General features: G+C 33.8%; 5 protein-coding genes and 4 long non-coding RNA genes across 10 annotated transcripts in view; 7 read left to right on the forward strand and 2 right to left on the reverse strand.

Annotated features, from left to right (window-relative positions):
* The first annotated feature begins 1,555 nt into the window (after positions 1 to 1,555).
* Positions 1,556 to 2,683, forward strand: LOC136274382 (uncharacterized). The gene is made up of 3 exons (XR_010712692.1): positions 1,556 to 1,804; positions 2,042 to 2,096; positions 2,231 to 2,683. It is a non-coding gene; the product is annotated as an uncharacterized lncRNA (long non-coding RNA).
* A 1,695-nt stretch (positions 2,684 to 4,378) lies between these two features.
* Positions 4,379 to 5,165, forward strand: LOC105335853 (uncharacterized). The gene is made up of 2 exons (XR_010712693.1): positions 4,379 to 4,542; positions 4,668 to 5,165. It is a non-coding gene; the product is annotated as an uncharacterized lncRNA (long non-coding RNA).
* An 833-nt stretch (positions 5,166 to 5,998) lies between these two features.
* Positions 5,999 to 8,533, forward strand: LOC105346481 (TM2 domain-containing protein DDB_G0277895). Its single transcript, XM_066081010.1, has 2 exons — positions 5,999 to 6,137; positions 7,836 to 8,533. The coding sequence occupies exon 2, from the start codon at positions 7,845 to 7,847 to the stop codon at positions 8,304 to 8,306; it is 462 nt and encodes a 153-aa protein (XP_065937082.1). The 5' UTR covers positions 5,999 to 6,137; positions 7,836 to 7,844; the 3' UTR covers positions 8,307 to 8,533.
* A 9,103-nt stretch (positions 8,534 to 17,636) lies between these two features.
* On the reverse strand, positions 17,637 to 19,109 carry LOC105346482 (GTPase IMAP family member 7). Its single transcript, XM_011455053.4, has 2 exons — positions 18,953 to 19,109; positions 17,637 to 18,869 (listed from the first exon to the last, which is right to left on the reverse strand). Exons 1-2 carry the CDS (start codon positions 18,993 to 18,995, stop codon positions 17,740 to 17,742), a joined length of 1,173 nt encoding a protein of 390 aa, XP_011453355.3. The 5' UTR covers positions 18,996 to 19,109; the 3' UTR covers positions 17,637 to 17,739.
* A 1,069-nt stretch (positions 19,110 to 20,178) lies between these two features.
* On the reverse strand, positions 20,179 to 28,373 carry LOC105346483 (D-amino-acid oxidase). The gene is made up of 11 exons (XM_011455054.4): positions 27,998 to 28,373; positions 26,955 to 27,155; positions 26,493 to 26,607; positions 25,945 to 26,021; positions 24,941 to 25,006; positions 24,790 to 24,844; positions 24,549 to 24,650; positions 23,103 to 23,176; positions 22,691 to 22,808; positions 22,005 to 22,100; positions 20,179 to 21,826 (listed from the first exon to the last, which is right to left on the reverse strand). The coding sequence occupies exons 2-11, from the start codon at positions 27,149 to 27,151 to the stop codon at positions 21,713 to 21,715; spliced, it is 1,014 nt and encodes a 337-aa protein (XP_011453356.3). The 5' UTR covers positions 27,152 to 27,155; positions 27,998 to 28,373; the 3' UTR covers positions 20,179 to 21,712.
* A 2,996-nt stretch (positions 28,374 to 31,369) lies between these two features.
* Positions 31,370 to 37,444, forward strand: LOC105346484 (uncharacterized). Its single transcript, XM_020074657.3, has 10 exons — positions 31,370 to 31,520; positions 32,129 to 32,281; positions 32,504 to 32,609; positions 32,915 to 33,144; positions 33,372 to 33,446; positions 33,631 to 33,768; positions 34,822 to 34,930; positions 35,835 to 35,920; positions 36,118 to 37,210; positions 37,310 to 37,444. The coding sequence occupies exons 1-10, from the start codon at positions 31,482 to 31,484 to the stop codon at positions 37,351 to 37,353; spliced, it is 2,073 nt and encodes a 690-aa protein (XP_019930216.3). The 5' UTR covers positions 31,370 to 31,481; the 3' UTR covers positions 37,354 to 37,444.
* Positions 37,445 to 39,540: 2,096 nt separating this feature from the next.
* Positions 39,541 to 40,503, forward strand: LOC105336701 (uncharacterized). Its single transcript, XR_010712694.1, has 3 exons — positions 39,541 to 39,786; positions 40,110 to 40,170; positions 40,407 to 40,503. It is a non-coding gene; the product is annotated as an uncharacterized lncRNA (long non-coding RNA).
* Positions 40,504 to 56,057: 15,554 nt separating this feature from the next.
* LOC105346486 (uncharacterized) lies at positions 56,058 to 62,592 on the forward strand. Its single transcript, XR_010712695.1, has 5 exons — positions 56,058 to 56,278; positions 56,397 to 56,567; positions 61,278 to 61,428; positions 61,510 to 61,573; positions 61,661 to 62,592. It is a non-coding gene; the product is annotated as an uncharacterized lncRNA (long non-coding RNA).
* Positions 62,593 to 67,406: 4,814 nt separating this feature from the next.
* Positions 67,407 to 72,089, forward strand: part of LOC105346488 (uncharacterized) — a 5,869-nt gene continuing 1,186 nt past the window's right edge. Inside the window, exons 1-3 of one of the 2 annotated variants that reach the window (XM_034449471.2) lie at positions 67,407 to 67,728; positions 68,659 to 68,778; positions 68,981 to 69,226. In XM_034449471.2, the coding sequence (XP_034305362.2) occupies positions 67,482 to 67,728; positions 68,659 to 68,778; positions 68,981 to 69,226 (613 nt within the window). In that variant the 5' untranslated portion in view covers positions 67,407 to 67,481. The remainder of the gene's footprint in view (positions 67,729 to 68,658; positions 68,779 to 68,980; positions 69,227 to 72,089) is intronic. The other variant, XM_011455058.4, reaches the window with a different exon arrangement.

A 72,089-nucleotide genomic window follows, 5' to 3' on the forward strand; every position in this document is an offset into this window, starting at 1 on the left:
CTTTCTCTACCATCTACAATATTTTGGATGTGATATCGTCGATAGTCCATAAATCATACCATGTCCTAAAACTAGCACTATACATAATGCACTATGCACAAATGCTATATGTACCCTCTTCCTATGTTTGATCAATACTATCCCCGAATGTTTCCTGTGTTTAATCAATATTATTCCCGAATGTTTCCTGTGTTTTATCAATACTATCCCCGAATGTTATATGTATCCTCTTCCTACTTGTATGTTTGATCAATACTATCCCAAAATGTTTCCTGTGTTTTATCAACACTATCCCCGAATGTTATATGAATCCTCTTACTATGTTTTATCAATACTAGCCACGAATGTTATAATATGTATCCCCTTCCTACTTGTATGTTTGATCAATACTATCCCCGAATGTTTCCTATGTTTGGTCAATACTATCCCCGAATGTTTCATATGTTTGATTAATACTATCCCCGAATGTTTCCTATGTTTGATCAATAATATCCCCGAATGTTTCCTATGTTTGTTCAACACTGGCCACGAATGTTTCCTATGTTTGATCAATACTCTTCCCGAATGTTTCCTGTGTTTTATCAATACTTTATTACAGGTATTTGAATAAGCTTGTCACTACATAGTTGAAAACATAATATATGTATATGAATCATTCATGAATAAAAGATTTAACCAATCGTGGCTAGTATTGATCAAACACAGGAAGAGGATACATAACATTCGGGATAGTATTGATAAAACACAGGAAACATCCGGGGATAATACGGTTACATTGTTAAGTGGTCATTGATGTCTTTTAATTTTGATGTTGACTATGATTACTTCGTTACCAACCGAAGCCTTAGTTACATTGACTGTACGGATCGACCGATGACAGTGTTCCAAATAGTCGTAGTATCTTTGCATATATAGAAGAATTGGCTGTTCCTTCTATGCAATTTACTAATCAGATTAACACTACCAACAATTTACCTACGTTAATTAACTCTTACGCTAACGAGGGTTATGTATTTTTTTTTTTTTTCTGAAATGCTCCCTACCTTCATACGCACATGAACCACAACAGAAAACGTACTATATTTTAAAAAAAATTGTCAAATGCATGTATTTCTATAATATCCAAGAAGAATTATCATAACGATTCTTTCACTTTTTGCAAATATATCAGAATATTTCGCTTAAATTATGAATTGCTTTTAACATTACCACAATTATTAGGTTTATTTTATGCCCACATAAAGGAACTCAACTTTGGTCATGGACCTCTACATGCACGTGTAGCTATAACGAACGCAATAATTATTGTTTTTTCCATGCTACGGATTTCAAATTCAATTTCTAGTATACATTTACTAGTATGAACAAAAGCGTTAACGTTCCATATAAAGTCAGAGCAGATAAATATATACCGATCGAGAAATATTAGGTGAAATTATCGAAATTAAAGGCGAATTACTGACCGTAAATTTCTTTCTAATGATGGACAATCGAGGCATTATTTACTTGTAGCCTGCCATTTAGTTATTGTACAGAGACCAACCGGGCGGATTTTCTGCGCACGTCCATGCAGCAGATGCACGTGCTGACATCTACTGGTGTGCCCCGTGATCTACACGTGTTACAGAGGCTTCTGTGACCACCGTTTATGTGTGTATTTATGTGATGACTGATGAATTGAAAAATTTCACTGAAGAAGTTTAAGAAGATCGAGAAAATTATTACTTCCGGTTTGTCATTTCACTTGGGTTTTCAAAAAGAAAGGTTGTAATATGGAGCAATTTGCTTAAAGTGAATTTTGCCTGTGAGTATATTTTTTAACCTAAGCATACGAGTTTTTTCTTACTTCTTGTAAATGCAGCTTTATTCATTGAGACAGTTATTCTAAAACTAACTGTACATAGTACAGATTGATAGAAAACCGGTTCTAAATAAAGATATATCAATAAGTCAAATAATATAAATATTCACCGAAAAGCATTTAGCTAAGTACACACAAACGCAACTTCTCAGAAAAATTAACTTCCCCTCTCTGTTTCAGACCGCATTCATTTTGAAGTGGTTTCCAGCTAACTGGTTTGTTTTAATATGTCAATGTAAGTGTTTATAATCTTTTGTTTTTATCAAGTAGCTTTTGTGAGTCTACATAAAAATGAAGCACAATCATTATGACATTATATTTAGTAAGACACAAGTACGGTATATACATTTTTACTTTTTTACGAATCAGGTCCGCAGGAATAATCGCAGGAATTGTGATTGGCTCGGTCCTCGGAGTGCTTCTGATTGGCTGCTGTTTCGCCGCGATGTGCCGACATTTGTTCCCGAGGCATCACATGAGTTATCCACCGATCATCGGAGAACATCACGGAGGGCACCATGGAGGACATTATGGGGGTCACCACGGGAGACACCATTAATTTACGTCATCAACACGTGGTGCACAATGTCCGGCAGATGCCTGTGGCAGCTGAAATTACCGCCCGAATATATCATTAATAATTTTGGCAATTTTGAAGTTGTTGATGGGACTTTTTATCTTTCATCGGGATGCAATTTCAGTACACTAAAACTAAAACAGAATGTTTTATAACCGATGCACATATCCTTTCTTCGCAATATTCAAAAGTCAAGAATAGATTGACCTTACACTCTATGAATTGCAAAACAATTTTTCAGAAATTCTGATTATTTGTTTTTTATTCGAGGTTTTGGAGTGTGTTTGTTTGAAACCCCACTGTATTCCAACCACACACGTCTTCTAGAAATTCTTCAGTTTTGGCAAAACAATAGTCACTCCTGCAAACCTTTGACTTTCGTAACCTGGTCTGGTACCATTTGCCAGGGTTTTAACTACCGGAGTGCTTATGAGTTAATTACTTGAGTCAAAATAAATGAATGATTTCAATGGTTTAACTGTCATTGACGTTTTGTTCGACTCCCTTAAAGTTGTGCTAGTTTAATAAATTTCAAAGCGTTTCATGTACATGTATATAGTTCAAAATAATAAATAAATAAATGCTTAAGAATATGTTTCATTCTTCATAGTAGATCTAGATAATCAAAATAATCAAAAGAAAATTGCTTTATTCGTGATATATGGGCCGGTCACAGGTCAGGGTGCACGGGGCGGCATGGTTTCTTCTTTGAAAGTTGTCGCATTAGGAAATCAAAAATGTTCGAAAAGATTATATTTGAGTTACAAACGACGGATTGTATAAAATGTGATCTAGACCAATATAGTCAATGACAGTTTATAGAATTATAAAACATGAAAACACTTGTTAGAAGCTTAATATTCTGAGGAATAAATTGTTCCCGGATGTACGGGTTATCGGACCTTGCTAAGGGTTAAGTGCATATGTCCTTTATCTTTATATACTATGGAGCAATTGTCGAATACCTACTCTAACAGATATTTAAAAAAACCAAACTTTGTATTTTCATAACTATTTTCTGTTTTCCACAAGCATAGTGATCCAGCTTTGCTCATCAAGACTGCTTATATCTGTGTAGATATGTTTATATCATTATGTCTTGGACTTCTTGTACTGTGAAAATAATTGAATTATGTTTCCAACAACGTATAAATTTGATTGATTTCATGCAGTTTATCCTGTATAACTGTGTGTGTACTAAATACAATGGACCAAGACCACAGAGACGCATTGTTCTTGATTGTCAACACTCTGGTAAGGAGGAAGTGATTCTGTGTTTGTTTAGAGTTGAGTCCTATCCTCATATATGTATTACATGTACTAGTATGATAGTAAAGTATTGTATGTTGTGACCAATCGTATATAATCATTAAAAACAAACTTTCCCACTGAATAACACAACAGATCTGGCAGATACAACATGATTAACAGCAAAAACAAAATGTGTAAACAATATGGACTGTGTAATTCTGCCTCAAACTAGGTCTCTCAATATCTTTTCCCGCATACTTATTTTTTAAACGATACAGAGGTCACTATCATAAATGAATGAATTGCCATTAATCATTATCTTTTAAGTAATTTCAGTAGTCAGTTACAATTTCACAATAAAAATTCCCGCGACATGAAAATTTTAGATCACAATTATTGTTCTAATAAGCGTTTAAAAATCTACATAATCTTTTTTTGTTCGTTTTCTTGGCCAAAGTATATAATGCTCAGTGTTACTCTGTTTGCGTTGTACGATTTATAGTGAAAGAAATATAGGTAAAACATATGCAGCCGTGCTGTTTTTTCCAGACCTATAAGTGTATGATTCCGTTTACACACGACTCTTGAGTTTGTTCTAGATGTACAGGCGTGTGCAAAGGTAAAACTCGGGACTAAGCGTCATGGGAAGTACGCAATTAATTTCTCCCTATACATAATGCGAAATCTGTACTAAATATTTACTAAATTGTGACATTTGAAGGATTGCAATAGATGATATTGTTTGATTGTCTCTATTTGGATTATAAAAAAAACCCGTTTGCCTAACAGATAAGAGATATATGCACATACGTGGAGGAACTTTAGAATAGTGTCTTGATAACCATCAGTAGATGTAAGTAGTATATATATCAAAGTTATCTATAACGTGATTCTACAATTTTAAAAGTTTTTTGAAAATGTTTTCTAGAATGCAGTATAATTACATTGGTTTTTAATAAAATATTATATCTGTTTCAGAGACGGAATAAAAAATCAAATAACCTATTCTCCACCTCAACCCTCAAAACCAAGATGCAGAAAAACCCATCGGGTTCCAGTACCTACCCATCCCCATCGGCCCCACCCCCCAGCCAGATGGCGCCCAACCAAACACCACAGATGGTACCCCCACCAGCGCCTCAGCCCGGCTATGGACCCCCACCTTACTATGCAGCGCCGTATGGGTACGGACCACCACCACCACCGCAGACTGTAGTGGTGCCTCCTACAACCGTGTATGTGGATGGTCACCATGGATACCGTCACCATGGCATCGGCCATATTGACCTCGGTCACCATGGTTTCGGGTTCGGACACCATGGATTCGGTGGTCACCACGGGTTTGGTGGTCACCATGGTGGACACCACTAATAGTGTCTTTTCGGTTTTGTACTAAAGATTTGTATGTTTTTACTTCTTTTATACATATGTTGTTCGTTATTCTACATTTTTTAAATAAAACGATTGTAATATAAATGCTTTTGAATCTTTCTTATTTTGGGTTTCATCTAAGAAATTATTAATAACATAATACATGTATATCTAATCAGAACGATTAATTTTAAGATAAGTAAAAACCCCCAGATAGATACAGCTAAATATTATATACATTCAGATTAGAAATGCGATTCTCTGTACTATATATAGCTACTATATGCAACTTTTAAATATTTTGATCTAGAGCAAGTGCATACATGCATATTGAAACTAAAATTTTATGCAAGTTCACATGACATTGCGAGATGTTGAGTTCATTTCAGACAGAGTTTTTACAATGAAAAACGGCGTATTAATCATAATAAGCCACAATTTCATTTTGAGTAATGCACTTTAAAAGCAGGCACGTAGCATCGATTTTGAAAGTGGGGGGCCAGACTCATCCAAAAAATCTTGACAAGCAAAAAAAAAAGAAGGGAAAAGACTGTTTCCATAAATCTTCAAAATCCTAATCCGTGGGTGGGGGTGGGGGGGGGGGCGTAGATCTATAACTTATAACTTCGATTTCTCTTTATTACAATTTTTTTTACATACCCCAAAAAAAGTGGCGGGACCAACTCCATGATAATTCAATTTTTACTATGTAAATTTTTTACGAAATTTATTTTGTGCGAGAAAAATTGGGGGCATGCCCCCCCCCCCCCTCCCCGATACTACGTGCCTGAAAAGATCAAAATGATGGCTTACTTTGAGTAATTTGGAGTTCTAAATAATAATACACCCATCACTAGCACTACACCATGCCCCATTTTCGCAAGTAAGCTAAGAGAAGTGCAGCATCATCAATTCATCGAATATCCGCACCCTTGTGTACGCAATTTCTGATGACGATCAACTCATCTACACACTTTTATCCCACCTGATCAATGTTTTGTATACGAGGGTCTCACTGCATGCGTTGAATAGATCAGATCGCTCTCACTGAACCAGTAAATAATACACTTACAAGAGGTAAGTACAATAGGTGAATAGTTGTCAAGCTAAAAAGTACTGACTCTAGAAAGTATACCAGTTATCACAAATATCGGTCAAAGCAGTTAGGGCAGAAAGGTTCATCATCTTTATTTTTTCTAACTGTGTGTATGTGTACTGAAAGTAAACAAACATGGAGATAGGATTTGTGTTATTCAGTAGACTAAACTTGCGCTGCAGACGACAGAGAGGTAAAACCCCGGGGATCAGTGGCCAGGTCCGCATGTATGTCGGGGTCACTGGCGGGTGACTGACCAAGCAGGACGGGAATCACCACGCTTATCCAACACACACACACACATACACATAAATGGCACATGTTGCACGTGTGTAGTATATTTTTATTTTGTTGAGTAATACCGACCGTGCCTGTGCTCTTGGTATTGTAAATTGAACAACAGAGAAATGAATAGTTAAGGTTGAGAAATAGAATCATAGCGCTCCCTATATTTCCCGGAATTCCTGCCTTATTTTGTAAACAAAAGTCAACACTTCCTTAATAGATTATTAATCTGCAACATGTGTGTATATCCTTCACTATGGGCAGATATATGTCAATTTGAGAGTTATTGCAATGTTTTGTTGATTATAGAATGATTATAGAATTATAGATCTATACAAGTCTCTAGATCTCTATCTAAACAAGTACATGAACAACGTAAATGTACAATGTGATTGCCTACATGTACAAAGTTACTACTACTTTAAATTGTTATTATTTTGAGAACGGATCAAACATTTTGAGCTATCGATATTACATTTAACTCGTATCTGCAAGATTCGCCAGTGCCAGAAATATGAAACTATTGGGATAAAGAAATAATTGCCGGATATGTAATGTTGATGATCTGATAAAAAATTATAGGCCCTAGTACTTCTCATGCACAATATGAAGAAGAGATAGAGAGACAACCATTTTTTTTTGGGGGGGGGGGGGGGGCGGTTACAAAACTTTATCGTTGAAAACGGAAGCGTGGGTTTCTGAGGATGCGAAAACTTCAATTTGCATCTTCTTTTTATAGAATCATGCGTCAATTACTATGCTAGTAGTAGTTTTCAGATACAGATTAATAAGAATAGACAATACAATGCAATGCAGTTCATTATTAGCTCACCTGTGTTTAACTAAAGTAATTTCTGATACTCTTTGACGTCGTCCGTCCGTCTGTAAAAGATTTAGATTTGCGACTCTATCAATTTTTATCAATAATGGTAACGAGCATGCATACAAATGGACATCGAAGCCAATCACTGCCAATATGTACAATCCTCTACCACCTGGAGAGAGCTCTGCGGACTCCGGACCGTGGCTTGAGACGATGATAAAAGGAGATTAAAAGAACCCAAAAAACAAATTTAAAACAAAAGCAAAAAAAAAAAAATAACCAAACAAACAAAACAAAACAAAAAAACGGAGAACTAAAGAGCCAGAAAAAATTTAAATATTTTTGTTTAAAATACAACTTTTTTATTTTACCTCCCTAGATCCCTGAGGTCAGAAATAAAGTCGGTCAGAGTTAACTCTATCTCAGGTGCATTAACATGAAATGATTAGTACTGCTCAGGGTGTGTGTAAATCACTTGAAATACCTTCCCTCATTCGTTATATGAATAACGTCTTACACAATTTAAGGCAAAACAATTAATATTTCATTGACATCATCTTTTCTGATTCAGATTAAGCCAATGGGTATGGACAACTCTAGACCAATGCAGACCCCCCAGACCGTTCACCCGCCTCCACCCAACCAGCCGTACCCCCAGGCAGCGGGTCCTCCACCGAATGCCCCGCCCCCATACGGCATGCAGCCACAGCCATACAGCTCCAATCCCTACGGACCCCCTCCTCCTCCAGCGTACGGAACCAATCCTTACCCTCAGGCACCACCTGTCCAGCCGTACGGTCCATACGGACCGCCACCGCCCGCACCCTCACAGCCGGTGGCACCCCTACCCCCAACAGTCGTTCTAGTAGATGGACACCACGGTCACCACGGGTTTGGGCATCATAGCGGACATTTGTTTGGCGGCCATCATGGATTCGGTCACCACGATTTTGGTCACCATGGTTTCGGAGGTCACCATGGTTTCGGTGGTCACCATGGATTTGGTGGCCACCATGGGGGTCATCATGGCGGACACCACTAAAGTGCGCATTTGTGCTGGTGAAAATACTGATTTTTGTACAGTGCAATGCCAGCGAAATATATGTACCGATTTTAAGGTTTTAGTGCAACTATAAGTTATTGTTTTTTGTTCTGATCATTGTAAAGAGATTCTTGATTTTTATTATTTGTTAAACATAATTCGTTGTATTGTTGCATGTTATTATATATTTGGAAGCTTAACAATAAAGTCAAAACGCCCAAACACAATCTGCCATCACTTAAAGCTCACCTGAGATAAAGGGAAAGGTTTCAGTTTTGTTATATTACTAATTACTTTTAAGCGTCGCTGATGTGTATAAGATTTTATCATATGAAAAAATGTATCGTTTATTGTACCGCTCACCTGACGGCAGTTATTGACCCGACGACGTCAAAAAATAAATCATTCAATGCTTACATTTACATTCACATACTGATGAAATAGTTTTTTTTACCCTAAATAAATCGTTGCAAATTGCAGATCACGGCGGGAGTAAATTATTAACAGGAAGAACAGCTGTATTATAAAGCCGGTTTCAACTGGTTAACACATCGACTGTTGAATTGAGATGATGGGCATGAAAATAGAATCCATGAAAAATAACTCTTAAAATTTTGATTTTTTAACAATTAAGTCAACTTTATGTTAAATATTTGTAAAACATGGTGTTTTGACAGCATGTGTGAACTATATCTTTAACCGACAATAGAAATCACTGTTTTTGGAATTACTAATGTAAATAACATGTAAATTCATACGCAGTGATTAGGTTGTTGCATTTAGAGGCATTTAAAGATTACAGATTTTAATGGAAAAACACAATAGAATGTAAATATGAATAACTATACTTTAGTTACTTAAACAATAAAATGCTTTCTTTGTTGATTCATGCGGGATATAGATGTGGCTACATTGCAGAAAAAGGTACATATCCCGCTAACTCGGGTTATATAAATGTTTTTCTGAAATAATCGCTACCTTCAAAACCCACATGAATCATCAAAGAAAGCATTTTATTGTTTATATCTTATCAATTGTAAAAAATAAGTTGAATTAACTAAATCATTGTTATTGTATATCAGTACGGTAGATAAAAGAAACCTCTAAATCGTCTCCTTTAGGAATTTGAATCTGACATCATCATGATTATTTCGTGCAGCCCGTGATGATTCTGAGGTCTATAAAGGTTTCAACCAATCAATTAAAGTGGCGTGTAGATTTGAGTCCTGTCATTTAATGAATTACAATTAATTTCCGTAAGAAATAGAGAATGATACTTGGTGTAGTAAATACATGGTAATGAACGTGTCTGTCAAAAATGAACGCACACTTTAAAATGGAATGTTTTGAGACCCCATGTGGATGAGCTGTTCAACGAGTAAGTACGGCTGGCGACTGAGGCATGTGCTGAAGCCAAAAGGACAAACAGGTGGCTGTAAATGTTAACTTAGCAAGCTTTGTTTGTCGGTATTCCGGAATCTATAGGTTATGGTACCTGGATCCTAATATTTATAAGAACCGGGTAACATGACGTTCGCGGTGACTCCATACCTATTTAGAATACTTGTATACCCGATGTAACCGCTATAATGTTATAACAGAAAAGTAAATATATGCGTACACTGTCGGCATACCCAATCCAACACACTTCCGGTTGTCATGAAATTTTTTCATAAAACATTTAGATAAAGTAATGCGGTTTCTTTTAACGGAATCGCCACAGAAACTAAATTATTTACGTTGATATATAATCAACATAGAAGCAGAATCTATATTTACTAATTACCCTTTTTATGCCAAAATACTAAATTAGAAATGTTACAAGTACAAGTTATCTCTCTTTGTATAATTATGTAAATGAAAAATGGTTTTGGGTGTTATATTCACTAGAAATATGAATGATATTTTAATAAACTGCAACTACAACTAAATGTTACAATGTACATACTATTTAGTACCTTGACCTAGTTAATAATAGTTACATTGTGAATATACCAGCATTACATGTAACAACTAGAGAGGTTCAAGTGGAGAACATATGGTCAAATATATGACCATATAACAGATGGGAATATATACAATTATATGACCATATAACAGATGGAAATATATACAGTTATATAATCCATTTTGACCTTGCAGATTACATGTGCATATATTGTGCTGGTCTGAATTTTTGTTTTCGTCAAGATCATTCGCGGAATTAGATTAATTCCTTTCCGTATGCTGTCATTATGCCGTCTAAAAATTCAATGTTTATGATAAATGCAATGTATTTAAATGTGGATTTCTGAGCTTAAATGTTCAAATTCACTTTTTTGGTCTGTTTTAATAGATGATTACCTATGGTATTTTAAACGTTTAATTGAACTTTGTTATACTAAAGCATGTATACGTAAGCAAGATGCTGCAATACATAGATTGCTTTATACAAATACAATGTTTAAAAAATGAGATTTGACATTTACTAGAATATTAATAAATATGGTTATCTTTAACTTGGTAGTAGAACATCTTTGAAATAGCTTTTTAAAGATTTTAAAAGCAATATAAATGATAAAATAAAATCTAAAATTGTTCTGCTTAAATCGTGATCATATTCGTTTGTAATGATGTAATATCTGCTTTTTGTTTCAACGATGAATGATATTGTCTTTGCTTTAAAAATCGTATATACAATATAACGTATGAACTCATTAAATAGATTTAAACAACTGTCACTTCTATATGTACATATACATATACAAATACAAAAATAACATCAACAATATTTTTCAGGGTTCAAAATCACACGTTAAACAGATGAATATTGTAAAAAGCAAAATTAATTTCAGAAAGACACCATTGACCGTTAAACGGTTTTCCAGGATGGTACCGAATATTCAAGATGGTCTTGGAAGTTTTCAACAGAGCATGGAAAGAAACTTGCCGATATGTACAGACAATGGGAGAAAAGACTTTCAAGGGAATCGCACTCCAGTATAGATATTTAAAAGACAGATTAGTTCTTCTCCGAGTTAAAGTACTTTAGTGTGGGTTTTCCGTATAATCTTAGAGTTATTTCCTGTGAAGTAGATACGTATTTAGAATCTAGAGAACATTCTATTCTCGAACTGCTTTTGATGCCTACAGCCAAGAAAAGCATCCGCTCAATTGTGCACCATATTTAGCAACACTGACCTTGTGTGCAGAGATCTTTGTTTAAGGTTTGTGAGTCATCTTGTGTGGTAATGGGAAAAGGCAAAAATAATGGTAAAACCAGAAATGAATCCACGTATTGTACAGTTGTCCACATTTATGCTTTTATTAATCACTTTAAAACTAGTGTAGATTTTATGCAAGATACAAATTACTTTTCTCATTTTAGTTGCTTTTCAAAGATTGTCTGTTAATCTGTTAAGCAGCCATCATAATCTCAAAATTGTACTTCGAATGTCATGATTGTTTAACATTCAAATTTATTGTTAAAAACAATATATATTGTGATATCAATGTAACTAAATTATTATTTTTGTTCAATTAAATTAAGCCTAAATAATTATAGATTCTTTAATTCCAATAAATTGTATTTACATTTAGTTATAGAATACTAGTAGACTTACTAGTGCAGTAATCTAAGCACTGTATGTAAATAAACAAAGCCCACATATAGCTTTATGAATTCCAACAAATTGTATTTACATGTACTTTTAGAATAGACTGTACCGATCAATGTGTGTATAAATACTGCTCATTAAAAAGGGCCAAATTGTGTGTACATGTTCAACAGATGACTCTATGCATATATGCATGTAATGTAAATCTACAATATGTCAGATCTTGATTTTATGCCAACATATGTAAAAAAATATTACTTAATTGTACAAATGTTTTGGCTCGAATGAATGTTTGAAAGTCTAGTTAATGTGTTTAACTTAAACATTTTAATGATGGCAGCCAATTATATGTATAAACTGTATTTTAGAGTATTTCATTTCCGTATTCATTTCCGTATTCTGTCATTATGCCGTCTGAAAATACAATGTTCATAATAATTGAAATTGTGGTTATATCGGAGCAAAACATTTTGAATTCTCTTTTTCTATTTTATGGTTTAACGATTACCTTGGGTATTTTCAATGGCCAACCAAATTTCAAATTGAACTTTTTAACTAGCATATGTAAGCAAGACTTATAGCATATTTTATAAAAAAAGGAGCGTATGCACTCTATCATTAATCATATTTGAAAATTGTCACTTCTATATTTTCATACATTAAAAAATACAAAAGTAACAACAACAGTCTTCTTCAAGGGTTCGAAATTACATGTATATGTTAAAGAGATGAATGGTGTAAAAAACAAACATGTCTTTTAAAATGACACCATTACCAATTAAGCAGATTTCCAGGATTATTAAGATTTGTTTATATTCAAGATGTAGTTTTCAAGAAGTTTTTTGACAGAGCAAAGAAAAACTTGCAGATGGGTACAAGCGATTGGAGAATTGACTTTCGAGTGAATCACACTATAGATAATTAAAAGACAGATTTGGTCTTTCTCCAAGTTATGGATACTGTAGTCACTGTGGTGATTTTCCGTATAATCTTAGAGTTATTTCCTTTGAGGAAGATACGTATTTAGAATCTGGAGAACATTCTACTTTAAAGCAGTCAATGATGTTGGAAATCTAGTCAATGTGTTTTACTCTGTGTCTATTTATCTTTATTTTATGCCAAAATACTTAAGGTGGCATTGGACTTTTCCACGTTGTGTTGTATTTTTATTATTATTCTAAAAAAAAACTGCAATTACATGTTACATAATATCATATAATAATAAGAATTAATGTTAATAATATTTACATTGTAAATCTATCATCGGCTATGTATTCGGTAATTTTATTTATCTAGTTTAATTAAATGAATATATGTTTTGATATTGATATAACGTCATTTGTTTATATGATAATACATGTACGTGACATATTAACATATTTTGGTTGTCTTACTATTACAGGCAAAAACGAGCTGCAAAATACCAATATTTCATATTTTGATGTGTATAATTTCTTCATATAAATAGAAAGATTGTAACTCTGTATATATATATATATATATATATATATATATATATATATATATATATATATATATATATATATATATATATATATATACATATAATATATATTTAATTATATATTTTTCAATTCCTGTGCCTGGTTTGTTTTTGATAGCACATCAGTTATATCCCTGAAAAATATATGCAATTTACAAAAATACTATTATTATTTTGATATGTAACTACATACATTGAAATGTTTTTATGTGCATATTATTTGTTACATAACCTAATTATACAACTAGAGAGTATATATATATATATATATATATATATATATATATATATATATATATATATATATATATATATATATATATATATATATATGGGCTTTGTCTGTTTCCTAATCTTTATTAAATTTATTCGATAAAATATTTTAAACTAATAAAGAATATAACAATGAAGTTGTGTTTTTCTCTACACTATCTATATTTTGTTATGTTGTTATCAGAGGGATGAATACTCGTACTTACAATATAAACAAAAATATTAGACAGTACCATTTGCGCGAACCCCAACAGGATGGTTGTTAATAAGAATCTAAAACAGTATAAACTATAATCTAAGGTAAATGACATCATTTGTTAATCTAAATATATCACATACTTATAAAATATACAGAAAACAGGATACAAGTCAAGTTAAGTTTATTCCCTCAAATCAAATATTTTGGTACAAGAGGAACATATACATGATTACAGATTAAACATCATTACAAATCGTCTATATATACATATTCAAACAGGAAAAGAATAGAAAAGAATACAAAAATACACCAGGGAGATTTTTTATGTGCATATATTTTGTGTTAGCGTTATTTATTGCAGTGGGTAAGCTATTTTACAACATCTCTGCCTAGTTGATAAAACCTGTGTAAAGTTTACATATGACCATGCTAATAACAAATTAATAATATTTACATTGTAAATCTAATTGCTTTAAAGTTTCAAATGGAGCGCATATGCTAAAATATATAGCCATATAACAGATAGGTACAATAGTATATATATTTATATGAACCAATTGACCTTACAGATTGTGTTGCGCTGGTCTATATTCTAGTATTCGTCGAGAGCAGTCGCGGATTTAAAGTTATTTATTTCCGTATGTTTCATTATGCCGTCTAAAACTTCAATGTTCATATTAATTGCAATTTTATAAATTCTAGATATCTGAGCTAAAATGTTCAAATTCTCTCTTTTCTGTTTCAATGGATAAATAGCCTTTTAAACCTTGAATTGAACTTTGTTTTTCTAGTATATGTAAGAAAGACTCTTGATGCAATATAAAGATGGTGTTAAAAATGTTTCGAAAAAAGAAACAAATTGAGATGTTACTTTTTCTAGAAACTGAATAAATATGTTCATCTTGGTAGAAAAACCTTAAAATAGCTTTGTTATTTTAAAAATTATTTTAAAAAGCAATCAAAATGAAAAAAAAAGAATTTGACAGTTTTCAGCTTAAATCGTTGCCATGCTCGTTTAAAATGTCTGTTTTTGGCAAATATTCAACAAGGAATAATATAATGATTAATATATAGCTCTCATACATAATAAAAATGTTTTGTATGCACTCTGTTTAAGAAGATTTAAAATTGTCCCCTATTTATACATACAAGAAAGAATACAATATTAACGTCAAAAGTATTTGTCAAGGGTTTGCATTTATACGTTAAAGAGTTGAATATTGTAGAAAGCAAACTAATCTATCAAAAGGACAACATTGACAGTTGGACAGTTTTTCAGAAGTGTTAAGATTTATTTTATATTCAAGACGGTCCTGGAAGTTTTCGGCAGAACACGGATAAAAACTCGCCGATAAGTACTTAGCGATTGATGAATCGATTCTCCAGGGAATAGTACACTATAGATATATAAAGGCGCATAGTCACGATCTTGGTCAAATTTTAATTTTCTGTTTTTATATTAATTACAATGCTTTATGGATGCACTTCTAATGATCAAATGAAATTTGAGAGTAACTCGTGGAGTTATAAGAAAATACAGATCCCACAATTTTTGTCATGAAGACAAAGTGCCCTGGTTTTTTTTTTAACATAAGCTCAATATACCAGTAAAAATCTTTGTCGGGCCGATTTGTCTATTTTTTTTTTATCTTAAGCATATATAAAACAGTTCCTAATGTTAAACACATTCATTTAGGTCTTGAACTGGAATTTTCACCTCATGAAAAATTCAAAATGTAAACAAACGCTTTGTTTAGATACCAAAGTATTGTAAGCTCTGTAACTCGCTTATAACTCAACGAAAAACAATAAAAAATTTGTTGCCTATTATTAAATTCTTAAAAATAATTTTAACCAAAATCGTGACCATGCCCCTTTGAAAGACGGATAAGGTCTTCCTCCAAGTTATAATTATGTAGTGTAGATTTTCCTTATATAGTTGGACTTGTTTCCTGTGAAGTAGATACATATTAATTTGAAGAACATTCTACTCTAAAGCTACAGCTAAGAACAGCATCCACTCAATATGTACCATATTCACAGCAAAATGTGCCACATATGCTTCACATATGTTGAGATCAAACATATGTATCAACATGTGCATCAAATGTGAATTATTCGTGATTTCTCAACACATGTTAACACACACAAACATTTCGGAAGCGATTTCTTCTTTATTTGAGTGATTCATCATGCGAGGTAAACGAATATAGGCTAAAATAAAAGAAAAACCTGCTTTTAATTCACGTATTGTACATAGTTTTCCATGCGTGACGATAGTACTCTAACGATTAGTTGCATTTCAGAGATTGCCTGTAAGTGGAGGTAGTAGGTCATAGGTCAAAATTGTACTGAGAATGTCAATTGTTTACGTTCAAATTAATTGTTATGGACATTTTATTTCTTGTTATTTGTGTAAGTATCTTTCAAACATGCAACAATATTGGAGAATAACTGCTATTACAAGTGCTAATGGGCAACCAGTTTTCTTAACTTTTAAGTTCCAAACAGTTTTGTTCTGATTTTCGAAGAACGTGCATTGCGATTAACCCCCCATGCCTCTTGAATGAAAACAATAACCACAAGAAGCTTGATTATGAGATAATTAGTTACTTATCTCGCAGTTATGAAACCTATACATGTAATAAGATTGCCAAGAAACTGGTCGAAAAATTTAAATTTAATTTCTTCGTTCCAAATATTTTTCGAAATTGCAGCCTGCCATTTAAAAAAAAAATAAACCCAATATACACAAACGCGATATAATTCTTTCAAATCTAATAAGTTAAAATGATATATATTATAATTTACATCTTTATTAACTTATCTTGCTACGGTCTCACCATCGATAGCCAAGGTTTTTGAGGTGGCATAGTTTCGCATGAATTTGGGAGAATCTGGGGTTTGAATGATTATTTGATGGGTATATATTGCTGGAATATTTACTGCATTCAGTTTGTGGAGAAAGGAGGTCATGTCCATTTCATTAATATAAGACACTTAAGTATTGGTAGCAATTTTCAAAAGCTATGGAATGAAAATGCAATACTGTGGCCAACGACATGTGGTTGACTAATCAAAAGTTGGGAATTTTTTCCTGGATTGTGATTGTGGTTTACTTAAACTATCCGACCAATCCAATAAATGCAAAACATATTTGATTTAATCGACTGTTAATTCGTACTGTTTAAATACGAGTGTCTCTAACACGCATAGCTCAAAACCCTAATTTTTCTAGTCTTTCTGTTTGAGCCTTCATGATACATGTAGCATGCAATGGTTCAGTTAGCAAGACTTAGTACACCTGATTGAGTATATATCAACAGAGGCATGCACTCATATATTAGAAATTTACCGGTCTTACATCCTTCGAATGATTTCGATGTACACCATTAAAATGTTTTGAATTGCCACCTGGAGGTTTCTAGACCCAGGAAAGGAAGGGAGTTTCTTTTTTCAACTTGTTGATATCAATGGCTATAGAGATTACCATTTTGCACCAGTGGTTAAAAAACGCCATCTTTCATCATTTGGCTGATTTATAAATGCTGGGAGATCACGTGAAGAAAAAATAATACCAACTTTTTATGGCGCGATATGTCAAGGGTTCGTGAGGAGCACCCGTGCCTAGCAAAGATAGGAGAGTCTTGAAATGTGTAATATCTATATAAGTGCTGATCGAATTACTCTTTGATCATGGATCGTGTTCGACTGATTCAGTAAGTCCGAAAAGCAAATGAAAAAATTTATACAATTAATGAAGATTTGCAAATCTTTAATTAAAAACAAAAGTTATAAACAATATCAAATGTCAAGGCATTTCGTACATTCTAACACCCAAGGCTGGAGATGCTACGGAAATTACAGCAACAGCAACCCAATAATTCCTGTTAGCAAATGTTTACCTAGAGCAAGAATTCCCCGAGAAACCTTGGAACTCAGACAGCTGTTCCTCCTTGAAACCTCTTTTCGCGCCATTGATCTTGGATTTCCTTTAACATGTCTTCTTGTCAATCGCTCTTTCAGTTTAGCTATTTCCTCTCGCTGTTTTTCAATCAAACGTAGGTCGGATGATTTTATTTTTTCAACCTCTTTGTTAAGATAGCTTATTTCCTGCTCTTTTTGTAAGGCAGCTGTAGAAAAATTAGATTTGGATGAACGCGTAGATGTGCGTTGAACCTCTACGCTTTTCCTTGACGTTGTTTCGAGTTCCCGAAGACGTCTTTCAATATCCTTCAATCGCCAAGTTTTAGATTTAAGTTCTTTTTCCAGATGTTCCTCTCGGATTCTTAAAACGCTTAGTTCATTCTCATTCTTTCTTTGATCATTTTTTATTTCTTCTTCTCTCGTCTTCATTATTTTTTCAGCCTCTGTGTATAAGGTGTTCGAATAGAAACTAATGTTTCCGTTTTGCTCAATAATCTTTCCCACTTCAAAAAGCAAAGTTTCGACTTGTTTTGACGAGTTCAAGCCATCTGCAGTGTTATCAATCCAACACACTCTCCATCGGCACTTGTTTAAAAACGTTCGAAAATTTGGCGACACGTTCGAGAGGTACTTCGATGGCGTGGTGTGGCGTTTCAGATCATCGTATCGTGTGAACACCACTATCATGTAATCAAATACCCGCTCCCCGAAATGCTCGACAAACTGCTTGATCGAATCTTCTTCCTCGGCAGTGAATCTCGAGAGTGCGTTAAAGACATAGATAAATACGTGAGGACCCGGAGCAGAGAGGGCCAAACAACGCGTCACTTCTGTCATGATGACGTCATTGGATGTCGACGTATCAAAGGAGCCAGGGGTGTCCACAATACTCAAGTGACGGCCAAACTGACACGTTTCGACGAACTGACAGGTTTTGGTAACAGAAGACTCCGAAACATGAGAACCAAACACCTCTCTTCCACAAAGAGTGTTTCCCGTAGAACTTTTCCCAGATCCCGTTTTCCCCAAAAGAACGATCCGATATTCTTCTGTATGTTCGTCATCTGAAAACAACTTTCAGTTCTGAATAAAATGATACGCTAAATCTATATGGGAAAGCAACAACGAATACAGACTTAAATATTACCCCTTTTTGCGCCAGACGTTTCATCATGCGGTTCAAAATCCATTTCTAGCTATATTTTCCTTGTTTATCCCTCTTATAAGGAATCTTCACTAGAGGATACTTCATTGTCAGTCATTAATATTATGTCTTTTAATTTCCTTGTTTGAATGGAAACGCATGCTCTATTAGTTATTTTTAGAAAAGGATGTTTTTGTAAAAACCAGCAATCGATCACGTGGAAGCTGTTCTTCCGAGTTATAACATTGATTTAACAAAAATAGTAACACGTTTATAAAATTAAATTAATAAGTTCGATTAAACCAAAAATGTAGATGTTGTGTAAAATTAAAAAAACAAATAATCACAAAATATAAATGTGACGTTTACTATTTGCTAAAAAACGTCACAATTGCCTCATTGAGTTTGTTACATGAAATGACGGTGGTTTTCATATTATGACGTGTTCATTCCATTTGAAGAAGCATTTCTTGGTATAATTTGGTTATTTTTTTAAAATAGTATAACACTTTTTGGCATTATGGTTTGGTTATTCGTGTGTTGATACTCTCTATCTTTATAATCATAACTAATTTAAAGGGGCGTGGTCACTTTTTCGGTCAAATTTCATTCATTTTTATATTTTTTTTGTTTACAATGCTTTAGGAATGTATTTCTAGTAATCAACTAAAATTCAGTGTCAGACGTAGAGTAATAAGCAAGATACAGAGCTCACAATTCTTCGTCATGTAAACAAGGCTCGTACCCTGTTAATGTTTGAATTGGTTCAATATGACAATTAATTTAAATGTACTTTTTCCAGCTGATTTTTCTATCTATTTAACGTATTTTAGCATTCATAAACAGTAACTGTTCCCTAGCGTCTGTTACATTCATTTTAGGCCAGTATCTTGCTTAAAACACAACAAATGACACTCGATCTGTGGCTGCATATTAGAAAGGCTTCCTGAAGAACTGTAAACATTATAACAAGAAAAATAATTTTCGACCAAAATCGTGACTATGTCCCTATAAGAGGATTAAAGAAAATAACACGAGTTGTGTTAAAATAGTTTTCAAGTTTAATTTAACAACCAATAATATATAATTGGGATTATTTCTGAACTTGATTTGCCATCAACGTCAAGACCTCCAAACAAATTTGATCCACATTTAATATTCTCACGAAAGGGCACAGGGCAAGTTTTTTGGCCTTCTTATGAATAATCAATAAATTGACTTCAATATAAATATCTTTATTTATCATATAAATATAACTAGTAAATACAACTTAACAAATTGCATGATGACATGATGTATAACAATCAGTAATAATGCATAAACAAGTAAAAATCTGACTTATATCAAACATAACATTCTGTGTCGATCTTTCAAAATAATACTAACACACACATTTGTATTTACCAAATATGCAGCAGTTATTCTATCTCCCATAATAATTGTAAATTAGTGCACTAACATTGCTACTAATGAAATGTAAATCAGTACACTAAAATTGGTACTAATGAAATGTAAATCAGTACACTAAAAGTGATAATAATGAACTGTAAATCAGTACACTAAAATTGGTACTATAAATGAACTGTAAATCAGTACACTAACATTAGTACTAATGAACTGTAAATCAGTACACTAACATTAATGATAGTGAACTGTAAATCAGACAATCAGTACACTAAAATTGGTACTACATGTAATAAAATGTAAATCAGTACACTAACATTGGAACTAATGAACTGTAAATCAGTACACTAACATTGAACATAATGAACTGTAAATCAGTACACTAATATTGGTACTAATGAACTATAAATAAGTACACTAACATAAGTACTCATGAACTGTAAATCAGTACTCTAACATTGTTAGTAATGAACTGTAAATTAGTACTGATAATAAAATGTAAATCAGTACACCAACATTAATAATAACGAACTGTAAATCAGTACACTAACATTGATAATGATAAACTGTAAATCAGTACACTAATATTAATGATAATGAATTATAAATCAGTACACTAATATTAATGATAATGAATTATAAATCAGTACACTTACATTGTTAGTAATGAACTGTAAATCAGTACACTAACATTGATGATTTAAATCAGTACACTAATATTAATGATAATGAATTATAAATCAGTACACTAATATTAATGATAATGAATATAAATCAGTACACTAATATTGTTAGTAATGAACTGTAAATAAGTACACTAACATTGATGATAATGAAATGTAAATCAGTATATTAACAATAATAATAATGAACTGTAAATCAGTACACTAACATCAATAATAATAAACTGTAAATCATCACACTAACATTAGTATGAATGAACTGTAAAACAGTACACTAACATTGGTACTAATGAACAGTAAATCAGTACCTTAACATTAATATTAATGAAGTGTAAATGAGTACACTAACATTGGTACTCATGAACTGTAAATCAGTACACAAACCTTAGTACTAATGAAATGTAAATCAGTACACTAACATTGTTAGTAATGAACTGTAAATCAGTACACTAACATTAAAAATAATGAACTGTAAATCAGTACACTAACATTGGTACTCATGAACTGTAAATCGGTACACAAACATTAGTACTCATGAACTATAAATCAGTACACTAACATTTATAATAATGAACTGTAAATCAGTACACTAACATTAGTTATGAACTGTAAATCAGTACACTACCATTAATCATAATTAACTGTAAATCAGTACACTAAAATTGGTACTGGTAAACTACAACCTTGCTTTGCGTGACTTGAGAAGATCCAGTACTAGATTTGTGGCGTCTTCGGCACATCCCCAGAAAAGAGTCAGACCAGACCCACCATGTCCGTAGTTATGGACAATCTGAGTGTAGAATATTATTTCATGGAATAAAGGAACCAAGCACACAGAAACTGACGGAACGACTCCACAAACACACAATAAATCGTACAAAGAACGGGTTGAAAGACAAAACGGACAGCTGGATCCATTTAACAGAAACGCAGAAAGACAGACAGATAGTTCTCTTTAAACCTCATACCTTTGCTTTTAACCCCGCCGTGACCTTGTCAATCTCTAACCGTAACGTCTCCCTATAGGGGCGGAGTCCTGCCCAAGTACCCTGTACTTTACTGTCCTGATCAAATAGACATAAAGATAAGTAATCGGCATGATAGAAGTGATCGCTTTTCTTGTTGTTTTACATCCTATTTAGAAATTTTCATTATATGGACTCAAAGAGTAAACACGTATGCAACTGTCATATCGTAAATGTTGAATTAATTTACTAGTTGTGAGCTAAAACAAAGACAATAGCATACAAGTATTGTAAATTTGTATTAACGTCCACTCATTTGAAGCTGTCATTTAATAGTGGTGACGGATCAGTACGAACAACATACTGTATGCAAGGAAATATTAACCCCTGTTTTATTTTAGCCCCTTTTCGCCATCGTTGTCAGCGGGCGAATGCAAGGCTAGGAAAATTCTAATTTCTCAAATTATCTCTCTTTAACTGTGTCTGGGCGAATTCAAAACGGGTCGAAACTTTTTACAAGTGCAGAAGGGCGAAATTACATGGGGCGAAAATAAAGCTATACATACATTAGTTTCCATTTGGATTTAAATACGAACTACACTTGTTTTAATTTACACATATTAAACTACCGTTAAACTCGAACAATTGTTATAAAGACAGTGTAATACAGCAGTTATGCTGATTTATACCCTTAAACTCGGCATTAACTTCAGACATCTTTCCCTAATTCCGTCAATGTCCGCTTGGTTATCCTCGGTGCTGTTGTTTCCGTCCTGAGAGGTTCCGCCCAACACGACACTATTTACCCTAAAAGTCGAAATTTATCAGACACTACAACTATGAATCATTGTATAACAAATCATTGTTGATATCAAATTAATGAGTGAAAAAAAAAGAAAATTCCAGAAATATTCAGTTACTATCATAGTAATGTCAGAAAAGTTTACACATAATATTTTTGTACATTTGCGTTTGGAGTGAAATATATTTATGTACGACGGATGTTTTACGTTCCCTAAAAAGTGGGTTAAATTGGAATTTGCTATTATTCTATTTTTCTTGGTATTTTTTTTTAGCCTTGTTACTTTATTTTAAGCATACCCTGGTAAAATGTACGTGACGTCATCGCTTTTATCTATGTCTATGTAGAAATGCTTAATCCACGGTGCCTTAACCTGAAATGGTAAATGGTGACAGAAAGTCATGTATACTAAACTGAGTGTTGGATATAAATATCATAATCAACTGATTCTGACTTACAGCCAGGAAGCTGTACGAGTATGGTAATGTTTTAAAAAGTCAGAGCCTGTTCCCGCCCTTTTCCTTTTTATCATTACCATGGGAAGTGTCATAGGTCTTTGTCTTTCCCATTAAAGATCAACTTCCCTTTTCCGATCTATCTTATTTGGGTCTCGTATATGGTTATATTTATGCCATGTTTTTATTTCTGTCAAGATTCTCCGTATTCGCTACTTTCCTGTGTACTAATCCGTCATGAAATGGAATGCGCTGTCCTATAATTCCAACCCATGCATTTAACGGGTTTTGGTATATAATCAATTAATTAAACCTGACGTTGGTTTCTTACTTTGGTAACCTTTGTCGCATTGCTCATTGCTAAATCTGTACAATCATACTCGGCATTTTAAACAGTAAATAAAACAAATGGGTACTCTGATTTGATACAGATTTTTGTATAATCAAATCTGATTTGGATGGCGAGCGCCTCTATATCCGACACTTAGTCTAGTGTATTGCGCAATTATTTTGATTTAACAATACAGTTACTATTACATAATACATATTTATCCTCTGTATACCGGAACCTTATGATCTACGTTCACACAGACTTGCTTGCTACATGTAGCATTTGACGGAAATAAATAACATGTCTAGACTTCGTGGTTATTGTAAATAAAACATGCTTGGGGATGTGGTCTAAGCTTTGAATATTCGATCATTCAAGTTACAAGGTTACAGATAATACATAATTGGAATTTAAACTAATATGTTTAGAATTATGACAACGTTGAATGATATAGCGAAAAATTACACAGATATAATACAGCAAATATCCTATTAATATCAGTTTCATATCTTAGTTTTGTTTTACTTAAAAATCAAAAAAAGTAACAACCACAAAAAACAAAAAGCAAAACAAAAAAGACCCAGAAAGTCTTTCCATATATTTATATTAATATATGATTAATATTTTCCTTTTATTGTATGATATAATGTGATCGAAATTGAAATTATTGATTTTATACAAAATAGTTGGCTGTTGAAATCACGTGATTCTATTAGATCAACAATGATCAAAGAAATAAAAAAGAAGAAATCAAAAGGATGATATGTCATATCTATATATCACCCTACAAAAATTTATTCTTCATCATGATGTAATTTTAATTAGGAAAAAAAGCAAAATGATTAATCTGGCTTATTTTTGTTTTAAAATATAATTATCGGGATGTAATTTATAGGATAAAAAGTGATGATTCATCTGGGTTTTTTTCTTATTGGGTAGGGAACATATTCTGTACTTACCCTTATAACCTGGCCTCGTTTTGGTTTTATCGTTGCGTCATCGAGTAATTCAGCAGCGCCAAGACCGGAACAGTTAACTATGACGTCATAAGAAGAATCAATCTACAATTACAGAGGGTATATATAATAGTGATAAAAACAGACAGAATAAGGTCAAAGGCAGGTACAGAGTTGTTATTTTAGATAAGTACATGAGGGATAGTCAACCCCCCTTTTTTTAAAATGAATAACAGATTTATACCTCTTGCAGAGATTTTAATTTTTTGGCAATTACAAACCCTCCCTGTTCTCTGAATCTGAAATTACAAAAAAGTTCTTTTATTAATACGACATTGTCTCATCTACAGATTGTGTGCTGTTGTTAATAAAACTCAGGCATAAATTACACTTACTTCCTCAGAAATGATGACAACAGACTAGGAACGTCAATAGTGAAAGCTGTGTAGAATACCCCGAACCTATTGGAATGAATAGAGCATAGTATCAATTTCCTACTTACTTACCGTTACAAGTTAAGGTGTTTGCATATAGAAAAAAAGTATTTTAATCCATTGAGTTAAGACCTACAGCACATCTACAATCAAACGGTATCATATTATACATTACACCAATTCTGAACGTGAAAAGGCCACTAACTGCAATATTCAAAATTTTCCCGACGAGTTTTATACCAGATTACTACTGATCTAAATAATAATTATAAACATGTACGTTTAAATATATTTGGAATCATTTATTTTCCCCCTCTATTGCATTCTCTGTAGGTATTGGTCACAAATTGAAATTCTTTCCAGTTTTGGAAAACTGTCATATTGTAAGTTTTAAATTTAGATGATTTGAATACAAAAGTAACAGTATGACAAGTTCTCGTGTCGTACATTTTGTGTTTACACGCAACCAGTTAAAATTCACATTATGACAAAATCATGCACTGAAACAAAGATCTCTTGTTGGTCATTACGCAAAACGCCTTGCGTATTCGGGGCCAGTTAGTATATAAGGAATATAAGGAATCATTATTTGAATATTATGAGGTGATAATTTTGGTCGGGGCGTGATCAAATCCAATAAAGCCCGAAGGGCTTTATGATAGATTTGATCACGCCCCGACCGAAATTATCACCTCATAATATTCGAAGGGCTTTATGATAGATTTGATCACGCCCCGACCGAAATTATCACCTCATAATATTCAAAGAAAGATTCCTTATTACTTATATTTATATAATTTTAGGCCATCGTACGATTAAATATTCAAATATAAATAAACAAACCCCGCTGGCGCCTCAATTTGGCGTCATTTGTATTATGGGTTATATAATACAAAATCGATACGTAGTGTTATCACAGGCAAAGACACTGGATAATGTAAATATATACTATTGACTTCACCTACTCTCTGCCGGGGTAATCTTTCAGTTCTTCTTTGCCCAGACGTCTGAACCCTACAACATTTTTACTCCAAGGAGGCTCCTAAAACACAGTATGAAAGTGGGCCGTGACAATGCAAGATTTTTTTTAATAAGACAACCCTGAAATACCAGTTGATAACCTCTTGCATCCGTTATAAACCATTTCCGTTTAAACTAGACCTTTTAATTTTATCTGAAAGTTATCTATTTCACAACGTAACAAAAAGATTCAAGGTCTAAGAAATGATTTTAGAACCATTTTGACAGGAGCTTGGACTTTGGATTGTTGTATCAAACAGCAATATGACATAGACCTGTCTATTTCAGTGCTGAGCTATGGATTTTTGAAATCAACAGGATTTGTCTTGCTTTTGAGCTTATACTACGCAATCTATGTATATTTCACTTGAAACCAGCAATATTATGAACTTGTTTTGATGCAAATTAAAAGTTAAAAGATAGTTACTAATCCTACTGAAATTCCAAGGTCTTGTTAAAATGGCTATAAAACTGAATGGTGTTGAACATTTACGTTCTTCATCTCTTGGCAAAAGTTAAAACCGGAAATTAGCTGGACGCCATATTGGTAAGCAGCTTCCGAGTGAAACATGTCCCATAGATACCTGTAAGTCTGCAGGGCCCACCGACTGAAATAACAGGAACAACAATTCCTCAAGTTTGACAAACAGTTCATAGTTAAATACGATTTTGATAAATATAAAAAATGTCATCCAAACACAGTTGGCACACGTACGTTAGAAACGTTTTCTCTCTAGCAATGTTAAATTTAGTACTATAAGAAAAAAAAAGCGCGACGTCTTTTCACCATCTTCGCTTCTTTTCACAAATATCACGAAAATGTACATTTTCGATAATTTTTAGAGGTGTTTACCAGGCACTTTTATTTTGCATTTTGCGTGGTAGTAATTTGCACAACTGACACAAAGATATAACTTTTCATATAATCTTTCATACATATGTGCTAAATACTTGCGTGACGATTTCCTTCTGTTTGTCCGGTACAATGAAAGGTGTCCATAAACCTGCGGACCCGTCAGATGTGGTGCTGGGAGAAAATTTTTCGGCAATGATTGTGACGTCACAGTTCTGTATCCGGTTTTGTATACAAAGCGCTGTGGAGAGTCCGGTCGCCCCGGCGCCTACCACGGCAACCCGGAAGTTCCGATCCATTGCACTGAGTACACAATAATGAATGAATGAATGCAATTATAAACAATAATGATATGAGGTATAGCATCTAGCCAAAGCGTCAATATTCATGAAACGATTTACCGATGACCCTTCTGGCAAAATTCAGCGCTTATTGCCTTTTTTGAATTTTCATAAGCACTGAATGCTTATTTTTGGATGTCTTCGTTGGTCCTATGGCACACCAAGCGGTGCAGACAAATTGAATACCGCACATTAGCGCGGTATTCAATTTGTCAGTACCTTGTGTGTCATAGGACCGACGACATCCAAAATTAAGCATTCGATGCTTATATTTATATTTTCATATTTATGTTTATTTTTATGAAATATTATTTATCGCCTCTGTAAAGCCATTATTTACGCTCTTAGTCAGGGATATGAAACATACATAGAATATTATTTAGATAGCATCAGCGACAAAAAATGCAGTGCCAGAAACTTTGTGGAGAAAAATCTTTTTTATTACGGAGTAGAAATATATTAATTATTGTTTTTCAAAAGTACATATCAAATTGGTTATGTAAGATTCAAAGTCTCATTTAATCGTACAAAAATAAATATACTCAACACACGTGGTTACGTTTATATTTGTGCTCACGGCGCATGAATTTGCTAAGTGTATTCATTTAAGCAATAAAATGCTTTCTTTGGTGATTCATTCGGGATATGAAGGTAGCGACATTGCAGAGAAAATACATAACCCGCGTTAGCGTTATAGTTCGTTATTGGGCGGATCAAAGATCTCATTTTAATTACTAGATTGACATGTAGGTCCTTTAAACTTTCAATGTGCTTTATATTATGATCGACCCCCTGGTCACTCACCTGGCCAGTAATAGCTAAAAATCCTCACTAGAAGATCAAGGTCACATATGTTGAACCACAAAATCTAAATGTTATTCCACACTGTTAAATACGGGAACATCACGTAAGTTGTATTGTCATGCAGAATATCCATGCACTTATGTTTGACCATGTCCTGTTCACATCCGAAAGAGTTCAATTATTTGTCAATATTTAGCTCCACAGATTATGCAAACTGCCGAACACATGTTGTGTAAATAATTCACAGTGGGTAAAATAAAAAAGCACGTACGCATTGACATTCCTCTAATCCGTGACCTTCTCTACACCACGCTTGTTCAACAATTCTTGTTACGCAGTTAGAGTCATCTGCAATAGCCTAGATACTGGAAAGATTCTATTGATCGAGCAACTCATAGAAGGGCCAGATTAACTGAACAGTTCCGGTAACTTTTGAGATTTATGTACGCGTTAACGTGTGAACAATTTGTTTTATTTTCTACCTTTTAAAACTGTATAATGAGACACACGATCCTGTCTTCATCATGACTTTTTTTCTATCTTTCAAATCTCTATCTAATCCATTAACATGTCCCAAAGCGAAAAAGTCTCATAAATTTTACGAGATCATAATTTTGATTTATTCACACTCGTTTCTCAATGGCAATATTTTTTTTAAACTGTCAAGCTTGACGAAGTCATAATTGTAGATAGGTTTTTTAAAAAAAAATGTTGCACGTACATACATGTATAATGTACATCAAGTATGTGATAATGTGTTGGAATTATGAAATAAAACAAAGTTACATAGCCTCCATCCTTTTCAGATCAAAATGGATCCTCTCGAATAATGCGTCATCTCTGAGTTCCATGGTTCTTTAGGATATATGTTGTGCTTGTATGACTAAACATGAAAAAAAAAACAACTTGTGTAGCAGCCAGCTTTTATATCAACTCTACAGTTTATAACATTCATTTTCTTTAGAAAGATTTATTTCTGCATCGAATATCCGAGTATATAAATGCCACAGGCTGACCCTCCCCCCCCCCTCCTCCCCCGAATTGTGCACACGTGGTAATTGTATGAATAAATATGTAACAGCCTCTTAAGCATCCTTTCAAAAAAGCTTGTAAATGCGTTTGCTTCAAATATATTTTCGCCTTATATTTCAATGCAAGATTGGAATTTGAAACACCACCCACCCTCCACGGGGTTTAGGTAGCCATAATTTGTGGGGAAAAAAAGAATCAAGAATTTAAAAAATCTTGCTTGTGCTTCACATGTGGCTAACACTTTAAAATCTTTTCTTAATCACACCATAAATACTTTCTCTAAAAGAGTTTTTCCTATATATTTACGTATACTATATGTAAAATATGAATGACTACCTACCCGGAATAATTAAGACACTCTCTGACCTTGGTGTTATAGCATAAATAAATTCAATAAATCGTAAAATTCACCACACCCCTATATCTGACCCACACATGACTAAAAGCATGACTGAATCAAAAATTCTATATACTAGCTTCCTTAATTCTATAATTTTTTTTATTATGAAAACCCACTCTTGATCCAGTATGGTCATGATTTGAACAAACTTAAAAACTGGCATAGTATATAACTTCAATATTTCACTCCTTATTTCCTTCTTTTCATATCAATTTTTTACATACTCCCCAAAAAGTGGGGGGGCCAACTCCATGATAATTCAATTTTTTATATGTAAATTTTAAAAAAATTGTTGCTGCGAGAAAAAGTGGGGGGGGGGGGGCAGGCCCCCCCCCCCCTTGGCCCCCTCTGATGCTACGTGCCTGTATGACAATTCCTCAAAATCCGTTTCAAACCGATGGATATAAAAATATATCATTGATTTGTAAAATTTTGAATAGGTTTAATGATTCAAACTGGTGTAGTCGTACCAAAATCTTCAAAAACATGTAGGTTGTCATTTTTTATAGAACTTCAATGCCTTTTATTTTACAGAGTGGGACTGTGCGCAAACCAATCAATAAACCCTTAATATGGAGTGATGACCTACTCACTGTACACTAAAATACCATTTTTTTTTATCAAAACTACTGTAAAACGAGAAAATATGGCGCACTACAAATTTAAGCGCCTTTGGCGCAACTACCTCTGAGCGCTAAAATTAATAGTGCGCCAACGATTTTTTATATGTATTAAATTTCTTCAAGTTGCAAAACAATAACGTCAGTCCATTTTTAAGGCTATATAGAAGTGTTCATTTAAATATAAGATGCTGTCGGTTTTGTTTGTTTAAACAATTACACAGGTAAATGGTATGGGTTATCGGGTATAAGTGCCTAAACATGGATTGATTAATTCAGTTTTAATTGTTTTTTAATATCTTTCATTAGCACCTTGAAAATTGGGCTTCTACCCATGCCACTTCCATTTAGCGCCTCGAGGTGAAAATGTGATTAAGCGTGGCGATCGTTAACGCTGACAATACATGATTGATCATAATTTCTTTGATCTCTGATTAGTGGATATAAAGATAACAAGACGATACCTATTTTTGTCGGGGTTTTTTATTGTAAAATTACTGTGAAAAAGATTCTCTCATGGTGATCAAAACTCATGGTAAATGTAGCATTCGATTTCACTTTTAGTTTCGGGACTCTTCTGGTGATATACAAGTCGACACGTTAAATTCAAAGTCCGATAACTCAAATTTGTTTACCAACAAAACTTACACATCATCGCCAATAAATGAAGTTTTCATATCTATCTAATGACGATTTACACAAATGTAAGTGTATTGTTCTCAACGACAGTTTACAGTGCATGCGCGATAGAAATCAAAGTCGTTCTATTCACGTGCTTGAGTGAACACAGAACTAAATTTTGGGCGTGATCGTTTATCAAACAACAACGTTTTTTGTTTTCTTTTTTAAAGAAAAGATGCATGCGCTAAAATAAAATTGCGCTAATGTACTGGCACTTGCGTTTGCGCTAAAATACGTATGCGCCAAATTTTCTCGTTTTACAGTATTTGGATAATATAAGACAGATCGATCGAACGTTTTACTCAGTGTGACCAAAGTTGCATACATGTGTACATCATTTAAATAAACGACTACGTTGTGACGAAAATGGCTCAGTAGATAGAGAAACTTAAATTAGTCCTTATATTAATGTTAATTAAGGTTCGATAAAATGATACAACGGACTATTGTTAGTGCTTTTACATGATTGTATCTTAATTATAAAACAAAATAAAAAAAAATAATTTAAAGATGTGAAGTAAACAAAATCTGGCTGTTGATATAGGAAGATTCGTGCATCGTACCAGGGACGTATATACGATATATTAGTACATGAATATATACGTCCCTGATCATACGGAGCTGACTAGACGTTTTTCTTTTCCGGAACTTCTTGGTTCTCGATACGGGTTTTAAATCTTAGGCACAATAATGGCGCTGAACACGAAAGCGAAAACAAGACTGTATAAATGATTTAAATGACACACACACCATGTTTGAACTTCCAGACGATGACGACAATTTCTGGGAGGTAAGGGATTTTTGAATGATTAAAATGACTATAAAACTTAATTTATGGAAAGGAAATTGCGTTTTGTGTGCAAAGAAAATAAAGGCTAGGTTATGGACCTGGCATAGCCAGGGACGTATATACTAGAGTATACTATATACGTCCCTGGCCTAGCCACATTACATTTAGATATAAATTCAGAGGCCTGTGTTAAATGTATGGGAAAAGAAATATATATACCCTATTGATGTATATAAATACCAGGTGTTTTTTATAGATAGGGTCTCTCTCTCCTTCCCTTTCTCTCTCTCTTCCCATATATTTAGTGGCTTATTGATAGAAATTCAGAGCCTGTAGTTTATTCTCTTTTGAGAAGTGGACAGACATAGCCTACATCCATAGCCTATGGATGTAGGCTATGCCTGTTCACTTCTCAAAAGAGAATAGCCTGTGGTTATATTCAATTTCGTATACATGCAGATATGATGATTGGAATTTATAAGATGAACTATGTCATATTGAGTTGCATTGTTCTGAATAAAATAAAACAACACACACACATGGATTTCACTACAACAGATAAACATTAATCAGATTTCAGTGAATGAAAGTTCTTTTTCTTGTTTTAGGATTTGCCTCTGGATGACATAACAAACTCAAAAGGAAATTCTCACCAGAATGCCACTTCTCAGTGTGACCCTAGACTCAGGGGAGGGACCACACCAGTCGGCAAAGTGGACTCGACTGAGCTCAGGTCAAGCTCAAGTGAACATCACTCTGGGGTAATTTTTAATAATACAAGGAGAAACTCGAGTGATTTACACAGTTTCAGAGAAAGTCTCAATAGCAGAAACCGGTTTGAAATACCTTCTTGTAATGAAAGGACGGGAAAGAATGTCCAGAGTTACAGCCAAAACAATAGAGACATCACACTGAATAATGTGACCACTTCAGAGAATGAAGTTCGTAACCATAATCAGATTGAATCTTTATGTATTAAACAGACTGAAGAAAGAGGTCACAGCTTTACTGCAAGAGATGTTCAGTCAGGGAAAAGACTGTCCTCTGAATCCATTCAGGATGCTTCAAAGAAGATTCGGTTATGTGAAGGTAGGTGAACTAACATATGTACAGGTGTTTATAACTACAATGTATATTATTGTTAATGTATCAACTAGATTATACTGCTGGAGTTACATATATATATATACATGGACTTTTTGTATGTAACATTTTTTTTAAATAAAAATTAAATTTGAATTTTCTCTCTTTTTTACATGTACTTAATCTATTGTTTGAAATTTATTATAAAAACATGTTCATGTATGTGCATAATTTTGCAGCTATTGATAAACTTATGCAAAATTTTCTTAAAGATATGTCATATGTTATGTTAAAGAAATTTTTTATTTCAGAGCCAGATGTAAGTAAAGTTTTTGGACATAATAAAAATGGAGGGAGATTTCCTGTTTCTGAAGTTCAGGCCCATCATCACAACAACACAAGTGGTTACCATGTTAACCCTCAGTTTGTGGCTACAGCCAAACGACACAGTACTGGAAGGGAAAGAAGTCCAGCTACCACACCAGTCATAAAGAGAGCCCGCCGGAAATTCCCTGGGCCAGCCGGACTTCTCCCTAAACTGGTGAGATGAGTCTTATGGTATTAATTCAAAGAATGAAGTATCGGTGTCACAAAAGCATAATTATTAATCAATAGAAACAAATATGGTAATGATTATTCTTACAGAATACCAACATTTAATTGGTGTTTGCATTGTAAATTTTGGAGAAATTTGGACATGTTTTAAAATAGCAATGTTAAAAATATAAGTGTTTTATATTTAACAAAATGAATCATTTATTCATGTAGCCTGGAAACACAGAAAACCCAAAGGCAGCAGTTTCTTTTACAGCAAGAACTTCTCCAGAGCAGTTAACAATAGAAGTAAGAAAATAGTTTTGGGGAAAATTGAGGTTATGACAGACTGTTGGGTTAATTTGATAACAAGTTATACAGATGTGATATTTATCTTTATTTGATAACACGATTTTAATCCACCATGAATACTTCTGCTTTTACTGGAAATGTAGATAAACAATATGCTGTATGCAAGCTATGATTTTTTCAGAAGGAAGATGTGATTCTGTCCTCGCAGTCCTCAGATGACATGTTTAATGAGGAGCCATGGAGGACACTGATGGAGGAACTAGGAACAGACGGACAAAGGCTCCTACATAATTTCTCCATTGCCAGCAACCTCAACAGGGTAATGACTAAGAATATGTAGATTCCACTGCTGGCAGAATGAAGATTGATAATTTCATAACCACTGCTTTCAATAATTGATTATAGATTATTATTTCCCACGTGACTTCTAAGACAAGATATGTCTACTCTAAATTTGTTGTTTAACGTGAGTAATTAATGTCTGCGTTAAATCGCGAGAAATGGTTTTCATGGATTTTTAAGTCTAGCTATTATTTTTCAGACAGATTTGAGCTATATGAAATTTAAACCAAAAATTAGTGCCTGCGATTTTATATTCTCGCAATTTAATGCAAAACATTGGAATTAAGTACTATTGTAAAATAAGGAATTTACAGTAGCTAACAACTTGGTATAAATATATGTACTTCTTTACTCAATCAAGGAATTAATACTGTAAATTCCTAATTAAAGTGAGGAAACTATATCCGCGTAAAATCGCGAGAAGCATCCCTCGTGGATTTTAAAACCTCGCAATTATTTTCTGAGAGTTGATGACTATAGTAAATATGGATAAATGTTCCATGCTCGCGATTTTATATTCTCGCCATTTGATACAAAACAGCGGGATTGCGGAATTAAGTACTCAAGTAATATAAGGAATTTACAGTAGGCATTATGTGACGCCCTAATGCAATGTGTTTAGATTGCTTTGCAAAATTTATTCATTTCAGATCTATAGGGGAGAATATAATTATGGGACTATATAATTTAAAGTAAATAAGTAAGAATGAAATTTGTAATCAAGGTCCAATGAAGGGTGTACAGGAGTTTACATCGACTGTATTTTGTACATTCCTTGTTGTATTGCCTTAGGGTCTATGAAATACAACCCTGGAAAATTCCCTCACACTCTTGATTAAACCTGGATCACATAGAGCATTAATTAACCGGTGGTCTGTATAGCCATACATGGTTTCTCAATGAACTAACAAGGAATCAAAATTGCATACACGTTATAACATTATTTTCATAAAGTTCAGCAAGTCATGGTACATAAAGTGTGTAAAGATGAAGTTAATGTTTTATTACGAAGGAGGTAATTTATTTTCAGGCCAGGAAGAAACAGTTACACCGCGGTAAAATCCCACTTTTGATGTGTGTCATCTACCACATAGAATGGCATGGCAGTGATCTCAGCGTGTCACTGAAGGACCGCTCAGGTAAGGGACACAACTCCTCTATAGCTGTCCACATTCTGCAGATATTTATCTTAGTTTTGATGCAGCTTAAGGTGGAATAACACACCTGGAAAAAGTCACTCAAATTAACAGTAAATTATATGATTGTGAAAAATATCATGCTCAATAAAATGCACACATATCAAACAAGCAAAAAACTTTGCAATTTTGGGACAAAATATGAATATCTATAAAATTCAATCAGTCAGTACATGTAACAACAAAAGTCCCTGCGGGATTTGAACACGTGATGTACAGATCACAAGACCGACACTTTATCCACTAGGCTATGGAGTTAGTTGCATGCATAAATGGCCGTCGATTAAATTATTTTTTTGAAACTAAATGTAATTTCGATCGGAGGTCAGCCATTTTGTAATGATATGTTATTTCACGTAAGTGATTTATTCAACATCATCACATGTAAATTCAATATTGCAAAGATTTACATTTATATAGTTTTGCAAGTGTTCTTAAATATCTGATGAATTGATTTTCGTTTATATTATTAAAATGTTTATAAATTGGAATTTTGACATTTTTATAATGTACATATTTTTATGATACCAATATCGAATACTGTAAACTACTAAACATATTAAGGGTGTTCACTATTTGACAGGAAGTGATTTTCCAAGTTATTAAAGTAGACCTGATTTAGCAGATTTCTGAATTTATATATTATATATACAAGTATACTGGAGATATTTATTCATATACCGGTACTCAACTTAGCAGAAGCTTCATTCCACCAGACTGCCATATGAAATACTCAGTTGAATGTAACAAGTCACCAGTATTTTTTCTGATTAGTTTTTCATGTATCAAAATGATGAATTTTTTTGTCAGCTTAGTTTTTACACCTTGTATCAATGTGTCTGTACAGGTAATGTCCAAGGAACAGTTCACCGTGACATCATGAAGGAGTTTGAGTCAGAACTTCAGGTGGGATCCGCCCTAGTTTTGAGACAGGTATACTTTACATAAAAAAACAAGTCGTTGTATATACTTGTTTCATGTTACTTACTTGAAAACTGGCTCTATTGTCTCACTTAATAAAATAATTCAAGAACTCTTAATAAGTATGGATTCCAAATTAAAGAAAACGTTTGTTACTAGATGTTTATTCTTTAATTACAAAGTTCTATTTAGAAGCTTTCATCTTGTAGGTCAGTGTTATAAGTCCCAATCCGAGAAGTCACTACTTGAACATTACTCCCGCCAACATTGTGTTGATCTACAGTAAGACAGGGGACGATTGTAAACAAATTAACAACAGAAACACCCCTCTGTCGTCTGTCTTAGAGGAAGTTCAGAGAGAGGAATCTATTCAGAGACTTCAGACCAGTCAGTTGATTGCTGGTCAAACTCCCAACAGAAACAGTTCTAACAGTCAGCTTATGCAGAACAGAACTCCACAAAGTGGATTAAGACCATCCACTCTTAGCCATCCACCTATTCGAACTCCACAGAGTAGTGGAGTGAGGACATTCACACCTGGCAATCCTCATGTTTATAACAGACTTCCACATAGTGGAGGAGGGCCATCCACTCCAAACAATCCACAGATCAGTGGAGGAGGGCCATCCACTCCAAACAATCCACAGATCAGTGGAGGAGGGCCATCCACTCCAAACAATCCACAGGCTTTTAACAGAGCTCCACCGACCAGTGGAGGACTCTCAGTGCCCAGTGTAAGGACACCATCCAGTGTAGAAAGTTCTGTGAATACACCCAGACTGAGGACACCTGCACCTAACCCGGTGGTACAAACAGGTGCCCTAGGTGCTAGGTCCTCATCAATGCAAGCTTCTACCAGGATGTCCTTCAATATCTCAAACACTCCAGTAAGTGTTAGGACACCTGCCCCAGTCAGTGTTAATTCTTCTTATTCATTTCAACAAAATTCAAGTAGATTGTGTTCAAATACAAGAAATGTGAGTTCTCAAGGTGCTACGGTTATGAACAAGACATCAGATCAAAACATTTTATACAACACTCCATGTGAAGGGAGTGGGATGAACAGAAATGAGTTAAAAAGTAATCAACAAGAAACTCCAAATCGTAGAAGTTTCAAGTTTAAACCCACAAAAACTCAGGATATTCAGAAACTGTCAGGCAGTAATCCTGTACCAGACTCCTCTTCAGCATTATCTATGCCCACATCTTTCAGAGATTCTAGTGATAGTGTTAATTCTAATGTCAGTGCTTCCAAAACACACCAATGTGAGAAGCCCAAATTTGAAGTGGACTGGGGGGAAGGTCAGTAAAGAAGCTCTTTTTTATCACTATTTGAACACATTTCATGCCAATTTCATTTCATCATTTGATAAGAACTATAATTGTTGATCTCTTTTTCAGATCTGAGTGATGATATGCTCTCGCAGTTGTCTGAAGAATTTTAGCGTGTCGATTTTAACACTACAATATACAATATGCTCGTAAAGGTCTTCCGTTATTTTGCAAATAAATATACAATAAAGAGTAGTAAATGATGATGAAGGATTTAGTTACTAGGCATACTAGTAGGGAACTAGTATCAAACACATACTGATGTATCTATCATTGAATGAATATTTCGGAAGCATTGTTTAATAAAAGATGCTCAAAACGATATTCACAATAAAACATGTAACAGGAATTCTCTATCTGAAATTGAAAATAAAAGAATGACTATACAATTAGGGACTGAAAAGGGTACGTTTTCTTATAGTTTCTTGAAGAGGAAAATGTGTCCGCAGCCGTCGCCCACAACGAAATTAATATATTTTATGTGATATCAAATAATAAAGTTATAATGAGAGTTTCATCGTGGGCGACGGCTGCAGACAGTTTTTCTATTAAAAAAAAACCCCCACTAAGGAATCTATGTCTTCTGCTCAGTTGTATGAAAATACGGGAAAATGCATTGTTTATGACGTCACAATTAACCTTGTGAAAGTCTAGCTATAATTAGATAAATATTTATTGATTCTTAATATATGACTATTCTTGTGTGAATTAACGTTACATTTTAGTTTTTTATGAAATTTTTAAAAATCACTCCAAAACAAGGCAAAATACGTCAGAAACTGTACCAAGTTCTTGACCTAGCCAAAATCAGTCAGCTGTATAAATTTCAGAATTTTGGCTAAGATTAAAATTACTGCCGCCAAAAAGTACGTGCTTCGCTTATGAAGGGCTGCTGCCCCAGACTCCCTGTTTACAAACATTTTGTCCCTAGCTTTCTCCCTGGGAAATGTTTACATCCTTTAAACCTTTCAGAACTCGCTCGGAATACCGCGCACAATTTTTCAACGTTATCATCCGAGCAATTTCATTGCTGATGCAATATCAAAATCCCCATAGACTTACGATATTGGGTTGTGTATTGAAACCTGAAGCGGTAAAGGGGGCGTTTCAAAACAGATAATCTGGACATTTTTTATATTAGTGAATGAGCGTAGTTTGAGAAATTGAGTACAAAGGTATTTATGATTATCGAAATGTCATGCGAAAAATGGTGGAAGCAAAAACTCGGAAAAGAGAATAGATCGAGTGACTAGCTTGTGAGATGGTCATTGTTTATGTGAAAATACTCAATGTTATTGAAATTCATGATGACTTACTTTATTATTTTCCCTTATTTGAATAGCAATATGTGTGATACTATTGCATTATCTGTCAGTGTTTCGGAAGTTGATGTAGATAAAAAACTTGAAGGATACTTTTGAAAACTTTGTTTTGGTTGAAGGTTCTACATTTACAAATTAAAGTCATATACTGGAATCTTGGAGCTGGTAAATACGAGAGTCAAGAAATAAGGAATAATTCTTTGAGTATTATGAGGTGATAGTTTTGGTCGGGGCGTGATCAAATCCAATAAAGCCCGAAGGGTTTTATGATAGATTTGATCACGCCCCGACCGAAATTATCACCTCATAATATTCAAAGAATGATTCCTTTTTACTTATATTTATATAATTCTAAGCCATCGTACGATTAAATATTTATACCCCCGCAAACGAAGTTTAGGGGGGTATATTGGTTTCATCCTGTCCGTCTGTCTGTCCGTCTGTCTTTCTGTCTGTAGACGCAACTTTGTCCCCCCTATAGAATTTTTTATTACTGCATGGAACTGTTTGAAAATTTGTACATATGTTGAACACCATCTGAAGATGTGCACCTGCAATTTTTTTTAATGATTTTATGACAGTTTTCATTTTCCTTATTCTATATATATTGTACACTAATGTTGAAAAGTAAGGGAGGTAATCCTTACATATTTTATTAATTAATTAATAGTATTAAAAAATTCTAAAATATATTTAAATAAATACATCCAGACGGAGGTTTTTTGTCTTTATGTCTTAATTAATAAAAAAAGATATTTTTTATTAGTATTCTATCAACTGACAATGCAAAGTTTTTGTTTGTCAATGATAAATTTTTAGGAGCTAATAAAAACATCAAAGACAAGTGTGGCTGAATTCATTTGTCCCAAGTGTAATAGTATGAATATTATGAATATCATATTATTTAAGTACATAGATTAAGTATATAGATTTTAAGATAAAACCAACCAAATCTGACACACATTTTAAATACACACACTTAGATCCACCCTGTACCTTTACACACCTGTATATATACCCCAGGGGCAGTGATTTGGTAAACATTTGTGTGCATGAGTTTTATTGGTCAGATATTTGTTAGGGTTGTTGTGGTTGGTTTGTTGATCTGAGTATGATATTTTGCCGCCAAGTTTTGTCAATCTTTGTTTGGTCAGCCAGAGGGTAGCAGTTATATAGAATCAGACCTACATCATAAAGTTTGACAACTGACTATTTCTCTTTCTGGTAAGTAACATATTAACTAATATTCCATGTATTAAAATATTATTAACATGTACTTTTCTATAAATTAGCAAATTAGTAATTTCTTATGAAGCACTTTAACTAATTAGAGTGAATGAGTGTCATGAAAGAGTATTATAGATTTATTTAGTAGATATTGATTATAAAGTCAATATTTGTTTCTTATTCAAAGGAGTAACTGATTTTCTAATCAGTTTAAAGAGTGTTTTTATGATGATCAAATATTTGGTCTAATTGTTCAAAATGAGCAATGTAAATGTTTTTAATTAAATAGTATTTTTAGTATTCTGTTAATTGAATTACAGATATATAAACCATTATACACTCATCATTACATGAATAGAGGAAGCTTATTCCCATAGAATGGTGAGACAATTTCTATGGGAATAAGCTTCCTATTATATTTTTTAATTGCAACCTATTTTTTATGATTATTATGGGAGAAATTACATTGAAATTGTAAGAGTTACCTCCCTTTAATTGCTTTATGTAAATATATGTTTATGAATTATGATATCACTATGATATTATGTGATAATTCAAATCTAGATGGAAATTAAGTTAATTATCATAGCATGAGGATTGTTGTTTTATATTTGCAGGGCTCTCTATCATTTAATTTCACTGTCACTGTGTCCACAATAAATTAATATTCGAACCCTCAACAGGCGTTATTTATTATAAGTAAAACCTGTAACACAAGGGAGCCATTATCTGAGCCATGGTTCAGATCGAGCATGTGTTTAGGGGAAATTGATAATCTGTAAAACGGGTGATGGTTTTGGGGCGCTATTTTAAAACTGTTTCATGTAAACCAAAAGTTCTATCATTATAAGGAAATATTTCAATGTAATAAAGAAGTTAAACTATTTTTAGAGGTTGTTTAAATTTATTTGTCAAGTAATTTGATGAAGTGACCCTATTGGGCATTAATTTAAATGAAATTCAAGATTACTGATATGATTGTAGTGTTTTGGAAAATTTAAAATTGTTTGTAATATTAAATTTTCTTTTTTACATATTACATAGTATGGTAATTATGGTAATGTTTTGGGAGTTTATTAAATTTAACAAGCTCATCAAAGAAAATCATAGTCCTATGGGATCAATTTTCTGATATGGAGTTCCATTGTGCCATAGGAGAAAGTGAGGAAAATTTGAAACAACTAATTGCATCTGTCAAGACTCTTATTAGAAAGATATTGAAAGTTTTATCAACAGAAGAGCATTGCTTGGCTACCGGTATTTCCATTTACTGCAAAGGGAGGGGTTATTGTCATTTTGATGGTTTTTCTTTAAATCAATTAAATTAAAAAAAAATATATCATCAGATACATACATTTGTGAATGGATTACTGTTATAGATACAATGTATGTATTTACAGTATTTACATGTATTTATGTATGTATTTACAAATTCTGACAATTTTGATTTTAATTTTTGTTTGTTAACTAATGGTTTTTTTTTTTTACAATTCTAGAATTTTTTTTTGTATGTGTTCCAAACCTTTATTATTCAATGCAATTATTTGTCCCATTTGAAATTAGCCTTGCGGGGGATATTAGTCCCATTAGGACAGTTATAGTTAAATATAAATAAGCAAACCCCGCTGGCGCCTCAATTTGGCTTCAATGAAGTTACGGGTTATATAGTGCCAAATCGATATGTAGTGTTATCACAGCCAAAGACACTGGACAATGTAAATATATTTTATATTATGCAATGCCCTCTTACTTTGTATTCGGAGTTAGGTTACAGTAGTAGGGCTTATGACAAAATAAAGTGGACCGCAGTGCAAGAGTGTTGCGTCTCATCAATATACGGCGCAGTATATCACCAACATTGATCACTGAAAGATAAATTACACATCAAGATTGCACATTATATTGCTAAAAAATGAAAATATCTTTGCTTTTTAATTGTATAATTTGCGGTATTTCTTTATTTCCAAACGAAGTTCGTTTATTTACCTTCTAATTCAGTTACATGTATGTATTCTAATGATGTTTTCAGGCATATAGCATCGTTTTGGAAAAGTGGGGGGGGGGGGGGGGGGCGACTCATCCAAAAACAAAAAACATCTTGACAAGCACTACAAAAAAAAATCATCTTCAAAAATCGTGAAAATCCTAATCCGGGGGAGAATTGGAGGCAGAAACAGACCACATTAAAAAATAACCATGTTCCAAAAAAAAACCCCCCAAAAACAACAAAACAAGACAAACAAAAAACCCCCCAAAAACACCATATTTCCAAAATCTTGAAAATTCTCATTCGTGGTACATGCTCCGAAAAAGTTGGGAAGGGGGAGGGGGCTGCGTGCTACATGCCTAGTTTTGGATGTATTTGGAGTAAAAATCAGGTGGACTTAATGCATTTTTCACTTTTCACTAAATGTAAATAAATGTAGTTTTTAGAAAGACAAGTCATTTAGTGTACTTAAACATTGATCTGCCACTGTCTTTAATTGCCTTCCGGTTTACGTGCCGTGTCAGTAGATTAGTATTTCAAAAAAACACTTTCTACTGTTCGTAATGGAGTCCTTTCATGGAGTTCTAGAAAACAGACTGTACAGTCAGATATCTTGGAGGCAGTGGGTGTTTATTGTTACGATCGGCCTCCTTCTGGTGTTAGGGGTGGCAATATTGATATCTTCTGTGACTTTTCTCCATGCTTCTAACAATGGCGAGTCTGATAGAGGTGCCGGTGTAATGAAGAATAATGACCCCCGTAGAATAATGACCGGGGGTCATTTTTCTACGTAGAAAAATGACCCCCCGGTCATTATTCTACGCAGAAAAATGACCCCCGGTCATTATTCTACGTAGAAAAATGTCCCCTTTGCCTGAAGAATAAGTGTCATTTTCATAAAAATGAGCACATTCCACATGAAGAAAAGTGACCCCTGTAGAATAATGACCCCCTTGTAGATTAAAGTTTTTCAGTATATTTTTTTATTATTTGTGAAATAGTCTTTACACTTTTGCAATTTTTACTGCTGCAGTTTACAGAAAGTAACAGAAATTATAATTCATATTCAAATAAACTTAAAGTGAAAGAAGGGATATATCTTAGAATATAAAAATCCTTCCGTTATAACAAGATATTGACGTATTGCATCGGGGTATGGTTGTCATCTTAACAATTACATTTACATATATCTATGGTGTTCCGATAGGGCCACTTCGATAGTGCGAAGGCGAAAGAGCAAAAGTGCGAAGATGCGACGACGAAGCGCGAAGATGTGATGCCTAAAATGCGAAGGGGCGAGGGGCGAAGGAGCGATACTTCTATCGCTCCTTCCCAACTTTGCACTCTGGCCTTCGCATCTTCGCACTTTCGCCGTCGCCTTTTTTGATTGCATTCAGCAAGTCTCGGTCGATTACATAGAATTTTATACAGGCACCGTACTCGCCAAGGTTTTCAGATTAATCCATGCTATTATTGGTACGCATGCGCTAGGCCATCGCGCTTACTATGAATGTTTATAAATATTTAAATGTGTAAATGTAACATATATGTTTACCAGTGCTGGCTATGCCTAATCATTATCTACTCCACACTAAATGTAATGTCCGCCATAATGTGTACAAATGCACTTCCAGACTCAGGACTGTCACTTACCAGCCGTCTCTTTACTGTGGACCAAACCCAGTAACAATGTAATTTCATTATGCGACACTCCTTGCTCATGCATGGATCTAGAGGGGGAAAGGGGGTCCGCCCCCCCCCCCCCGGAAAATTCAATATTAATAATTTCACGCAGTAAAAGGGGGGATAGGGAGTTCGGACCCCATCCCCCTGGATAATTTTATTTTATTAATTTTATAAAAATAAAATTTCCAAAATATGCATCGGAACCATTTCAACGATGGAGAGCTCCGCAATTATAAAACATAGGTAATCACAGATTACAAAGCTCACCGAGACGAGGCATCACCTTTATGAGGCATCACCTTTATGATACCACCTTTCTCATATTATATGAAAACCATCCTTTATGATCTTGGATATTCATGGATTCTGTTTGGAAACAATATCGTATATCATCTGTTAAAAAATTGTTATTCATATGTTCATATGTTAATCAATACAATAATATAAAATTAAAATTGCATCCTATCATAATTACAATATATATCATATAATACCATAAAATACCGTAAAAAATTGTGAGATATGATATTGTAACGTATGATATGACATTGTATTGTGTTATACATTATTGTATTTGATCAAACAATACAATATCATAAAACATAATACAATATAGTATTATATGAAACAATATTAAACTGCATCAATACATCATAACATTGAAACATATGATATTATATTGTATAATTAAGCATTGAATCATTATTGTTTGAAAGATGTGGTCTCATAACTGCAACGGTGTGTGCATACAAATTGTATAACGCGCGCTAGCGCGTTATGAAAATTTGTTGGCACGCATTGTTGCAGTTATGAGACCACATCTTTCAAAAAATAATGATTCAATGCTTATATTTACGTTTTTTAAACATGTATTTCCTTCCCGCAAATACGATTTTTTTTTTAAAGGCTCTGTCTTATTCAACAAGTAATGCGAATTTAACAGAATGGCCACTGGAACAGCCGAAATATACTGACAAAAATAGTACGCAGCGTTTTAAATTCTAATAACACAATTATTTTTTTTTTCTTTCTGTAATTTAATGATTTTACTCTTGGTATACTAAGAAATTAATCAATTGAATTAATTTAAGTGTCAAAATATATTTACATCAATGAAATATTTATCAGCGTAAGTATAATATCAGGTCGTTATCCGGTTTGAAGTCGCGAGAAGAGACAGTTCTTGTTCTTCGAGAAATACTGACGAAATACTGAATGTATTCATACGCACCAGATTTGGTGATTGGGTCTTCTGTGTTGTGTGTAAATATCACTAAAATTAACTAATGCAATTTAATAGAGGGAAAGAAAGTGAATGTAAACATTATAGTATGATATTGTATTTTATGATTCTGTATCACATTTGATACGTAATATGATATTGTATTATATAATACAATATAATTTGATAAACATTCTATCATATCAAATGATACAATATCATGGGATAAAGGAAAATATTATATAATACAATCATACTATACACATTGTATCATATGATACAATAATATATATTAAAATCTCATAAAATACAATTTCATGTGATATGATAATATGTCATATAAACCAATATCATATTATACAATATCGTATGATACGATATTTTATAATATTACAATATCATAGGGATCATGTTACATCATTTAACAACAACCATATCTATCTATCAAGCAGGTTTGAGTGAGGTAGGAGATTTCTTTAGCATCCTTGATAATGGAGATCAGGCTCTGCATCTGAAGCAACCTCTGCGTTTCATTTATAATATAGTTAAATCAACTATGCAAGCTATCTATCTAGCTATAAAACATGTGACCTGTTCCAAAAAACTAAACCTCATCAAGAATCATAAACCTATGGCTCTGATTCAGCATTCAAGCCTGTCAGGTGCATCAGTATCATAAGACTATATCAATGCAAGATTGGTGAAGTTAGGACCAGTACTAATACGATATCGTCATCAGAGGGCACATGTTTCAAAAACTTTAACCAGGTCTTAAAATCTTAACCTCCTCCAGCATCCGAAACCTGTGGCTCAGATTCAGCATTTAAGCCTGTCAGGTGCATCACTATAATAAGACGCACGATCCATACAAGTTTAATGAAGTTAGGACCAGTAGTAACTAAGGTATTATCATTAGAGGGCACCTGCTCCAAAAACTTTAACCAGCTGCAAAAACCTTTACCTCCTCCTGCATCTGAAACCTATAACTCAGATTCAGCACTCAAGCCTGTCTGGTATATCAGTATCATAAGACACACCATCCATGCAAGTTTGGTGACGTACGGACCAGCAGTAACTTAAATATTGCTATTTAAGGCACCTGCTCCAAAAACCTTAACCTCCACCAGCATCTGAAAGTTAGGAACCAGATTCAGTAGGTCCAGATGCATCCTCCATGTAACTTTGGTGAAGAGAGGACAAGTAATAGCTTAGATACAGGAGCTGCAACTAAAACTTTAACCAGCTCCGGACGCCGACGCCGGGGGTATAGCATATGCTCCCATTGACTTCGTCTCAGTAATCTAAAAAGGCGAAAGCGCGAAGATTCGAAGGCGAGAGTGCGAAGTTGCAAAGGCAAGAAGCGGTAGTCGTATCACTTCTTCGCCTTCGCAACTTAGCACTTTCGTCTTCGCATCTTCGCGCTTCGCCGTCGAATCTTCTATATTCTCCATATTATTCATGAATTATACTTGCATTGAGGATTTCCGCAATACAAACTGCTCGGTATACAAGTGCATCACTCAGAATTAATGATGAAACCAAAATTATGAAAAGTGTACTCCACTGTTAGGCATTATAGCCAAGCTGAAGTTAGAGCCATTACGCCAGTAGAGGTTAACGGCCAATAAGGAAAATCGTCAAAGTGCTGAGAGTACTCGTACAGAAAATATATTTTACTTTATCCTCGGCATACTTTAGTAAGTTTAGTTAATATCAAGATGATTAATGCATCAATAGTTTGTATGAGCATTGGTAACGTTGGTTACAATAAAGATCGTGTGATCAAAATCAAGCGGGATATAAACCCCTAACATGGGTGTTAACCTCTTATCAACGCTTTTAGAAACAATCTTTTCTTATTATAATCGATCAGTGTTTATTATCTATTAAGATTTACTATAGTCAGGTACTCTTCACAAATTTGCTCTAAAAGAATAAAGTCAATCTTTGATCACAAATACAACATTACAACAAATGTTTAGAATATTGATGTTCATGTATTACGCAGAAGAAAACAAAACTAACGCAGAATGCTTTTTTTTAAAAATCACTTTCCCCAAGAAATGTAAATAAGAAGTATTCGTTACCTGCCCCTTTAGTCTTTTTCCATAAAGATATATACAAATATCATTCTTCGATTGACAATTCATTCACCAATGAATATTGCTTATATTATTACAACAATTATTCTTTCATGATTATTGTTCGTTAATTATTTCACAATATGCTCATTGTGTATGAATTTTTCTTTATATGCGTCATTTCCCGCCGTTTGTCGACGAGAGAAGTAACGTAACTGTTAACAATCAATTTGTGGCAATGTAAGAGTGTTTTGCGTGTGCTTGCTACGGATAGGAAAAACTATATACAGCGATTTATTTACAAGATCGGTGTTTATAACTTCAAAATCAGTTGAACAGAGTGAAAAATAAAGTAATTTCAAAGTCATATCTTGGATACGGGGTAACCAATTTCTATTCATGTTTACGGGGGGGGGGGTCATTTTTTTATGGGGGTCATTTTTCTTCATGTTTAACATGAAGAAAAATAACCCCTGGGTCTTTTTTCTTCAGAAAAATCCAATTATTCTTCAGCTAGGGGGGTCATTATTCTACGTAGAAAAATGACCCCCGGTCATTATTCTACGGGGGTCATTATACTTCATTACACCGGTCCATGGAAAAATATGTTACAGCAATCAAACCAAGAACGACCTTGTTTAGAGGCCAACAGCATAACACCCGCTATAAACGGCAGTAAGTCTTCATTTCTTTACGTATACGTATTTAAAAGTTATGAGTAAAACACGTGCATTTGTCTAATGACTGGCTGAGATCCTCCCACATTCTATAAATCCTTAAGTTTATTGTTGACTTATGCTTGTAACATTTGCAGTTATAACTAGGGCTTCATTTGGAGAAGATGTTTGGCTTTTATCATCAATTTGATTAAAAGCACCTGGATTTCCTTTTTTAAAAAGTCTTATTAGGATAAAACCCAAGAGTAAATGTTGCTGTATTGGTAAATGCGTTAAGATTTTAAGTTATTGTCATTTCAGGATCATTGTTGGGCGACTCGTGTTCTGGAGATGATAGTTGCCCCGAGAACTCGGTGTGTGAATCAGGACAATGCTCCAGTAATCTGACGTACATGTATTTTGCAAACAGTGGGAAATGCCACAAAGGTTTGTGGAATTTTATTAACTTGTGAAAGGAATAAATTAGTTTACGAACTGAATTCTACACTGTAAAAGTTATGGCCAGTTTACAAGGTAAAGCAAGCTGTATAAACCTTGTTGTATACAGCAAACTGCTGCCGTTTGTACAACGCTTTGAATGAAATTAAAACCTTTCCGGAATCGTATCTTTCATGCGTTCGAATAGAGTATGTGTCTATTCTGTGCAGCCAGTGAAACTTATCTTCTTTAGCTGATGAGAGGCCTGGGATTTGTGCTTCATTAACTAATGTCAAGGACGTACATACTTTTCCCCAGCAAGTTTATCAGTACTTTCTAAGTTTCTTAGTACTTTTGTAAGTTTATAAGTAACGTCAGTAAAAACGTCTTAGTATCTATATTTATTTATCTAAATTATCTACATTTAGACGTATTCCTTTCTGTAAGTTTTTGAGTCATCAAAATGTACCTGAAATATACATTATACATCATTCTTCTCTTTTGGTGCGTCAATGTCGACAAAAACTGTATTTATTCTAAGGAGCGTTTCGTTTTGTTTGATGAACAATCAATGAGAATTTGAATCTGTTTATATCGTGTGGACATATAAGGAACAGATTGCAAAAGTTGTATACGACAAATTGTATAGACCAAGTATTACCGTAAAAACCGGCTTTAAAGAAATTGACTCTCTATAATCTATGATAAATTGTATCGGACCTTGAATTGTGAAAATCTTAACTGCAAGTCTTCTTATGTTGTTTACGTAATAGAACGTACCCTTATTCATGTTGGTGAAACAAAAGGTTCTCTTAAGAAGAGCGAGTAGGTCTTCCGTTGTTGCTGTAAGTTAAAAATATAAATGATTTGGTGTCAAACGATTATAATGACTAAACGTTCAGTTCTGCTTTTATTATAAAACGTGTTCTGATTGAAAGTCTGTATAAAAATGTGTTTAAAAAAGGAAAGGAAAAATGTTCTAGGAAAACGATTTGTCGAACACAGTTTGAGAATCGTTTCAAAAATTCTTTAAACAATGAGAAGTTTAATGGGGAGTTAAATTTTTGGAAGGGTAGCATGCATTGTTATATACATGTTTTCATATGTCATATAAGGAATTGTATTTAAAAAAACGAATCTGCCTACAAAACACGTAAACTTTTCTCTAAGATAACTTCTGTATTTAAATCTTTCTAAATTTTTGAAGACTATGTGCAAGTTTGAAATTGTTGCGTGCTGCCAAAATTTACTAAATGGTCAAAATTAATGGTATCTCTGAACATTTCTATAGGAAAGTGTTGTCGTCTGATATTGTTTAGTGATACGAGTAGACTTGGACATTCAAAATGATAATCGGCTATCAAAAATCAGCAGGAGAATTTATGCAAAAGTGAGCATCTAAATCTTACACCAGATGGTGCTGTTTCATAGAGACACCTATATGTAACGTGAAATTAAATAACCTTATTTACAAAATAAATGTTACTTCTCTCGACGATGCAATAATATGGAAAATCCCTATCTTTAGGTCAGTTTTTTCTCCTTTGTCAGATCAAAAGTAATTCCCTCGGAGAAAGTTTACGTATGTATGTTAAAAAAACACAGGAAAGAAACTTCTGTAAAATAAGGCGGAAAATCGTGGTGTTAGGGTTTTTATTTTCAGTTAATTTAATTAAATGAGACTAAGGGGGTTATTCGGTCGGATTTTTATGAGTAACATGTACATGAAGTAGGTAGTGGGAGCTAAGAGTTTGGTTTTGGATGTATTTGGAGTAAAAATCAGGTCGACTAAATGCATGTTTTCACTTTTCACTAAGTGTATATAAAGGTAGTTTTTAGTGTCCTTAAACATTGATCTGCAATTGTCTTCCGGTTTACGTGCCTTGCCACTAGATAAGTACTTCAAAAACAATCTCTACTGTTCGTAATGGAGACCTTTCATGGAGTTCTAGAGAACAGACTTTACCGTCAGATGTCTGGAAGGCAATGGAAGTTCATTGTTACGATCGGTCTCCTTCTGGTGTTAGGGGTGGCAATATTGATATCTTCTGTGACTTTTCTCCATGCTTCTAACAATGGCGAGTCTGACAGAGGCACCGGTCCGTGGAAACATGTTACAGCAATCAAACCCAAAACTACCTGGCTTAGATGCCAACCGCATAACACCCGCTATAAACAGCAGTAAGTCTTCATTTATTTACGTATAGTTTAACACTTGCATTTGCCTTATTGACTGGCTGAGATCCTCCCACATTCTAGAAATCCTTAAGTTTATTGTTAACCTGTGCTTGTAACATTTGCAGTTGTAACAAGGCCTTACATAACAAAGATTTGGCGAAGATGTTTGGCTTTTATCATCAATTTGTTTTAAGGACGTTGGATCCTGCGATCAAAAGTCTCTAAGTTTTTTTCTAAAGTATTTTTTTATCATCTACACACATATCTAAACCAAAATTCAAAATAAAATTTTAGGGTCTATATGTTCCTTTCTGTGCTACGGTGCATTTAATATGACCTTTCTGCACTGAACTTGCAAATTGCACATAAATCGCTTTTCCCTCTATATTTTTTTATCGAAATGAACCATGGTATCAAATACAAATTTACATTATTTAGAATTATTAAAATTAAAATTATCATAATGAAAAAGTTTGGAATTTCTTCACCTTATTGATATTTTGACCTTTTTGCACTGAAAAAAATACTATTTTTATTCATAAACGATTCAACATGCAATTAAATAATTAAAAAGTCTCAAACTTTTTCTCAAATTATGACAGATTTGTCAAAAGAAACTTAAATATTCAGAAAATAAAACCAAAAGTATGTGTCTATGATGTAAATTTTGAGATATGGCATGAAATAAGCTAATTTACTGGGGAAATTGGAGTTGATTTTTCTTTACTTTTATGAAATATCACTTAAACATGCCAATATATGTCGATAGAAATATTGAAATATTGTTAAGATATTTTTTTTGAAACAACACGAAGATATCCCAATGCAAAAACTATCTGAAAATTTGGTCTGCACGGAAAATAAGAAAGCTAAAATTACGGTACTCTAAAACAACCGAGTTATGAAAAATGTTCATTTTCTTCTTCAAAACCTTCCGCCACAAAATATATTCCCTTACTACGCTCTCTAAATATGGAATTTTTCCTTCTCTTTTTTATTCAATATAGTTTGTTTGTCATTGTAAAAAAGAAATTTACAAGTAGAATTCATATATGACACAGAATTTCAAGACTAGAGGTGACCCAAAATGGCTACCCACAATCAGAGGATCGAACCTCTTTAAAGCACCTGTATTTCCTTTTTTAAAAAGTTTTATTAGGATGGAACCGGAGAGTAAATGTTGCTGTATTGGTAAATGCGTTAAGATTTTAAGTTATTGTAATTTCAGGATCATTGTTGGGCGTCTCGTGTTCCGGAGTCAATAGTTGCCCCGCAAACTCGGTGTGTGAATCAGGACAATGCTCCTGTAACCTGACGTATTTTGCACACAATGGGAAATGCTACAAAGGTTTGTGAAATTTTATTAATTTCTGAAAGGAATAAATTACTTTACGAGCTGAGTTATGGCCAGTTTACAAGGTAAAGCAAGCTGTATAGACCTTGTCGTATACAGCAAATTGCGGCCGTGTGTACGACGCATTTACAAGATATTGAAACCTTTCCAGAATTATAAACATGTATTTCACGCTTTCGAATAGAGCACGTGTCTATTCTGCACAGCGAGTTGTATGAAACTTTCCTTCTTTAGGTAGCAGGGGATAGTTTTTTTGATGCATGAAATTGTGGGTGGGGGGGGGGGGATACCCCCATTAACTGCTGTGTTGCGGGAAAAATATAATTTGCACGTGGATCAAAATGACTTGTAACTACCTGTTAGACTTAAGGAAGGACATTAAGGTTAAAAATTTACCCAAAATGACACCAAGATCTTTTTCTGGTCAAATTAAATGTCTAATGGACCCCTTTCCCCCCTGTGCAATGTCAAAATTTTACTCATTTTGGCCCAATTAGACCATACCCTACCGTGTTCCTAGCAGAGAGATGACCCCCGGGACAGGGTGCAACCTGTAGTCTAACATGTCCCCTCCCTGCCAGTCCATACCGCCCCACCTCCCATCCATGTCATTTTCACACTAGTTCACTTACCGTCTGCCCTACTTTCTTCTTGCATGAAAATTGAGCACACCTTTCAACCACAGGGAACATTAATTTCAATGTAACCATAAATAAAGAAAGGGGTCGAACTCTGACCCAGATAAAAAACTACCAGCTTGCTTCAAAAGCCTTATAAATCAATTATTTTTTACAAGACTTGCAATATGCATGTATTTTTCAGAAAAGTAATGTCTAAGATACACTCAAGCCGAATTTCAAGTTGATGGGTCTTAAAATAGTGGAGATATTATGAAAAAATATACAATAATTATTATACATTTAATTAGCCCCCACCCCCATAATACCCAAACAAACAAACAATTTAACAAACACAACAGATGACAAGTACAATGAAAACCCCAGCTAATCCAGTTTGGCAAGACTTTTTGTTTATACAACAAAGTTGAACAGGTGCGTGTCTAAAAATATATCCTCGTGTCTTTTGACTTCCCGGAAACAAAAAAATAACATGAAAAATAACAACATAAAGCCCTAAAATGAGCCCGAATCCCTGGGTGCCACTTGGTCGTACCCCTACAGCCAAAATTTGAGACCCGGAAATAATAGTTCATAGGTCCCTAACACTGCCCTGGTATTCGTTTGATGCACACTTCAAAGATAAACAAGAAAACTGCCCACCTTTCACCCCTATATCATTTGTGAAATGCTCAAACATGACAAAGTTCGGGTGATCTAATTTTTGATTGAGTCTAATTTTTTAATGAGAATAAAATCACAGTGTAAGATGTCTGACGCATGTTATTTTCGCAGAAAGTAAACAGACTCGGGGAATAATTTTTAAGGATTCGCATACACAAACATCAATATTCAATTGAATTCATTAGACACATACACACTTATAATTTTACCCGGGCGAGCTTCACTGCCGCAGAAGTTGTCAATGCTAAGAGCAGTTATTCATGCATAAACCCTCTTGATATTAATTAAAGTATGCCGATAATAAAGTAAAATATAATTTTCTGTTCGAGTACTCTCAGTACTTTGATGAATTTCCATATTGGCTGCCAGTTTCTACGGGCTTAGTGGCTGCTGTTATATTAGTGGCTGCTAGCTTCAGCCTGGGGTCTGTGTTACATCATAGCCATGGACATCGGTCTTACAATGAACCCACTATACACGATCTCACTTTTGATTCTCTTCTACATTATGTAAATAAACAGTTGGATCTCGATCACATTTGCACCAAACTTTACTCTGTCCCTTGAAACTTTTGAATTATACAGTATCCATGAAAAAGTAAGGGAAATGCCAATTTAAAAAAAAAATTTTTAGCACCGGAATACAAACGCGGTTCTGCGATTTTGCATATTGCTAACCATAGGCCTTTTAAACCGCCACATATAGAAGAAACTACTCAAACCAACGTTTGTTCATAAATTTCAATATACCAAGGACATTGACGCAGTAGATATTAGTAATGTTCGCAATCAGAAAAAGGCCAAGTCGTGTATTCCACCATATTTTAAGTTGAAGTCTACACCTTGTATTTCTTACAATTATACATGAGCAAATTGCTTCCAAACTTTTTAATTACAAAAAGAAGAAAACTCCCCAATGTCTGAAAGGTAGTCCTCCTATTGGTAAACGTGTTTTTTTTCTTCACTATTATTTTTATAGTCGTGTTCGACACGTCATTACTGTGACGTAAACATAGTAAATAATGATGAGCTTAAATCACTTATTCTCTCGTCCAAAAATTAGGGAACCCCGATAATTTAACGAGCATTATTTAAGGAATAAGGAATCATTCTTTGAGTATTTTGAGGTGATAATATCGGTTGGGGCGTGGTCAAATCCAAAAAAGCCTGAAGATGGTATAAAATAGAGTCTTGCCTTTCTGATTGACAACATATAATAGAATGTAGTTTTTGGAAAACAGGTCTTCCAATAATTAGTTGGAGTTCCCATGGGTACCAGTTGCGCTCCATCGTTAGCAGACCTGTTTCTATATTCAGAGAAGACAGAATTTGTTAAAAAATTTGTACATAAAAAAGAAGAAATTACTAGCTGGGCCTTCAACCCGGCATTTAGGTATATCGACGACGTATTATCAATTGACAATTTTTAGTTCCATTCTCACGTCAACTCGATATATTCCAGTGAACTTGAAATAAAAGATACTGAAAGCGAATTGAACGCACCCATAAAAATGGAATGACCTGACATCCCTTGGAATGAACTGTTCCAAGGGTATATAAGTCGGCTCAGCCGGTAGATGAGGCAGTCTGGCTGAGAGGCTCGAAGGCGACACATTTGAGAAGCCTGAGCAGAAAAAGAAAAGTATTAGGAAGGCAATAGTCAGGAAAGTAGAGGCTAGGGTGGGATTTGGAAATAGTTTCACCAGCAGTATTGGTATCTGGGGAATTAAGTTGGGAATCAGGGCGTAGTAGGTCTGCATAAGATTGAGGCACCTGGTTCCCAATATTAATAGGAACCCGGTACCGGGAACTCTGCGGTGCAGTATACCCAGTCTTAAGAATAGCTGGTAAAGCCTCTGATAAATCATTTTAATAGAAGCAAATCATTAAAAGCCAGGAAGAGAAGGGGAAAATCTTTTTATAATCGGATCAATCAAAATACTCAGAGTATCTTAGGAAAATTATATAATTATATCCCTTAAAAAAAAACCTTTATATTTATTGTAGTTAGAGACACACGTTACAATACCACATAGTCTGATTCATCTCTTTTATATTTGGATATATTACTAGAAAAGAGATTAATTGTAACCTAACTACAAATTTTTTGATAAACGTAATGAATTCAATTTTCTATCGTCAATTTTCCTTACTTATATAGCAATATACCTTCATCATCTGCATATGGAGCTTTTGTCTCTCAGTTGATTCGATACGAAAGGGCATGCTCTATGTATGAACTATTTCTAAACGAGGCAAGCAACTGACAAACAAGGTGATAAAACAAGATTATCAACAGTCTCGATTGAAGTCATCATTTCGTAAGTTCTATGGTCGATAAAAAGTTTACATTTTCCCGATTGCACAAGGCGGGTGTGACCGATCAGCAATGGATGCTCACTCCTCTATGGCGTCTGATTCTATCTCTAATTTTAAGTGGTCTGTGTTTGCCCTGCTCCTGTTTAGTATTTTTCCTTTTGACTTTAAATGTTCCCTTCTGCTTTTAAATTTATTTAATAACTGATTAACCAATGAAATTGATTTCTACGACGAACCGTACGCGCACAATTTACGCGCATGTAACAATTCGTCGTGTTACCCGTTGCCAAGTGTGTTGCCAACGCTGAAGGTAATAAAACGGATTAAAAAAACCTGCGTCTCAACCAATCAGATTTCAGTATTATCATGAAAGTATGATAAACATAAATGTTATATATATATAGAGAGAGAGAGAGAGAGAGAGAGAGAGAGAGAGAGAGAGAGAGAGAGAGTCAATCTTCGTCACTGTTTTATAGGGATTGTTCTTGTAAATGCTTATTAAAAGTAATAAACTATCATCTGTTTTCTAGATGAAATATTTCTGAGGCAGACTACAACACGAATAGACCTTATAGAGCTTTCTATGGCAATATGGTCCGGACATTTCCCCCGTCGTAGTTACTGTACCTCCAAGTGTACCCAGGAACCGGACTGTGTGTCATTATTGTACAACATGGCTAACGGATCATGTGACCTCTTCAACGTGATCTATGACAGTGACGACAGAGGTGACGTCCACTATTACTGGGTATTGGAAGACAGAGGAAATCGATGGGGTAAGCTAACTAAGGAATGGTTAACATTATAAATCGTTTTGGCGACTAAAATTAAGTTCAAAATCGCTATGTAATAATGATAAATCAAAGTATAAAACACATTGACTCAAATGTCAATGTTCTCATACAGTTTTACATGTAAAAGGTGTTCAATTATGATTTCTTTTTAAAATAAAGTTTTTGAAAGACAAAGTTCAACTTCAAGGTTTTAATTTCTTTTCCTTGCAGTTCCAGAGTCGTGCCTCAACCTCTCAACGTGTTCGGGGACGGAGAATACTGGGTCTATCCAACTGTTACAAATCGAAGGAGAACGAAAATCTACTGTCACAACCTAGCGACTGAACCTTCACCTTTTATAACTTTAAAATACACTAACAGCTTTATTTTCCATGACGGATCAAAAATTGGATAAAACATCATCGACAGTGCCAATCATCTATTCAACCTCCATTGAAAACGACCGAGTTTGTAAAAGTGAAAATAGATATAGAGGTGATAGTTATGTTTAACATGCTTTAGTTTATGTATAACCACAGATTGAATTATGGTTGTAAATTATAAGTTCGTATTGTCTGAAAGTACGTCCCAAAAGCAATATGTATGTTTACAGAGCATGGTGGTAAATGGAACTGATTATACGTTCACATCGCTGACCGGATCAGTACCAATTCAGTATGGATATGCTCATGATTGTAATGGGGAACACACCAGGGACCCTTGTCCTCACTTTGGGACCGCCACCATTGATACCAGAGGGACTGGACTGATTGTTGATCCTACAGTATGATTGAATGTTAAAAATACTTTTTGTAATATTTTCTTAGCTGCATCAATATATGAATTTTTAAAAAGACTATACCACACAAACTATTTTACATGTAACGTTGTCAAACAGTTCTTGACGAATGTATAGTTTCATTAGCTATGGCTATATGTTTTCCATGCGTTAAAGCCTATTAAACTAACATAGCTTACACATGCAAAAAAAAGGTTTGAGTGTTAAAATTGACGATTTGAACTTTTGCAATCTCAAACGATATCACTTTTTGGGCCTTTGGTGAATATCATATCAGTCATGTGTTCTTATATTGATGGTATCTGTATTGTGTTATTTTATACTTGTTTTACCAAACGAGGTGAAATAATGTATGTAAGTTGGAGAGTATTTTTCCAAAGAAAAAACAAATTCTCTAAAAGCAGGGACGGGTGCATATAGTTTCAAATAACACAAATTGTTATTCACTTATCGAATAACGTTATTAAGTTTATTGTGAAAGAGATTCGTCAGAAACTGTTTGGTGAACAAATAAATTTTACGTTACCGTTCACAATGTACGGTATGTGGAATAACGCGTTAGTTGAGCAGACTGTAATAGTACTAATGTTTTCCTCACAAAAAGCTTGCTGCAAAATGTCGATCAAGGGTAAAATTAGGGTTGACACGCCGTGAAATCCATCAAACGTTTCTTAGCATATGTTTTAAGTTATTTACATACAAGAAATCTGAAAAGAAAATCTCTGAAATATCGTCACCTGCTCCGTAAATAAAAAAGTGTGCTTTGTTATATATACATGTACATGTATAATTGTGTAAAATTGCGATTCGATCTGGACGAGAATTTTACAATCCGAGGTCGGTTAGGGTGTTTAAAAGTCAGCGGCAAGTAAAGCGTCAACATCAGTATATAAATAGTGCCTGTTTGGGAGGGTAACTGTTGAAATTGACACCCCGAGAAAACCATTGTCAACCGACGCGAAGCGGAGGTTGACTATGGTTTTTGAGGGGTGTCAATTTCAACAGTCACCCTCCCAAACAGGCACTATTTATTTTATTATACTGAATGTCTTAATTTTACAGAAAATTTTACTGCTTTTATACAGAAATAAAGTGAATTCTACGGCGAACCGTACGCGCATAATTTACGCGCATGTAACAATTCGTTGTGTTACCCATTGCCAAGTGTGTTGCTAACGCTGAGGGTAATAGAACGGATTACCAACTGCGTCTTAACCAATCAGATTTCAGTATTTGACATGAAAGTATAATAATAGTAAATATTGTTTGGTGAATATTGGGGTAAATTAATGTTCTTACAGACAGAATGAGTTATAAAAGAACGAATATCACAGAGCAGCTCAAAATTGAACAAGTTTGCGCCGTAAATTGCAAGTTTTGTGTACGTTTAAAGGCACATGCACACGTGTAAAAGCTCTGTAAGTTGTTTTAATTCCACGATGATAAAATTTCACGTTTTTTAAAAAAGTACCAATCGAGATAGTTTTAATTTCACGCTGCAAGAAAAAGCGCAATGAATAAAGTATAAGCATTGAAACATTTTTGAAAACCAATGATAGTATTCTTGATGGGTTTAATTTCGTGGGGAAATGATAAATCGCGAGCATAGTGAAATAAAAACCATCGTGATTATTTGTCAATCTACAGTAAGTGTGCCATTGATCGATTGAAGTTCAACTAAATGCATAATCTGTAATATTTATTGTCAATATCTGTGCTGAATTCTATTGAATAAGCTAAACGAAATATATACTGCCTCGAATTAGAATGATGCGTTAAAAATGCTTGCATTTATCGATGAAGTACTATACTGAAAATTGAAATTGGGAACCTGTTCCAAATATCTACAGACAACAGTTTTGTTTTGTTTACACCATAAAAAACAAGAGGCGATAATTGAGAGAATTCCTGGTTAACTTAATTTAGTTTTTGCAGTCCTGATACAGACAGATTTAAACGGCACAAATAAGATATCCATACCTCGTAAAAGTGGGCGGGTACCAGATCAGCCAAATAAAATGCTTCTTTCATAAACTCGACTCGTGATTCGACTTGTTTTACAGCTACATCAAATAGTGTCGTCACTCAACGCATCGCTATATTGGCCGAAATGTATACTTTCAAGCGAGGTTTCCGATAGAATTAACACCATCAAACTCATTATGTATCTGAAAGCGAAATATTTACGGAAACTTGTTTCCATGCATTTTTTAACAGACTAATAATAAGTATAGTCTACGGAAGTACTGGTTCTATATTTAGATTGGATACTATTAGTCTGGCCTTGATTCCACACGCTACTGCTGCAAATACCGTATGTCGCTTTGGTAATCAATGTCAGCTAACCAGTCTTATTGAACTATGGCGCAGGAATACATACGACTACAAACAAATGTCTATTCTAAACTAATTGTACTATTTAAAATCTGACTATTGACAAGGTATTTAAAATAAATGACCTTGTAAAAAAATGCTTCTGAATACATTACATCGAGAGTATCCATTATTTTCACGTACTAAGTCTTGTCAGCGATGAAGATTTGTGCTTAGGTCCATATACTGTTTCACTTTCGTTTTTCCAGAGTAACTGCATAGGAGAGTTCACTAAAATCAAAATCCAGAAACAGTTGATAAAAAATGTAGATAAAACGAATAAAAAATATTCAATTGATTCGGTTCTGTTATATTTTGAATTGGGATGAGGTGAAATGTTGCTATTTTCTGCTTCATTGAATTATTTCTTAAACACATGTTCACTATTGTAGTCAGTATTGTTAGTTTAACCTATGATGCCTCCATTACCGTTACGTTAAAGGCATGTGTAGACAAATCATTAAACAGACAAAGAGCTGTTATCTTATATGGAATTATATATTTATCCCATATGGTATAACTGCACACCATGAAAATAATAGCAGGCGAATGAGCTTAAAATTCTTAAAAAGCCACAATGGAGTAGAGATTCACTTGTAGAAAACCCATTGACTGACAGATGACAGATGCCGACAGCTGTTTCTCCTCTTTCTTATTATTGTGATCTGCTTGACGAATTCTGATCTGTAGTCTAGAAGGAAAGGAAAATATTGAGTGTGCATTATAATAGTACAAATATATTTACATGGATGATTTTTTACATAGTCAGTCATTAACTTTAAAAACAGTCAACAAGAATAGGTTTTCTCAAAATATGATAGGGGAATAAACAGCTGTCGAACAAGGTATTCAAAAAAGAAAAGCTGGATTCATGCATTTCTAAATCTAAAAGGAGGAAGCCAAAACATATATTTGTTCTTACAGAGGTTTTTCCCCCTCATTCATTGCACGTGCATAATGAAATCGACTAAAACAAACACTAACCTTTGATGGCATCTGTTTCATCTGAGTACATAGCGTCTTTCTGACTCTAAGGAAATGGTCGACCTTCTCATTCATAAAAGTGTTTCCCTGCTCACGCATGCCTCGTACGTAGAATACTTATAATAATACAAACATTTCGAAGGTAAAACCCCGTTTAACTTCCCGAATTCCACGATGAATCGTGAAAGTCAATGGTTCACAACTTCTACAATGAACACTGCAAGCTTAAGGATAACCTAGTGGCTTGTGTTCTGTGATTTCTGCCATTCGTCGCATGTAGTGTTCTTCATACCGTCATCAACGGTTTTTCCAAATTAAGAGTGGTTTTGACCAATTCAGTTTTACGTTATTAAGCTAAGGTTTGTCCAACACATATATTCAAGTGCAGAGTTGAATGTTCGAAATCAAGACTAAAATTGTGTTCGCTAGAATAAAACACCACCGTTGTTTAATGTAATCTTTTTGATCTTGTCTGCAATCTGAATAAGCTGTATGTTATTTTATTTATTGCCTAACACTTTTAAAAGTGCAATATCCAACAGTAAATCTAAATCTCCAAGCATTAGATATTCCATCATATTACTCTGACCGCATGTCTTAAGATGATCTAATGATTAGGAGTGGACGGTACACGAGACAGACTTTGCTGTGTTGTCTGAAAATGATGCTTGGGTGGTTACGTCAAAACTTGAGCGTTTGATAGGATATTTATTTTGTGCATTTAAACAATTTTTTCGCAGGATCAATTGAAATTACCATCACATTAAACGAACAATTTTCAGCTAAATCATAAGTTAAAACAGATATTCCATTCATAACTTAACTGTTTCGTCTCGTGAGAGGACTCGATGGTCGTGGCCATTTTTAGACTGTATTGATCTCCTTTAGAAAAAGAGCTCTACAGTAAAACACGCTTATATCGAAGTGCTGGGGACGGGCGATATTACTTAGTTATAAGCGTATTTCGAGATATCCTTCAAGAGTAAAACGTGTAATAAAGTAACAGAAAATGAAAATCACTTCGCTGTAGGCGTCAGTTCATAATAAGCGTGTTCTCTATCACTGTGTTTTACTGTATATAAAAATATAGGAAAATAAAATTTAAAAATGTAAAATTAAAGGATTTTTCTTTACTAAATAGTAGTGTATAAGTAAACAAATTGTATCTGAGAGTTTTTTTTTATATATCTAATGGTATATTGACCATCAAGCCTCCGTAAACAAAGAGTCCTGTACTCCAAACCATAGTATAATTTACGCAACACCACAAACAAATGATGGATGGAATACGTATTTCTTAGCCATCCATGTTAATCTGTTACTTAATCATAATTTCAGGTTGATTTTGGATTAAAACATGGTTATAAGGCGGCTATGAAAAATTTCCATCGTTCCGTTTATGGACAGATTTCATTTACTTGTGCTGGGTGGTGCGGCATTTGTGGACCGATCTCTGGACCAATTAAATTCAAGCATTCTATTGATTTCAGTAAGTTTGCGGCAAAGTTATTTGTCCTTTACTGAAGTATTTAAAACAATAAACATCTTAATGGGTTTGGCAACTTTCTAGTTTCAGCTTCTGAAGCACAAGCTGTTATTTGTCACAAATGAAATTAAGTTCTTCAAGGAAACAGGTATATTAATACATTCTTAGAAAATTTTAATTGAAAAGCAATTTAACAACAATTATCTAAAAAAAATTCATTCTTTTTTCATTACAGAGTATGCGGAAGATATAAGATCAGCGTCTTTGACGTTTGATATATTTTAACGTTACAACGACAATTTGTTAAAAAAAAACCCACCATTACATGTAGCAGAGATTTGTATTTTAGTTTTATCAATAGTTATTGACAATAACGTATTCTGATGCGCTGTATGTCACTTAAATGCAGTATGTTGATGCATAATTTCATAATCATTGAAATTTTGCATATTATAATATTTGTAACTGTGTGAGTATGGCATGTTTTACCTTTTTTCTTTAAGAATCCATGTAATTAAATAAGTAAATAGGAATTTGAAACATGTTTTAGTAATAATAATGGCATTAATGTCAAATATTCTAAAAATATAGAATGGTAGTTAGACTTAGATCTTTAAGCAGCAATTGTACCTTTCTTTATTTGAGCCTTTATATCGAATAAGAATTCCTAAATGAATATAAGATTATATTTTTTAGGATTAGTGAATTGTCTTAATTTTTGGGGTTATGTAAAAAAGGACTATATACTGTATTATGCAATTCTCGTCTCAAAAAAGAATTTAAATTCTTTTTGAGTGACTACTATTTAAATCGATCTATTACTCATGTAGGAAAGTTAGAAAAAAGTTTCATAATCTATATTATGATGTTTTTCAGCTGCTTCATTAAGGACCGCACAACAATATATGATTAAATGTTTCAGAATGCTGTAAAAGATTACGCCAGTCTGGAATGGTTTTAGTCGAAATGAGTTTCGAAAACGTTCTGTGAACTTTAATGCAGCTTTAACTCAATCTTATAATGTAATTTGAATGTTGTTAGATTATAGTTTAGATTAGATTAGATTAGAGTATAGATGACAGTTTGTTTTTGCCATTTTTTATTTTCATTATGATTATAAATGACGTAGGTACGAGCGTTAAACTGAAAATAAAATAAACAAAATCATCAATGTGTTCCAAAAATTTATCCCAGAATTTTATATTATTTTTAACCGAGTTTTCCAAAAGAAAAATCCGGTTATTGAAATGGTGAAAATGGCGTGCAGTTGGGCGGGCATCTGCTAAAAGGGTACCACTATTGAACTGATAACTCCACCTACAGTTTTCAAGGTAGGAAGTGGATGTTATGCAGATCAATTGGACGCACGTCAGAAATGTGGATATTACTTGGATTTTGATTTTTGATAATTTATAAAAAAAAAATACCAGCTGTTGAACTTGGTCATTATCTCAGAGGAATATTGCATATAGAGTAACTTATTTCTCTGGATAGATATTGTTTATCAATTCGGGGTTGATATTTAAATTATGGATTATCATACAGTTTACATAAAAGGAAAGCCGGTTTGCTGTCACATTGACAGCTTTTCACTTGTTAACTTTTGTGGTAAATATATGTTTTTAATCACATATTGATCTGTGACTGTTTGCAATATCAAATTGAAAATTACCTTCATTAATGCTATAATGTACGTTTAAACTGATTGTGTCGAAATTTAGCGCCAAACGATTCTTTACATGGGACATATTTAAAGTTTGAACCATTCAAGAGGTGGGAAATGAAAATAAATACGAAAATATGGTAAAGTGATTTTGAAAATCTTCTAACAAAAAATGATACAATTATGACCTCTTATAATACAAAAATTTTAAAGATGCTTTTTGACTATTCAATATCTTCATTTGTCAAAACACGAATCCCTTTGATCTCGACATTGTTATACAAGAGATTCAATTATAATCAGAGAAATAAATGCAAATTATTATCATTTATACTCTAACAAGAAAGTATAAAACAACATCATACTTATTTTACATTTTCTAAAAGTACTCTAAAACAAAACAAACCACAGGGTATTTAAATCATAATTTAAAAAAAAAATATTAAATATTTCAATTTAAAAAAAAACCACATATCGATTTTGGTTTTCAAATAATTAATAAGGCGCGGTTTATTGCTACGTTCGATAGCTGTATTTATGCGCACTATTAAAACATCTGCTAACTCGGATTCTTGTATTGCGTTTGCAGAACTCGCTCGGAAATGAAGATCATTTGTTTTCTTTGCCATACCCTGTACAGCGCTGATTTACTTACATATTGTTGCGAGTTTAAACTAGAAGCAATAAGTCTGACCATAACTGCCTGCATTGTTTCGCGTATTTAAGTATACAACAAAAGGAGGGTTATAGAAGGCAAGTGCTGCATAAAATTTTCAAATAAGAAACACAACTCTAAATATGTTTGTTGTCAAATGTCCAATGTCTTTTCCGATGTTTAATAATTGCATCCCTTGACTCGCCTTAATTCTAATTTATTTGAGCTCAAATTTGGGACAATTTCAAGGTAAAGTTAATATTACTTCTATCAACTATCCCTTTAATCACCAGAGAAGTTGTTTCAATGAAATAATATAATAAAATAACGCATCACGACAAATTAAAGCAACCTGTCAGCTTTAAAAAAGATGTTAGAATGCCTGTTGCTATTTTTGTCAGTATCAAATTGATGACGTTTCATATTTTAATATTAAATGAGACATCAATGTTTTGGGGTTTAAATTTATTTTTTGGGAAGGGGGCAGAAAATACTAATTCCTGATCATTTAACTGTCAAACGTCGAATGGTTTACAAAGAGGAATCCAATCTGTATTAAATGAATCAAAAATACCATGGGCGTTGTCTTGTGTTCAAATTTGAAAGTGTTCAATTGTCAGCAACTGGAATGCTCACTATTTTTGCAAATTTAAAATATTAAATTTCATTTGATGTGTGACGGTCAGACCGGTTCGAATACCGGCGCCAGATAGCTCAGTTGGTAGAGCACCTGACTAGAGATTCAGGGGGCCCGGGTTCGAAACCCGGTCTGCTCCGTCATTATTTCTCCCATCCCGTTACATTTGGTGCCGTGACCAACCCCTGGAACTGACAGGTGAACTCCTGCCAGGGGAAGAGCCTGGGGTGATCTTCGGGGACGAAGATCATTTAAGGGGGGAGGAATGTGACGGTCAGACCGGTTCGAATACCGGCGCCAGATAGCTCAGTTGGTAGAGCACCTGACTAGAGATTCAGGGGGCCCGGGTTCGAAACCCGGTCTGCTCCGTCATTATTTCTCCCATCCCGTTACAGATGAAATAAACTCAAATTAAAAAAGATATTCGACATAATGTTAATTAGAATGAATATCTATAAATTTGTTTAAATGAAGCGATACAAAGCATCGCAGAATCAAATGAAGGTGTATATCGAGATACACATGAAAATAAATGTTACTGTGCTGTGTTTCAAATTGAAGTAATTTCCTTTTGTTTATGAGTGTCTGGTCTGTACATGTGCTCTTAGATCTACATGTTGTTTCAACTTCATAAAAGGCAAACTTCAGACTTTGTGAAAAAAATTAAAAACATCAACCAAATAAAAGTTTACTGCAATACCATCGAATATCACACGTATGCTCTATTAGCAAGTATCAGCTGTATCCTTCTTGAATGATTTTACATAAAGCGTCACATTGACTATTTGAGCATTAAACCTTTATGACATAAATGTATAAATATACAAGGAGATGTACAATGATTTACAATTTCTTTTTAATTTCCTTGTTTGAATGAAAACGCATGCTTTGTTAGTTTCATATACAAAAGAGGTGTTATTGTGATACCAGCAAACGGTTACTTAGAAACCATTTTTTCCGAGTTAGCGGTGTTAAAATTTTGATTAAAGGGGAAGGAAAGTAAAAAAACATTTTATTAATATCAATAGAGTGGTTTGAATTATCACATGTGGTCATGTTGTTTATATAATCTACATAATCAAGCTTTAATGCACGTTTGAAGTTAGAGAAATCATATTTCCTGGAGGCTGACATGATGTAGAACTCTTTTGTATTCAAAAAAAATATTTTGACGTCACACCATCTATTCCGGTTTAGTTTACATATACAATGTACACAGTGCTCTGAATAAAACGCTGGATTCTGCCTTTCTGTTACTCAAGTAGTCGACTGAACAAAATTGATGATGTTTAGGTTCACACGTCAATCTAAAGAATAAATACATTTATGCATTAATATATGATTTTTTGTATTGAATAAAGGACAGCTGTTATTCTGATATCATTCAAAGTTGAAAATGACCTCATGTAAACTTTTATTTCAAGTCAAGCTCTTCGCTACATAAATAAGTATGTTATAATTGCAATCAGGATGTTTAAAACACATTCTCTAAAGTCGGAATTACTATGTCGAAATAACGACGGCAGACATCTTCTACAATACTTGATATATCTTAACAATTTTCACAACTACATGTATATGCAGAGACTTACCCCAGATTTTTAGATTTCAACGAACATGCTCAGTTTGACGTTGGTTTGTAATTTAGTGGAAGGTCAAAGGTAATAGAACGATCTCAAATAGATATTGTTTCAAATTCTCCAGAACTTGTCATTTAGAGCAAATATCATGGTATGCTTAAAACAAATCGGAATAGATGGTGTGACGTCATATATTAAAGTTCAATAGCAGCTTCTATAACAGCGAGAAATTTAAATTAAGCGATCGATTTTCTTGAATTATTCATTGTTCCAAGGGTTTTAATAAAACAAATATGATTTACAATTATAGTAGATTATAAGTAATTGATTTATTTTTACAACATATTTTTAGTTTCCTTTCCCTTCAAAAAAACATGTTTATCATATAAATGTATTACAAGTAATGCTCATTATCGCCTACAAATGCGTGTTACTTTACATATCACTTGCATTTGACGGAAGTCTAGTATTCACAAAGTTACCTTGGGATAGAAATAACGTGGAGAATTATAATATTCAACAGGTCGTTTACAACTGAGAATGCGAACGCAAGAAGAAACGGTTTTTTTCTCTGTTTAACCATGTTTGTCTATTGATCTCCTTTTAACACAAGCTTATATGTATAAATATACAACTACCATCCAATGGAGAGCAATGGAAAACAGGCACTGATAAGTATAAAGACTATAAAAATGGGCATTCTTATTATTCACGTAGATTCAGGAAAATGTAATAATACCTGCCTTTGAAAACGACTTCGTACTTTGTAAATGTGAACTTTTAAATAATGTAAATACAATACATAACATTGCAGTAAGACATTAGACATTACGACAATTGAACGGTACATGTATATGCCATTTTTAAAAAAAAACTATTTTGTCGTAATTTTAAAATGCCTTTGACTGCAATCATCCCTTAAATTTAAGTTCACTCGAATCTCAGAATAAGTAAATACGAAAGTCCTAATTCGGATCAAGGTTCTTAAAGAAGAGCTTAAAAGGGCATGGCCACGATTTTTGTCAAAGTCTGTTTTTCAGCTTTTATTATTTACAATGCTTTAGAAATGCATTTCTGATGATCAATGAAATTTTGGAGTCAGTCATTGAGTTATAGGCAAGATACAGGGCTTACAATTCTTTGTCATGTAAACACTTGCAGGGTTCGTGCCCTTGTTTTGTTTACACAGGTTCAATATACCAGTAAAAAATCTGTGAATTCATTATATTTGAACTGGTTTACATACACGTATACACAATCTTTATAACCAGACTAAGTTTGTTTACAAGTACCAACTGGTTAAGGTACTTAATGATGTTTTGAATATATTGGTTCGGAAAATGTGGCATCAGGTCGTTTAATTCCATGTTTTAACTTTCACTTTTCACAAAATATGAATTAATGTACTTTTAAGAAAGTTAAGTGTCCTTAAACGCTGATCTACAAATGTCTTTAATTGCCTTCCGCTTTTCGTGTCGTGTCATTTGACTAGTACTACAAAAACACTCACTACTGTTTGTAATGGAGTCCTTTCATGGAGTTTTAGAAAACAGACTGTACAGTCAGATATCTTGGAGGCAGTGGGTGTTTATTGTTACGATCGGACTTCTTCTGGTGTTAGGGGTGGCAATATTGATATCTTCTGTGACTTTTCTCCATGCTCCGAACAATGATGTGCCCGACAAATGTGCCGGTCCATGGAAACAAAGCTTACAAGAATCAAGCCAAGGAGAGTTAGAGACTAACCCAACGACATCCGCCTATGTCGGTAAGTCCTGACGTCTTTAGATTATACGTATAAGAACTAGTTAAACACGCACATTGATGACTAGCTGAGACCTCACATTCTAAAAATAATCTTATTTATCGTGCCGTTGCTTGTAACATTCGCAGTTAACTAGGACGTCTACCCTCATTACAAAGATTGGAGGAAGCTGTTTAGCTTAGTGATCGATTAAACCAAAAGCAGCAAAATCTTAATTTGATTTTTTGGGAGTTGATTTTAATCAACTCTCCTATGCAGTTACTCAGACAAACCGAAAGTGAAACAGTGTTTGGACCTCAGCACAAATCATTGCTGCTGACAAGACTTAGTTCTTGAAAAAAATTGATGAATTCGATGTAATGTTTGCTAAAGCATTGATTTTCAAGGAAACTTATTTATAAATACCTTGAAAATAGTCAGATTTTAAATGGTACGAACAATTTAAATATTTTCTGTAGTCGTATGTATTCCTACGCTAAAGTTCAATGTCTCGTTCAACTCGACGTTTGGCTGTCTCCGTAAATCCTTGTCGGAGATTTACGGTGTCAGCCGAGCGTTTGGTTGAACGAAACAAGAGTTCAATATTGCTTGGATCCATAACATTTTCGAGAAATATTTCTATCACTGATACATAGTTTGATTGAATTAATTTTATCTTTAAATATTATTTAACATTATTCATATGGGGGTTTCTCGACATTCTTGTCGAAAAAGTCCAAAAATTCATATTATAAAAATGTGCGTAGTTCAAATTAGAAACTACATGTAGTTGTCATGCAAGATAACATATCATTGATTTTAAAATAAATAAACTTCGACAAAATCAACTCCCGTTAGTTCTTCAGTACTTTGATTAAAAATTATAATCAGGATGAAAGTAAATGTTGCTCTTATGGTAAATATGTGTAGATTTAAGGTTATTGTAATTTTCAGAGACCTTGTTTGGCGACTCGTGTTCTGGAGACGATAGTTGCCCCGAGAACTCGGTGTGTGAATCAGGACAATGCTCCTGTAATCTGACGTACATTGCACACAGTGGGAAATGCTACAAAGGTTTGTGGAATTGCATAAATTTGTTAAAAAAGGAATACATTAGAAAAACGTGTCATCTCTAGTTTTTCAGATTATTTCTGCATATTAGAATTGACATATTCGTTTAATTATTACAGTGGAAAAATAAAATCGTTACGTCTCACCTTCTGTATTTGCATTTAATATCATTACAACGTACGCTAATAATACAATGCGTGTACAGATGTTGTCAGTCTTCTCCTAACAGTTTTAAACTTGGCCCTCGGAAAGGCAGTGTTTGGGAGCTCAACCATGCCAGGTCGCAAGGCAACTGAAGGCTGGGAAAACGCGGTGGACGGACGCACCAGAGTTCGAGACTTCAATCTTATCTTCCACACAGGTTTCGAGCTCTACCCCTGGTTATCCATTGCTTTGGGAGGAGTGGGTCTAGTCAAGAACATCACCCTGTATAATCGAATTGATAATTACGGTAACTCTGTCTTTTATCTTCTCAATTTCTTTGTTTTTTTAACGTTATTCCTTTTGTGAAATCAGTATTTCCATTAATAGTTGCAGTATTGCAAATGTGTGCATATACGTTACATATATTTTTTGAGTACGGGTTTCCTACAGAGTGAGAAATACAAGATGGGACTTTAAACGCAATAGCAATAGCTCGAGCCGAGTCTAACCCTGTATTTCAAATACAACTTGATAAGAAATTATAATGACTTGTGACATTACCTTTCTTAAGACCTTACTGTTGTACATATTACAGTACCCGCAACATTATTTTTTACGAGATAAACGATAGGATAGGATTCACGCACGATAGGATAGCATAAACGCACGAAAGAACAATATACACGCACGATAGGATAGGATTAACGCACGATAGAACAGTATACACGCACGATAGGATAGGATTGATACACGATAGGAAAGGATAAACGATGTTCATGATAAACGTATAATCGCTTTAAACGATTTACACGAATAATCTGTTAATGGCAGAATTTGAGAGAGAACACGCATGAATAAAGATTTACGTGGGAATTATATTTAGTAACAATTGCCGAGTTGTTAATCATCGCTGCATTATTTATAGAATGTTTAAAAATGACCAGTTAATTTTTTCACTAAAATTTTGAGCTTAAATAATCAATAAATCTTCTGAATTGTTATCATTGTTTTCAATACCGCACACCCTAGCCGATCGCCGCGAATATTTCAGCCCGAGATCAAACTACACGGAAAATAGCGGGTTCAATTATAAAAATCAAACTCTTGTTTAAGTAAAAATAAAATCTGTCATAAATACATTTCTTTCTGTGTAAGAAAATGGTGCATTTAAAACGAATTATATTACATACAAGTGAAATGAATATTTCCGCGGGTTCACATTCTGCGTACGATTTGCTAACATTGTTTTCATTACCATACACCCCAGCCGATTGCCGAGAACATTTCAGCCCAAAATCAACTATCACACAGAAAATAACGGGTTCAACTCTGGTTTTAATTAAATATAAATTATATCATACATACAGGTACTTTTGTTTCTGTAAAACATGTTGCATAAAACACACATTATATTGCATAAAAGTTAATGTTTACGCAAGTATACACTTGCGTACGATTTAATATATTCGATATACAGGTAAATATGTTACCCTGCTCCTAAGAACTTCGATAGTTTACATTAAGTTTTCATTTTTAATGCTTTCAGATATGATTTACATGTAATATTGGTTAATTTTGATCTAACAAATTAAGAAATTAGTATCATAATAGAATGCTGGTATGGATTTTACAATTCTTGTACAATAAATTTTCGTATACGGCGCACTGAGCGAATTGCACCTTTGAAATAAATATTTTAATTTACTTGCTTATGAAAAGGCACGAAACGATTAACACGATAGGATAAACGGAAAAAAACTGTTAAAATTGAACGATAAACCTGATAGGATTAACGCACGATAGGATAGCATTAACGCACGATAGAACAGTATACACACACGATAGGATAGGATTAACGCACGTTAGAACAGTATACACGCACGATACGATAGGATTGATACACGATACGATAGGATAGGATTGTAAAAAATAACGTTGCGGAAACTGTATACATATTATTTTTTTCTCAACCAATCAGATCGTACTGCAAGTTGAAATTTTGACCAAGTTTTATTTATTGTAGCCGAAACGCTAAGTGTAAAGGATCTTCATTTAACAGACTGACAAGAACTAAGTTAAAGCGACATGGCTACAATTTTATTTGAATATTTTTTTTTAAATAGCAATGTATGAATTGCTGCACTAGGGTACATCCACTGCTCAACCGAAGTTTCAATGTCAGTTGTGAAGTTGAAAGCAAGATTCCAAGCTCTAATTTCTTTGTTATTTAAAAACAAACAAAACAATGGTGCAATAAGTTTGGTTAGGGTTGGGGGTCCGAAAAATTCTAAAATATCTTAAATCGTTCATTGTACAGGAATTGCTATTTATAGAAATACATGTACGTTGTAATATCATCACTTCATTTAAAGAGACACTACAGCTCATTTTCCTCATTTTGGTTATCTCTTTAAAAAAACACTTTAATAAAAGGAATATAAGTTAAATTGTGCATGTACTCAAAGTTTGAATCTTTTCAATGCAATAGTAAGCTTGCGTTTTCGTGTTTAAATCTACCCGAATTCAAAATTTATATCATATTGACTCGAACATAAAAATTTTATTTACATCACGTAATTTTGAATGACAACAGCTGTCAAAAGAATTGTTTGTACCTTTATAGAAATAAACAGATACAGGAAAAACAATTCATGCACAAGGTCGTGCACATGACAAAACAATTCTGATGATCCTTTTGTAGTTTTATCTGTTGACGTCGGTGATCCTTTCAACCGCCTGCCGAAAGCCTCGCTGAAATGTTTACAATTTATGAGCATCCACTGTTGAACGAAAGGATTGGCTAGCAGTATTTACTGTATGGTCCGTCTTAAATTATTATTTACATTATTATTAGGCGAAAATTGTAATTTCATGGAATTTGTGCACGTAGTGTCTCTTTAATTAAGATACTGAAACACTAATCCATCATCGCTAAACCCTCTATCAGTGCACAATACAGTTTTATATCAGTCACATCGAAACACCTAGCTGCAATAATGTAGCTCTCTCCGATTTTTTAATATCTGATGTTTACTGGAGAGGGCTACAATTCCATAGGATCTCCGTAATGGTGCAAAATAAATTTTTTTAATGCGCCTGAATTCGGTTAGAAAAGATCGTTTGAGTTTGATTTCTTTTAAATAAAATGATTTTTTTAATTCGGGTTGAAC

Source organism: Magallana gigas, chromosome 4 (genome assembly GCF_963853765.1).
Source record: "Magallana gigas chromosome 4, xbMagGiga1.1, whole genome shotgun sequence".
Lineage (NCBI taxonomy): Eukaryota > Metazoa > Mollusca > Bivalvia > Ostreida > Ostreidae > Magallana > Magallana gigas.

Excerpts from the sequence above, each read along its gene's own strand:
- LOC105346481 (XM_066081010.1), top strand. The coding sequence starts at position 7,845 with ATGGGTATGGACAACTCTAGACCAATGCAGACCCCCCAGACCGTTCAC.
- LOC105346482 (XM_011455053.4), bottom strand. The coding sequence starts at position 18,995 with ATGGATTTTGAACCGCATGATGAAACGTCTGGCGCAAAAAGGG. Across the intron at positions 18,870-18,952 it reads AACGTCTGGCGCAAAAAGGG|ATGACGAACATACAGAAGAA; the intron begins GTAATATTTAAG and ends AGTTGTTTTCAG.
- LOC105346483 (XM_011455054.4), bottom strand. The coding sequence starts at position 27,151 with ATGGATCGGAACTTCCGGGTTGCCGTGGTAGGCGCCGGGGCGACCGGA. Across the intron at positions 22,101-22,690 it reads AGTTAATGCCGAGTTTAAGG|GACAGTAAAGTACAGGGTAC; the intron begins GTATAAATCAGC and ends CTATTTGATCAG. Across the intron at positions 21,827-22,004 it reads CGGCGGGGTTAAAAGCAAAG|ATTGTCCATAACTACGGACA; the intron begins GTATGAGGTTTA and ends TTCTACACTCAG.
- LOC105346484 (XM_020074657.3), top strand. The coding sequence starts at position 31,482 with ATGTTTGAACTTCCAGACGATGACGACAATTTCTGGGAG. Across the intron at positions 34,931-35,834 it reads GTCACTGAAGGACCGCTCAG|GTAATGTCCAAGGAACAGTT; the intron begins GTAAGGGACACA and ends GTGTCTGTACAG. Across the intron at positions 35,921-36,117 it reads CCGCCCTAGTTTTGAGACAG|GTCAGTGTTATAAGTCCCAA; the intron begins GTATACTTTACA and ends TTCATCTTGTAG.